The 72,089-nt window shown below is 48.1% G+C and overlaps 1 protein-coding gene across 1 annotated transcript; it reads left to right on the forward strand.

Annotated features, from left to right (window-relative positions):
- The first annotated feature begins 2,763 nt into the window (after positions 1-2,763).
- NAA40 (N-alpha-acetyltransferase 40, NatD catalytic subunit) lies at positions 2,764-46,266 on the forward strand. The gene is made up of 8 exons (XM_085626016.1): positions 2,764-2,901; positions 9,299-9,394; positions 9,736-9,788; positions 12,281-12,376; positions 12,958-13,116; positions 15,372-15,455; positions 44,896-44,973; positions 45,327-46,266. The coding sequence occupies exons 1-8, from the start codon at positions 2,896-2,898 to the stop codon at positions 45,466-45,468; spliced, it is 714 nt and encodes a 237-aa protein (XP_085482142.1). The 5' UTR covers positions 2,764-2,895; the 3' UTR covers positions 45,469-46,266.
- Positions 46,267-72,089: the final 25,823 nt, after the last annotated feature.

The following is a 72,089-nucleotide window of genomic DNA, read 5'->3' on the forward strand; positions in this document are numbered from 1 at the left end:
CACACTGCCCTCTGGATGATCGTGTACGGGGAGCCCGAGTCTGCCACTATGTGCACTTGTACTCCGCCGATCGTCATCTGTAGTGCTGGTTTCTTGGTCCGTGTGCAGTTCACTCCCAGCACTTGATCATCTATACATAAGACCTCGTCTTCTTCGTCTTCTTCCGCTTGGGGCTCTTCTTCCCCTTCTGGGTCTTGTGCTACGTACTTCACGTCTCCTCTGCCGAGTTTTCGCCTGCACACCATCTCGTAGTGCCCTACTATTTTGCAGTACGCGCACCTGGTGTGAAATGCGTGGCAAACCTTGTCGTTGCCTTGGTGTGATTGGCTGCCACATCTGTAGCACCCCTTCTTCCTCTCTTCCGGTGGCTTCTGGTGCTTCACAGCCCTTTGCGGTAATCTCCTTTGCTGCCACCTGCCGCTTGAAGCCTGTTGTTTTGGAGCGTCTGGTTGGTCCCCATCTATTACCTTGCAGACTAGCGTGCGTGCGGTTGTTGCCTTCTCTTTTGGCCGCTTCTGCACATCGTTTAGATAGTTCAGCCTTCTTCGCTAGCGCTACCACTTCCTTTAGCGGGGCATCCCCATTGACCCACAGTTTCTCCTGTATGGCCGTGTTGGTGGTGTGCATGATAATCTGATCTCTAATCCGTTCGTCGTGAAGCGCGCCGAATTTGCACGTTACCGCCATCTTCTGTAGCGCCGCGACGTACTCATCCACTGATTCTCCCTTAACCTGTTTTCTCTGGAAGAAGTTGCATCTGTCGATGGCCGTGCACACCACCGGCCTGTAGTGAGCGTCTAAGTCTTCTAGCGCGTGTTTAAACACTTCTGTATCCGCTGCTGGCCTGGTCTCTTTTACCAGACTGTTGTATCCCCTGATGCCCTCCGGGCCTAGGTTGTGTAGGAGTATCTTCTTTTTCCTAGCGCTTGAGAACTGTTCTTCGCTCTCTTCCTCCAGGGCCTCAATGTAGTTCAGGAAGTACCGTTTCCAGTCTTCCCAGGGCATCGCCGGGTCTCCTCTTTTCGGCAAGAATGGTACTAAGTTGGTGAGCGATGTTGTTTGCGCGCACATCCTGCCCCTCTCGCCGTGGGCTGCACTGTCCCTGTCGTCTTCCCCTGGAGGACTCCCTGGCGTGTGTCTCCCTCTCTGGACGCTCTCTCGCGTGGGCGAAAGGCTGTCTTGCCCCCTCTGCGAAGGCCCTGGGGTCGCCAGGTCTGTCTCTGTCTTCCCCCGTGGGCACTGGGTAGCTGTTGGTGCCCCCTCGTGCTATGGCGTCGCTTCTCCCGCTAAGTCACTCAGGCGCCGCGGTACTGCTGGCTTCTGTGCGTCCTGGTGATGCTCCACCACGGTGTGGCCCCTTCCTCTAGGTGCGCCTTGTGCCTGTCGGTGTGCTGCGGCCCCTTACCCGGTCTGGCCTCCTGTGCCTGTGGCCTCCTCGCGCCTCTGGCCGCCCTGTCCGCCGTGGCTGTCGCACTCTGCGCTTCCGGGCTGCTGGTGACTACTGGCTGTTGTCCCTGGTGCAGGGTGACTGGGTGCCTCTGCCACGCTCGGTTCCTTTACAAGGTGCCTGGGTTCTATGCCGGTTTCATCCCGACCTCGTCGCCATTGTAACGATGCCTTTATCCCTATACACTGTGTGCTAGTGCATAAGACAGTTCACTAATTAACACTAGACACCTTCTTGTCAGAACAAATCTTCTTTATTCACTCGCGGTAACCGAGCGCCGGGAACACACTCCCGTCTCCCTCTGCCTTCGCGCTCTTTCTGTCTGCGCGCCGCGCTCTAAGCCACGCCCCCTTTCCGGCGTGCCCTGGCTCTAAACACTAGAGCGCAACGCTACAGTAACTCTGCCTCTGTGTGCTTAATAACCAGTATTGAATAGTTTTGAAAGCTCTAAACTACTTTGCAGTGATAGTTAATACAGTTAGTTATTTTGCGTGAATTTTTCAAAGAATGAAAAATTCCAGCATTTACTGATGTATCTAATATTTCAATTGGCATCATCTAAAAATACTACTCAGGCTGATAGTAAATTGGGCAGGTGGCAACACTCGTTAAGATGTCTTACACCATATATCTCCATTACATCCAGCTGTGGGCAGTGTAATATCCAGTGACCGTTTGGCTCTCCAAGGGAGAGACTGAGCTGTTTGGAGAGTACGTCCATTGATATCTAAAGGGGTTGAAAACAGTTTTGGAGGGTGGGCAGATTTTCAGACCTGATGATCCCACTAAAGTCAATGATGGGAAGGGGGGGCAGGGGTCATTTTGTAAATTTTGGGGCTGATGAAGAGTCCAAGGAGGGTGACATCCCCCCAACGAGAGTGCTTTTAGGTCTACGGAAAGTAGTATGTTATCCATGTCCCCATTACCGCTAAGTGTGGTTAATAACATCCTGACTGTATTTAAACTTGTACTTATCGGGCTGAAGATTGCCTACAAGTTTACCATGGCAGTCATACTTTCCCGCATTGTGAAGTGGGACTCACGGGTCTCCTCGAAAATTAAGCCAGGTAGCCAGAATTACCTGTATATCACAATGTTTTCTTTGTAATGAACGGGAACTAGGCTAACGCAAGATGTCTGCCGTTAGAAGCGGTTCGTTTACCCTCACCGGCGGCCCCCAACAGTTCCGCGCTCTTGACGTATATCCAAGCCCACAACCATTCATAGTCACCCCGACCGACTATGGCGGCAGCGGTATGGGACCATTGGCATGGTTCTGAGAAAGCCCCGTCTTAAGATGGCCGCCACGCCAGCGCCCCGCAGATTGTAGGCAGCCCATTGTACTCCTTTTTCGGAGGTGGGCGCACGCGCAGTGACCTCCCGGCGCGCGCCCCCTTTCTGTACCCTCGCCGCCCGCGCTAAACCTGAGAGGAACCGGTGCTATCGCCATGGGGGTAAGTGAGAGTGGGATAGTATCGAATTATTGTAGAATGAATGTGGGGTCCCAGTTTGAGTAGGAGAGGTGTGCTATTGGGGCTGCTTGTAATATGAGGTCTCGAACTCGGAGGTCAGAGAGGGGTGGGGGGGTAGTACTGGGGCCAGGATTATGCCTGTGCACTGCAGGTAATGGGGAATATGTGACGAGTACACGGTTAGGATAATGTTAGCTATTTTAGTGCCATAAATGGAGCACCGGGTATTAATGCCGGATGGGCATGCGAAATGTGTGCATTACTGTTGGGTTGCTGGTAATAGGAGCCCTTTGAGATTAAGACAAGTGGACGGGGAAAGACTTGAGGGCTCGTGATAAATGCGAGGGAGCTGTGAACCTTTTGGGTGAAGTCATAAGTGGGTAGAAGTCATAGGTGGCTAATGGGTAAGACGTTGGTGAGCTCAGGTTAACGGCTCAGACATAAAATGCTTGATAGTTCGACATGGGAGGATAGCTTATGGCAATGGGTTCGACTTGGTGAGATACGGGAGGCTTGAGGTGTGTATGGAGGTAGAGGTGGAGGGTAAGAAAGATATCCAGCAGAGGATAGTGCAGTGGGCGGGCTTGATGTGAATGATTCAACAAGCAAGGTATACATGCAGTACGTGGTTTGGGTTACTATTCCGAGTGACGCGACTTGGTACAGGTATTGTCACAAAGACATTAACATGTTTAAGCGTGTGGGTGTCGTGATAATACAATTGGTCGGTGGCACAAAGGATGTTAAGTATTAAAAGTGAGTCTTAATGAAATGGACGGAGGTTCAAATTAAGGACATTGTAAACGTGGGCTTTTGACTCTTTAGGTAGCATAGGTAAGTAGTGAAGGCTTGCTGTAGGTGTGCTAGGAGTTAGAAAATAGATGTAAATTAACATAGTTATTTGTGCTTGATAACGTGCATTGCCAATCGATGCTATCACTTCAAAGAAGAATGAGGCAAATCTTTAGAGGTAAGTAGGTCAATAGAACAGTTAAAATATATATTCAAATTGTGTTGGTGCCACCTGGGGGTGAGTTATGACCCCAAACTTGTTTATAGCTCCTTTGTGCTTTTATTTTTTCAGTATATAACATTGGCCATGTAGCCAGTGTTATCCTTCTGGGGAGACTTGCGGGTCTTCAATACTTATTCTGCTTTACCTAGTACAATTTGTGGTTTTGCTAGGGATCCGATTTTGTGTTAAGAATATAGGATCTGGTGACTTTGACGAATCCTTTTATAGTTGTGTGGCTGCTGCTTAGCTAATAATTACACTGAAGACGTGTCGTGGCCTGATGAGTCACTTTGTAACGTGATACCTGTGCAGTATTGCATAAAAACAAGTAAAAAAAAAAATACAGTAAATTTAGATGCGGCGTTTGTCTTAAAATCCAACAAAAACAGTCTTGAGCAAGTTTCTAGTTGTAAAATCCCACAACTGAAAACTGGAGCATGGTCTCATCAAAATGTTTTGTTGATGGAAGAGGGTGCTGATTGCCATGGTTGGTATAGCCTGGTTTCTGGTAAAGTTAACTGCACACCCTAGCCTGTAGTGAGCAGGGAACAATCCCTCCTAGTTCATCGTCCAGTTGGGGTTCTTAACTGGATACTCAAAGTATTTCCTTATTTTGTGTGTCCATGGCAAGAACAATGTTGTGGTGTAGTACTCATTATTCAGTCCCCTGGGGAGACCTGATTTTCATGACCGTGTGGCTCTGGTCAGTATTTCCCAGTTGTGGCAACCTCCAAAAGAGCTTAACCCTTCACTAATTCCAACTGCAATTTGGCGGTTCAGACGTGGCTGTAAAAGACTGGCTCTTCAGAACTGCACAGGTTAGGAAGATAATTCCAAGGGTTCCATAATCAGTGCGATCATTTCCAGGCTGCCTAAACAACCCAGATGCAATGGTTAAGGTAGTCTCTTTACAAACATAGTGGTGGATCAGGTACGGTGCAGACTCATTCAAGGTTGTGTAAGCATACGTGATGTTCTATGCCCCAGGTGAAGTAGGTTTTCTATCTTCAGTTCTTACAAGCTGTCCCATGGCTTCTGGGCAGTGTCGGAGTTGTCCTCCATCCAGAGTCTATTTATTTGGGACTTGAGCAGATCTCTTTGGGGTCACGTCAGCTTTTCTTCTAGCAGACTGTCCATCATCTTGAGAAGGCAGCTAAGCTTTCCTTCTTTTCAAGGACTCGGCAGCAAAGCTTCACACGGGAATCCAGTCTTGGGGTCAGGTGCACGGAGAGCAACAAGGCAGCAGAGGTTATGCTCCTGATAACACATTTGCTTTGCACTGTTGCACAATCTTATGGAAGTCCAAACAATATATTCAAGTTAAAGATTCAGGTAGGCCATTGATTACCCTATTTAGAGGTCAGGACAGGAAGCCAGAGACAAGCAATTTGCTACCGTTTTCAAAATGTCAATAGCGTTTCCAGCAAAGGAGAAATGCATCCTCTTCTTTAAATCCAGCTTGTACTTTTTCGTTAACGAGTCGCAGGTCAGACCTGTTTAAAATCGCCGAAGAGATTTTGTTTATCCTCAATTAGATGAGGCCAGCACAGGTAACCATTGATCGGTGCAACAAGGAGGGGGAATGAGGTGAATTTCACTTTGAACTGAGGTGAAGGAAACCTACAGAAACAAAAGAATAGTCTTCAGTCCTACCTGAGTCTTTCGCTAGGTGGATCAGGTTTTACTGAGGGAAGTACTGCCGCCTAGCACATACACCATGGACAAAGGCAGGCACCTGAATGAGGTGCACTATATTGTGCAGCATACATTTGATGTCCAAATAAACCTAACCAATTGCTCAGCAAATGTGTAAAAAAAAAACAAAAAAGCACACCCACACAGGCTCCAGCTTTGTAAAACACATGAGAAAGGCAAATATAGTTACAGAAAGTGGGCAGGCCTTTACCTAGTGACAGCTTGTAGGTATTCTCCCACAGGGGTTCTGGTGAAAAGGGACTGGAGTAGAAATCATTCACCCCACTAGTAATCACCAAGTAGCCTTGAATGAAGGGACAATAGCCACACTCTCTCGGTCAATAGCAATACCTTTTTGTTTTGTCTTGGTAGCAGAACTGTGCTGATGAACAGGAAAGTAAAATAAAGCGAGAATGGACTAAGCTATTAGGTTTCACCTTTCAGTGCAATTACTGTACCTTTGAGCTTTGCCAATAGTTTTTTCTGATGCTGTTTTGGATTCTACTACTCGATATTAACACTAACAATATCGTGGCATACAAATATCAAGTGACTAAATATTTTAAGGTTAGTGCATATAGGGAGGTATAGAATTAGTATTCCTAACTCCACACATACATTCCTTGAAGATCTATGTAACACATAGGTACATATTTGTGGAGTTGGGTATAGACAATCTAGACTTGCCTCTCAATATTTTTTTTGTTATTTGGTCCTCCATATTCTTTCCCAATTATATTGTTGATTTGATATTTTGATATTCACGAGGCACGCCACAATTTTGCATCAGCAAAAAGAAAATACTTGGTTGATAATGGAATAGTATCAGCAAAAAAGGATTCCACAGATTGATGTGTACACATGTATGCAACATCATGCCTGTGCACAAATGTGTTGAGAAGTGGTAGCCTTTTAAAAAAAATTTGTATTTTATTATTTAAAGTCATCCACTCAAAAGTAGTAAAGAAGATATGCTCCATAGGAGGTACCACTTAAGAGGAAGTAGTAATATAAGAAGCAATTACATTAATTTGCCAAGAAAGCCAACCCATGTTAAACAGTGGACTGACCCAAAACTTGTACCTATTAGTACACAAGTCTTTGACAACAGATAGCAGGAGGCTGCCTGTAGGCAAAACCTTAAATGGAGTACCCGCTATTGCTTCACATGATCATCCAGATCACTGGAAGTAAAATCTGGGACTAGACAACAACAATAAATAGTAGGGTAAAACGCACCTATTCCATGGTATGCAGGGTGCTTTCGTGGCAACCTGTCTGGTGGTAGAGGGAGGGAATACTTGCGATAGTACATGGGGTTCTCTGTACTGGGGCCAACACATTAGATTACTACGAGTAAACTATTTGCTAAATGTTTAAAAGAGTGGGGTTGAGCGATACATTTATAAGAGAGGGTAGCTACAGTACGTTGGGACTGGTGTTAATACTTTGCAGCACTTTCGGCTGGTAGTGTGGAAGTAGCTGGGGGTAATTGGGTGGACTGGAGGGATGAAGGAGTGGTTATGGGTAGTGTTAGGATGGTCCGGCAGGAAGACTTGGGAGTAGTATGGGGATAATCCTTTTACACGGGATTCTATTTGAGATTTCCAGAAGGGTGTGTTTGTCTGTTTAGGCTCCCTCTTTAATGCCACACCAGGGCTTTATGTTTTGAAAAACGTTTTTGTCTCTTTTGTGTCCACTTTTTGAGCCTTTTGGCGTCCTTAGACATCTTTGTGACTGTTGTAAATTGGTAGCCACGATTCATTTTTTTTCTGATTGTGGAAACCTAGCCCTGAGTCTTCTGTCTGTACGGGCGGCGCACAGGTATTAAAGCATGGAAATATGTGTTTAGAATTATGGTTTTCCGAGATTTACAAGTGGTACTAGGTAAATAAAAAATGATCGTTTGTGTATTTTGTTCCCTGCTTGAACAGGGACCTGCAGTATCGGATTTAGATGTTTGTCAGTACAATCCTTTGTTGATAATTTTCTATAGCCTGGCTCAAAGAGTCCGTTACTTGTTTCCTTGGAAACCATCTTTTCCAAACCTTCCTCCTCTTTCCTAATAATCCCACTATTAGGTTCAAGCCGGCCCTCCCGTACGCCGTGGGGAGTGAGCCACAAGAACCTGAGCAGCCATTTCCCTGGTCAAATGGGTGTATACTAAAGTTAGCAAGAATCCCCGCTTCCGTTATGATCTCGCGTCGCTATACTGCCTTGCAGGCAAGTAGTTCGGCTTCAGGATCAAAGTCAGGTGGCCAAGCCGCAGGGCTCCCCATCCATTTACCAACACTTTCGAGCGCAGGAGAGGCACACGTCACAGAAATTACGTGCTTCATCAATCATTCGACCTGGGGTTACTTTTTTAATACATTTTCATCATTTTGTTATTTTGATGCTCCCAATTTGTCCCAAGAAGTGTGTTGTACCATTTCACGGGGAAATATGAACGAACCAAGCTTCTAGTTATTTTACTCTTTTAACATAAATACTTTGTGTGTATGCGCGGACGAATCTGCAACATTTTTACTGTCCTGGCAGGCTTAGTCTCTGCATGGGTTGGTCGCCTGCAGAGTTAAGCTGCCAGCATCAAGCTATTGATGAACTATTTTTTTCAAGAATTGTCTACAGAAAGCTTTTATCCAGGAACAATAGTCGTCCTTATTACTTTCTTTTGATCCTTGAATGTTTTTGAGGTTCTGGACACCGAATCTACTGAGGCGGAACGGGCTGAGTGTTATTAATGTTTTCTCAAGCGCCACGACTTTTTCAGGCTTTTCTTTGTTTTTATCTCTTCGTTGTCAGTTTCATCTCTGAAGACGGCTTGACGCCATTGATGACATCGCAGTAGCAAAAGTGCGCACAATTTTAACGCACTATCTTTTCTAAAACAGTGTAATTAAACCTTTATTTCCTTGGTATTGTTATACAACTACTATCGTTTTACCATTCGCGCACTGTGGCAAGGACTGCTCTTCTCTGCCCTGTTACTAATAAGCTAGATTGTTGAATAAACTTAGCATGATTTTAAGGGAAGTGTGGTTCTTCATCACTCCTTTAGTGTCCAGTTGCAAGTTCCTGTGGGATACCCTGGGTTACAGGCATGAGTATTGGAATTATGCAGCAGGCGAGGACCACATTATGTGGGAGTGTTCCCTATATTATGCAGTAAGAAAAGCAAACAATACCTCACATTTTGTTAGTATTAATTATTTTATTATTTTTGCACATGTTGACACTTTCTGGGCAAAGCTCTCACTTCATTAGTACCAGTTTAACACCCAAGTACATTAATAAGCCACTGAAAGGTGACCAGTAAAACCTTTGCGTAGGGCCTTCCACTGTGCGGAAAAGCACGTCCCTGCATTTTTAGCAACTTTTTGTACGTTTGCACTAGAAACAAAACATTTTTTCAAAAATCTGCAGATGATGGCTTATGTGGCAACTCTATAATTGTGCAGGAAAACTCCCTGGCCGCATAATGGCTACAGGTAATAAGTTAAAGCATTTTCACTACTATGGTAAAAATTGCAGAAGGGTAGCCCTGCAACCTTAGCGAATGAAGCATTTAATGCCATTGTACATTTGAGGCACGGTTATGATTACTATGAAGATACAATGGATAAATACCTTTCTCAGTACCTTTTTTTTTTGTTTTTCTGGATTTAGAGAAAATCAAGCAAAGCCAAAGAAAAAAAGCAGAAACGACAGGAAGAGCGGGCTGCCATGGATGCAGTCTGTGCCAAGGTGGAAGCAGCAAATAAAGTAAGTATCTCACAAGTGACTTACCATTGCAGCCAATTCTTTTATGATAAACTGACTGGCTCCAGTGGGCGAAGCCAGTATGCACCACACATATTGGAGTAGAACCATGCTACGTTGTGTTCAGATGCCTTCAACTTGATTACCACCACGATCACTCTGTTCTTTAGTGCTTACTGGAGCTTTGTCACGCAGTCTGCATTTTTGCTGAGTTGCAGGGCCTTTAGGGAATTAAACTGGAGCTTACATAGACTGGCTGTATCGACCAGAATGTCTTGTTTTTATGTGTTCATTTAAACTGCTGTTGTCTGGATAGTTGAAAATCTTGTGTTTTCTCCTCTTAGCTCGGAGATCCCTTACAGGCTTTCCCCGTCTTCAAAAAGTACGACCGAAATGGGTAAGGCCAATTCTTTAGTTAAGTCACCTTTGTTTTTTAACTTCAGTGTGAATTTTAATATGTTGCTTTACAAACTGGTCTCATTTGCATCCCTTTCTTTTCTGGCTCTTCAGCACATTTTCTCAGCCTGTGTATGTGTGTGTTCATATTTTTCTCTATCTACATTTTCCTCTTACCCTATGATTTTCCACAGTCCATCTCTTTTCATCACACTAAAGTCTGTTTGACTTATTGCCTTTGGATATTTCTCTGTCTCACAAGTTCTCACTTCTCAGGGCTCCAGGCTTGCTTTTGTCTTTCTAGCCCCTCTCCTTATCCTAGCTTCTCTTAAATTCACTGGCCCTTGCTTATTTTTCTTTTCTGGACTGTGCTAATGTACTTTACTGGTCATTCTTCGCACTCTTCTCTACAATCTCTGTTGCCACTCTTTGGTAAGTGTACTTTTACTGTTGTTGATACGCACATTCCTGTAAACACAAAAAGTGATGGTGGGTTGATTGAAATAAATTCTGCCACTGGTAATTACTCGGCCGCATCCCAGTCCATATTTTTTCCCCTACAGTGCTACCTTAGATAAGACCCAGCCGTTTGCAAGTCGGCTTTGGTTGTCCTGCTGCTGTAGAAACAGTCTAACTCGAACTGCTGAGCCAAGTCCTCACTAAACCGGAACACAAGCAACGCAAGACTGATTTTGCCCTAGTTGGGACTCTTCAGTCTTGTGCAGCTTGGTTCCAGTGGCAAAATGAGTAGGGGACTCACATCTGGGAGTACTCATCACAATTCGGTTGTTGCACTGAGGTAAACAAAGTGGTCAGTGGGATCTTGGGTAATTAATCTTAGCCAGTGGTAAAAGTGCTATGGGACTCTGAGGCTCACCCTCAGCAGCTGGTCGTGGTCAGAAGTGGGGGTAGGTGGTAAATTTCGCTCCTCTAGGGGAGTTTGCAGGGTTTTGCTCGCTCTGAGCACAGAGTTTTGGAAAAACTCTGCAAACCACATGAGGCAGTTTTCCTTGCACGCGGCTCACTGATAGTAAGTTGGCGTGCATTAAATTTGAGTGCTAGACTATCTCCCATCATGATATCTCAACACAGGTAGTTGCTACCGTTCAAGTTGAGAAAGCTACAGCTGGAGTAGAAAATCTTCTCAAATGGCAGAAAGAACCAGTGCCCTCCAGCGGGCCGTGTGGTGCTGTTGGTGTGGATTTTACAGCGTGGGACAAGCTCCAGGCGCAAAATTATCAGCATGGGCAGCGCAGCGTACTGAACTCCGCTGCTTGCAGAACTCCACAGAATCTCGCTGAGTTTATAGGTAACGCTGCAGAATTCTGCAGAGTGAAAGTCAGCAAGTTCTGCCCACCCCTAGTCAGAAACCAGAATGGCTGTACCTTGTTCAGGGAATCACCCTATTGTGCTGAATAGAACATGTGATTACCGAGCACACCATTTGTGCTGTGCTTAACCTCCATATACACCACATATAAGCATAAAAACCTTCTGTGAACAGAATGACACACATTTTTTTATAATATTTTATTGCAATAAAGTTATTGGGACTCCTCCCATCAATCCATTTAGGAGGCCAGTGCCTGTTTGAAATCACAGCTGATACCAATGTTAATCTCTTCATAGCCTGATTGTAGGGCACCATCACAGTTCTTCTACACATGGGTTGGGCATTTTGGACGCACCCCTAGCCCAGCAGAACATTTTTTTGTGCTTGCGAGCAACCTGAAAGAGCAATTGAACTCCGATATGAAGTGGACTGGGGTAAGCTCAGGTTCTGGGGGTGTGAGAGGTTTGCAACTGCCTGCAGAATGTCAAGAATTAAAACTACAGAAAGGCTCCATAAATCCAGTCCTTGTTGTACATATCAGACTTGGAATGAAAGTTTCTTGCTGTAGTGAAATATTTTGTGGGTTTGATCTAGTTTCACTGGTTAAAACGAAGGTGCAGCAGTAATTTATGAAGGTTATTGTTCTGGCACTAGCATCAATTTTTGTGCAGTACATTTTGGGAAGGGTAAAATGACAACACTGTGTGTGGGGCCATTGGAGTGGGTTAATTAGTGTTGAAAGTTTATTTACCATGTGCTCTGTAAAATGGGTCCTGTCGGTGTTCTCAGCCTTCTGGGATGAACACTGCTCACCTGATGTCAATCTTGTCCTTGCAGAGATTTACAGGGCAGGTTTTTGCTTTTGTCTTTTTGGTTCAGTTTTGTCTTCTGCTAGTCTTCACTAAGGTCAAACATATGACACTGGCTGAAAACACACTTGTGTGCCTGTGTTCTCACTGTGAACACGAGCTTGAACTTGGAATGCTGACTAGGTCTACTTGTGTAATTTTGCAGCATAAGGTTAATCTTTGTACGATGAGGCCTAGCTCGTGAACCTTGCAACTAGCTCCTCTTGACATTGAGGACACAGTCTGCTTTTTGTGTGACTGTTACTTGTGCCAATGCTTCTAACATGTCCTGTCCCTCTCCATCTCTTGCAGGTTAAACATCTCCATTGAGTGCAAAAAAGTCTCCGGGTTGGACCCAGCAACATTGGACTGGGCTTATGAACTCACCAAAACCAACATGCAGTCTTTGTAAGTTTCTTTTTTGAATAGACGTGGTAGCAAGAGCATCAGGGGGAGACGTCCTAGGACAGGTCACTTAGCTTGCCTGATTCTGAGCATGCATCTGCCCCTCTGCATGTGAAAGCCTTGGTTACAGGATTGTGCTATCAGTGCTGCAGGCCACATGTTGCCAGTGCCACACATTTTAAACTGCCACCCTCTCCCCTACCTTTTACTTTCTGGCCCAACAACTGACTTTGGGCGTTCAGCCTATGCTTCAGAGAGCTCAACTGTATTCTCTTTGCATTTTTAAGGTAACTGCTTCTCATCCGAGGGAGGTTGCACTCTTGACTTAGCATATTTTCTTTTACTGTCTCATGCCTAAACACCTATTCAAGCACATTATAATGCTACATGCATCACATTTTTTGTGTCCTCCTACAGCCAAGGGCTTTTAAGTATTTTGTCTTATAGAGCAGGCTTGTGTGCTTGCTACTTTCAGTTGAATAAGCTGTAATTATGATAAACGTCCTTTATTTGTCCAATTGCCGTGAAAGGCAGTGATGGTATCGCCCTCCACAATAGTAATTCATTTGTCTCGCTCTTTACAGGTATGAACAAAGCGAGTGGGGCTGGAAGGACCGTGAGAAGCGAGATGAGATGACTGATGACCGTGCCTGGTACCTAGTGGCAAGGGAGGAAAGCTCGGTGCCAGTGGCATTCATCCACTTCCGCTTCGATGTAGAATGCGGGGATGAAGTCCTGTATTGGTATGTGTTGCCCCCAATGCTGTCTAGGACCAATACCCTTATTATCTAAACTTGTGGCTGGCCACAGCTGGTTTGGCTTAACTGCCAACTTCATGCCTATAGTTGGTGGTGTCCTCATTGATTCTTCTTCTGAGTAAATGTTTTAACCAAGCTTAGCTTACAATTAAGAGTTCACGAAATAAAGGGTGTTTTGAGAGCATTTTTAGTTTTTTAAAGCACAAGGTAAGGCATCCTCGTATTCTACCTGCCACTCTGCCTCATATTGGTCATAAGCTAGTCATTAAAATAATTCTGCAGTACAAAAGTTCTATGATCTTCTTAGTGATCTGTTAATTAGATTCTTTGTAGGGTAGAGGGTAATTAATTCCTTATAATATATGATGTCTAACCCAGTGCTTCCCAAACTTTTTAGAACCACAACCCAATTTTTAGAACAATAAACGTTCGTGACCCACCTAGCTACAATGGGCATGAGGCAGCTGATTTTCTTTTCTTTTTTTTATATGTATGTGTGTGTATGTATATATATATATATATTATTGTAACTAAAGCATTGTGTAGTCGCGCACTGCCATGTACAGCCAGCATATGTTGCTTTTGAATGGCCACTTAATTAGCACATACATACAGTTTTACTGATAAAACTACATTGCCCACAAATGATGTGTGGAAATCAGGTTTCTGTGAATATTTATCAAATTGTGCATCATCAAGTAAAGTGTCTTGATTTTGTTTTGATCCTATTAAAATCTTTGGTTCCATCACACTTCAGTTTGACAAAAAAGACATAGCATGACATTTGACCTCTGTCTCTGCAGCAAATGTAGATAGATAAATATAGAATTTAAAGGCATCTTTATTTATTGTTTGGACTTTCGTGACTCACCAAAAATCAGCTCAGTACCCACTGTTTGGGAAAAACTGGTCTAACTCCTTTCCAAAATATGTGCATTCTCTCCCTGAAAATCAGCATATTACTGTGGCATAGCCTGGTGGGTATGTTTGTGAGGTCTGGATGTGTATTTGGCAGAGGCTTTCACTTTGACAGTCTCGTACTGAATTTAGAGAGTATCTGCTGTTAGTCACCAGAGAAAGCAAAATGTATACTGTTATGTCACAGTTGGACTGTCAAAATGAAACTGTTAACACATTTTTCACGACTGTTGCCAATTATAGCATATTTGGGTAGCTTGCAGCACTCCTTCCATTTGGAATTATTAAGCTCTAGTGACACGGGTTGCAAGTCATTCTTTTCCATGTTGAGATCATTTCGGGCATTAGTTCAGCTTTACTGTTCAAGGAACTTGTTCTTCATCTGAGAACGATTATAGATTTTCTCATATAGTCGTTAGCTTTCACAATTCACTAACCATGTGGGACTGCACCCAAAGCCTTTCTCGCCCCATATGTAGTTGAAGTTTCCCTGAAAGCGTATTAAAATAGATACTAATCATGCAGAGCACTTTTACTGCTGAGCTAAGTACTGTTGCACTCTCAGACTTTATCTAAACTCCCTGGCAAATCGTAAGTGTCCATTGTTTCTTGAATTGGGATATTTCCTTCGCTTAGACCAACACAAAAAGAAGGTTCTGTCGAATGACAACTAAATGTGAGTTACGGCTGAAAGTCATTGGCGGTAAATGGCTGTGTCACAAATATCTGGATTTTTCAGTCCCCTGTGTTCCTGGGAGGTTTTTACTTCCCTCTTGGGTCCTCAGCTTGTGATTTAGTGGGACAGCTAGTTACGTGCCCACATTTGGGACACCCTTCTCCAGGCTGCAGTCCCCACTTCTAAGACTGCTATGGTTTCTCAGCCCATCCTATTAATATTTTATCCTTTTCTTCACCTGAGGTAGAATTGTATGGCACTATGTTTAACACAAATTTTAGTTTGTGTTGTTTTCTGGTCCTGCTAAAGGAGTGTTTGGGTGTAAAAAATGTTCAATGATTGTTTCTTCAAGCGCATCTATTCCTGAGGCAGGTGTCCCCTGTTTTGGAGTGTTTATCCTGCCTACACTCCTGTTTTCTGTCCTATAGGTTGAGCAATATTGCCTGTTTAAAGTGTTAATTATGCTTATTTGTTGGTAAGAGTACCACATCCCGCAGAAACTTTTCTTCTGTCATGTGGGACTCATTTCTGTTCAGTATTGGTGTTGCACTTACATGTTGGTTGGAATGTCCGACGGTCGAGTGAGCCAGCCTGCGTAGAATATACCAGTAAGAAAGAGCATGACTGACCGTCTCCTTCTCCACAGCTATGAGGCACAGTTGGAAAGCAAAGTGCGGAGGAAAGGCCTGGGCAAATTTCTTATTCAAATTTTGCAGCTGATGGCCAACAGGTGAGTGAATCTTATCTTATTCTTTATTGATTTTGTAGAGCACTGTAAGGGGGCCATGTGTAGTCTGCTGCCTGTCATATATATTGCATAGAACTAGTTCCGTGTCCCAGGTCCAGACCCAATGTCAAAGTGTATGTTGCACACTGCAGTTGACTTGATATTGTGTTACAGTGCTGCTGAATTTCCAGATGGAATATGTGAACATTATAGGAATGCAGGGGTGTGAACTTCTATTATCCAATTCCCAGTACATATTGTTATCGGGTCCATGACGACAAGTTTTAATGTTTGTTCATTGGACAAGTAGGCCCAAGCCTCTGCTACACCAATTCTTTGGTTGCAAGCTTATAGAACCACAGTATCGATGTGTGAAAGAGGAGTGTGTGCCAGTATGGCAAAGTTTGCTTTCATATTTAGAAGTTATTCAAACATGGATATGTTTCAGTGATGCAAGGTTCTTAACATTATGGCGAGCACTCCAAGGAAATTGTTAGGTCAGCTTGCATTACTGACAGTGGTTCTGGTATTAAAAGGTCTACAAATGTTAGCAAAATGTAATACTTTGAGGCCATTTAGAATGCTTCCTAATTATGTATAAACACATCCATAAGCATGAAAGCAATATTGATTGTTTGCTTTCAAATGCAATGTACATAAAAAAAGTAGTGCTTAAAAAAAAAAGGTTTTTTAAACGATTGTGTAACTTTAAATACCAATTCTATGAGGCATCTTTTAGTAAAACCTGTGTAATGCATTGTAATATGAAAAAAATGTTTAGAACCATTATGGGCAACATGAAGAGAAATAAAGGGTATGATTCTTACATTTCTAAAAGTAATCCCACAGTTCGGCTTTACATTGATCCAGATTTATAACTTTCAGGAAATAACAAGAATAAAGGAGGAGGCCTGGAAATCATTCTCCTAGCAAACTTTTGCAAAAAAAATTCCCAAGAATAAATATACGCACATATGTTTGCTCATGTGAAGTTCTGCTGTGCAATTGTAAATTTACATTCACTAAACCCCCCTTTCCCACCCAGATCAGGAGTTAAATTTCCATCTTTTTCCAGTTTGGGAAGAGACTGGAGGGATTTGGTGACAATCCTTAAACATGTTAGTTTGTGGCTGTGCAAACACTTCAAGCCCTTTCCAACCATGGAACTATACAAATTCCAATCTCCCTACAGTCTGAAGAATCCAAATCATGATAGAATAGAAATAGAAGCCCTAACAAAATCCCAACGGCTACTATCAGAAGTTTGATGAAAATGAACACTGACCTAATTTTTCCCCTAACTGCAAGGCACCAAAGGCAACCAGCAGATTTTTTTTTCACTAAACAATTAGAGTTCTGAAGCATTCTGTCCTTTGGGAAAATAGTATATTATAAAATTCCACACCCATTTCAGGACCCTTGTCGTCTTCCTCAACGCTTAAAAATGTACAGAGATCTTCAAGATAACTTTCTGAAACATTAATAACTCCAGAAGAGCTTTTGATGAATTTAATGAATTGCAAAAGTATTGTTTAAAACAAAATGTATGTGACTTCCTAGCCTAACAAAAGAAACGCCAAGCTTAAAATAACCTTCAGGTATAACTAGAGAGTGAGGTCAAATGGATGTGGACTGTGAATTTTCTTTATTTTTTATGTATAAAAATGCTAAGAACTGGACTTCTGTACCCTTAAAATGTATACATTTGTTTTTGAGGGAGAACATATTGTTGGTGACTTGATTTTAAAACAGCAGTGTAGAGGAAGAACTGGGTAAGTGAGGGTGTGGCTGAGAAAGTATTTTTGTTTAAGTAAGTAAAATAACTTTATTTTGGTTTGTTGAACCATAAAAGTGCACAGTACAATCATTAAAGTACATAATAAAACACATAGTAAAGTGTTTAAAATAGAAGTTTGTTTACACCATGAAACATCTTTTGGCAGTGAGACACCTTCCTGTTGAGACAAAAAAAAATAGTCCAAAAAGTGGGCTAAAAAAGGGGACCATTATGCCATCTAGAAAATCTAAGATAGTGACGCCTTTTTGAGGTGCCTTGGGCCAACATATGTTAACTTTAAAGTGCACAATGCAGTTAATATTAATTGATAAATATATGAAAATAACCACTTTTATTGAAGCAGCAATAAGTTTCCTGCAAATCTGCATAGCAGTTTACTTTACTTTAGATACTTTATACTGCTCCGAAAAATCATATAAATCAGCATCTGACAAAATGCAATACATTTAATAATAAGTGTTTTTTTATGATTCCTGAAACAACTTTTAAAAACTTGAACACGCCCTTTGTGCACTTATAGAATTGATTATTGCTGAACAATGGTTTATGCTTTTGAGGCTAGCTTGGTAGCATACAGAGCCTCCGCATGATTCATCCGACTGTAAGATAGGCCTCTGGTTGAATAGACCCTGCTATAGGTCTCCGGGTTGAATCAGGGCAGGACCAGCAAAAACATTCTTTCATCCTTTTGAGATTGATGGATTGTCACTTGATGATCAGTAGTTTCTGTTTAGAATGATGCACAACTGTAAGATTGTTAAATAGTAATCTAATGACTACAAAGGTGCACAGCAGTTATGGTCCTGCAGCTCAGATACTTACCTCCAGCAACTATGTGGATACCAGCAGAAGGTGCGCACTGTGTAGAGCTAGCCCTTACTCTTGAATCAGAAGTCTTCAACAACAGGGAAACCTGTGAGATGTGGCTAGACCATGCCTTAGTGTTCCAGTTAAACAGTCAAACTAGCACTGCACAGGCTTTAAAAGGTCACTTTAACAAACTGCGTGAACACTATCTTCTCGAATTGTAGAGCTGGCAGTTCATTTATAAGCTTACACTTTGGATATTTGCTAAATTATAAACAAAACCAGCAAAAAGCCTAACCACTGATTTACTAGTTAGCCCCCTTACTTTGAGGAGTAAAAACATGTGTGACCTAAGCTCTGGCATTAGAACTGGAAATGCCGTCTGCCTCCTGAGTTTCATGTTTTTGCTTTGGACTAGACACTGAAAAAATTACTTTGTGGAGTTATTTTACCTTTGGAGATGTTGCATGCTTGTATGGAAGTTAATCCGAGGCAATGTATACTGGAATTGCTCCTTAACTCTGGTGTAGCTGGCATCCTGTTTTTGCTTGGTAAATGTAATGCAGCAGACTGAAATTAGTTATTTCAAAGGTGTTGCGGAGCATTGTGGTTTACCCAGGAAAGGCTTTGAAAATGAGGTGTGATGCAGCGTTTGTATCACACTGGAAACATAGCCAGTACGGGGTACAGTACCTTTTTTGGTCTCCGTTATGCACATTTCTATTGTGTTACAACTGTGAAGAACTTGCCATTTTAATTCGATTTAGCTGCATTATTGGTTCACACGAGTTTCTCGGAGTTCTGGGTTTTTTTTTCTAAAGCTCTACTTTTTCTCTTGTCTGTAAATAGTTTGGCTGCAGTGCTAGCTGCGGTTCTGTCCCTTGGATACAGGAACGTTCACTGGAGCATGCTTACATACCTTATAACACACTTGCTGATACTCAAAACAACTGCTTGCTGTTGACCACTTGCATCCCAAACATCCTCTTGCCCCACCTATTGTTTTTCATTGACTTTGCCTATTATTCCAGCCAGAGTAAGAAGACTTGCAGAGCTGGACTACCCAGCATGCTCCCTCTTGGCCCATTCTCAGTATTGTATCACTTGAAGGTGAGAGAGGGAGAAAAGCTAGTCCACCCTGAGAGTGTCTACTGGCTTATTTAATTAAATAGTGTTAAGACATTTTTATTTCACCTCCTGCATAAAGATTCTCTTCAAACTCCTATTTGGGTTCGAACGTTAGGAGCAGCAGTCACAGTCACTGCTTAAGGCAACTTTTTTTTCGTAGATGTTTGACCTGCTTTTCTGAATTCCTTGAATTCTTGTGTTTTGTAGACTAAAAAGGAAAGTTTTAACACAACATTGTGGGGCTGTTTTAGGAGGGTATTTGTCGATCCGAATTGTGAAAAATAGCTAATTGACTTGTTTTCGTGGCCTTCGACCCACACGTTTGAAGTGTACAATAATTGCTACTTTGTGCTTTCGTTTTGAAAATTAGACCGGAGAAGAAAAAGGGTGTCGTCCTGATTAGAAATATAGCTGGAAAATCACAGTTTTTTTTTAAGCAAGGTTGCTTTCAGGCTCTTCTTGAAATGTATTAAATGGCCATTTTATGTAGGTAAATGTGAAGAAAGGTCATAGCTCTTACTCTTTGATATCTAAAGGACATAATGCCCTGCTGGATTCGTCTGATGGTGAAAATTGACGCATGTATTAGGTTGCTGAAAGGTTGCTCTTGTTCTGATGAGCATTGATTGGTTCTGCTCTAGTAGTCCAGTTTTTAAAAAGCTTGGTTCACTGATAGAGTACTTTGAGATCACCGCTGCGTGAGTTATATGTAAACAATATTATCAATTAATCAGAGTAATGGGATTTACTACAGTTCTTAAAATATTACCTCATGCTTGAGCCTGTACCTCAGAGTACGGCAGCACATGCTATCTTCAATCAATCAGGGAATTGTAAGCACGCTACTCACCCGTGAGGGTCTCAAGGCGCGGAGGTTAGGGGGTCCGGAGATCTGTTTAGCCGAAGGGCCAGGTCTTGAGGGTCTTCCTCATGGTTTTCAGGGATGGGGCGTGTCTGATGTCTGCAGGTAGCTCGTTCCAGGTCTTGAGCCTAAATCCAAAGATCTCAGTGCTGCAGTTTTTCTTGACATTACATTTGTTACCAGGAGCTCAAGATCCGTATCCGAACAGTGGTCCTCCGAGCAAACTGGCATAGGCTGCTGCAACCCTACCCAGTCTTAGTTATCCTGATTTACGTTTTTTTTTTATATCTTTTTTTTATTGGCATTTATATATATTTAAATATTACCATCAAGTCATTTACACATCCATGAGAAGAGTAACATATGGCACAATAATTGTACATGAGAAGCAACTCGTTACAATATTTATGACTGGAAGCCTATTCATTTTCAACTCCCGGTTTTAGCCAGTTTCTCTAAAATAACATCATCTTCTAGGTTCCGGGCCTCATTAATAGAAACAAACAAAAAAAAAAAGGAAGCAAAAGAGATGGAAGTTCCCTCTCCATGGGATACCTGTCAATGGGGAGTAGTCAGGTTGGTCATCTACAATACCCACCCCAGCTGTACATAGTTCTAAAAACCCAATTTTACCACTTATCAATAAGCACAGTTACGGTACGGAAGAAATTAACAGCCGTATAATACCAAAAAAACGGGGGGAAAAGGGTGGCAACACAAGAGCAAAAGCATTCACTCTGCATCACCATAAAATACACAGCAAACTACAACTTGTAACAAACTACCAGTGGTCTTTAGTCCAAGCAACTGCTTATATTTTAAGGGGCAATTCCTTCCCCTAATTCCTTTGTAATCTCTCGTCGCAGTCCCACCATCTGCCGAAACATTGTCCCCTGGTTACTACCTTAAATGCATCCTATTCCACTAATGGGGAGTTGGCGGTACCCTGATTCTCCGCAAAATAAGTGCTCAGGGCCGCAGTAAGAATCTTCCGAAAACCATCATCTTCTATCAGGGCGGGGTCCAATCTCCACAACGGAATTGGGGGCCCTCTCGGGGTAGGGGCAAATCTCATAAGCAGTGGACTGTGATCAGATATGGCCCTGCCCAAATATACGGAAGAAATTAACAGCCCTATAATACCAAAAAAACAGGGGGAAAAAAGGGTGGCAATACAAGAGCAAAAGCATTCACTCTGCATCACCATAAAATACACAGCAAATTACAACTTGTAACAAACTACCAGTGGTCTTTAGTCCAAGCAACTGCTTATATTTTAATTGGCAATGCTGCCTGTGGAATCGGGGGGGGGGGGCGCGAGTAAGGGGGGTGGGGAGGAGAGCCCACATCTAAACCCATTTCGATGTTCCACCCGGGTGCCCATCCACTCCACCCCATATGAGTCCCAATCTACGTGGTCAATCTTCACCCATCACTCTGTGGATAAGGTGCAGGTGTGTGCGGTCTCTCCAAGTCATCAGAGTCCGTCGAGTGTGTATCCGAGGACCGTGCAGGCAAATGTGTTTCCCATACCTTCACTATATCAGCCCACGATTCCGCTAGTGGTCTACAGCGTTTCGTGATTCTATCTTCTTTAATCAAAGCCCTCTCCTCAGCTTGCGCTCAGCAAGCTACATCGTCTTCCCATTTGATCACTAAGGGAGCCTGCTTTGCCTTCCACTTAAGAGCTAGTCTTCTCCTAGCCAGGAGCAATACCAAATCGACGAATCTGAGCCCCAGCCGTTTGGATTTGGGTCTCGGGAATAAACCTAGGAGACAGTTCTCCGGAGTGCATGCCAGGTTCTGGGACATTACCCCATTGATAATGTCTACCACCTTGGTCCAATAAGCTGTAAGTCCCGGGCAGGACCAGACCATATGGTCAAAGTCCGCATCCCTCTGTGAACATCTGGCACAGGCCTGTTCAACCCCCGCATATACCGCGTTCAGACGATGTAGGGGGAGATAAGTTCTGTGGAGTTCATCAAACTGTAGGAATTTAAAAGCAATGTTTCTAGACACCTTTTTTGGGCCCCTCAGAACCTTCTCCCATTCCTTATCCATCAAGCGTGCCTTCTCATCTCTCCAGTTGGTGAGGCAATGGATGAGCTGTCATTTCCATTATCGTCTGATAGAGCCACTTTACTAAGTGTCCGGCCGAACCCAGTGTCACCATTACCTGTAGGGGTGCATGAGTATCCGGTTCTACCACTCCCTTCCCCCCCCAAGTGTCTGAGTGCCCCCGTATCTAATGGTAATTCAAAAACTGTCCCGGTGGCAGCTCGTGATACTCCAGGAATTCGAGTGGCAGCAGTTCCCCCTCTCTTAACAGTTTCCAACCGTCTGCACTCTTGCGTCTTCCCAGCATGTTAGCTGTCGCCACGTGAGGGGAGGGCCCCTTCCTGCCTGTGGGAGTCCAAACAAGGGAATTCTAGGCGAGTAGAGCAATGCCTCTTTGGATCGTGCCGCACATCTGTCTCAACATGACACTGCTACAGAAAGTAACACCCCCATTTGTTTGATCTTCTGGCGACGATCAAGCATCCTGGGAAGCAATACGGCTGGCGATGAACCAGAAGGTAAAGATAAGGTATCCAGTCCCCTCCCGTCGAGCCACCGAGCGAGCCATTGCAGTTGGGGTGCCAAGTAATAAGACTCAAAATCTGGGGCCCCTAATCCACCACTCGCCAGCGGGAGCCTCAAGGTCTGTAAAGACACTCTGTTTCGGCCACCATCCCACACCAAGTCCCTCAATATCGCGTCCAATGTCTTAAACCAGCTCTTCGGTATTATCACTGGTAAGTTGACGAAATAATAGAGAAGACGGGGTAATACCACCATCTTGTATAGCGCTACTATAGCCATTACTGGTAATTTGAGTGTGCGCCAAAATGCCACATTCGACCGAAGCCCCCTTAATGAGCCTCCAAGGTTCCCTTCCAACAAATCCTCCTGAGTGTGATAAATCCGAATTCCCAGGTACTTAAAAGAGACTGGTGCCCATCCCAGGTCCTGCGGGAAGATCCGAGGTCTCGGTAGGGTATAGCGGGAACACATGGGCCTTCCTCCTATTAAGTCACAACCCCGAGAGTTCAGCAAATTCTTCCAGTAAGTGTAGCACCACCGGGATCCCCCTAGGCCCATCCCGTCGATATATTAGTACATCGTCTGCGTATAATATCATATGATGGGCCCCATTGAGTGCCACCCCTAATCTCTCACTTTCTTGACTGATGCGTGCCGCCAGCAGCTCCATCGCAAGAGCAACAAGCATTGGCATAGCCAATAGGTCTTGCTTTTGGGACCTTATAAGTATTTAGTTATGCAGCACAATATCCTTGGTGCAACAACATCAACTGTTGCATGGCTAAGCACTTATAAGGTCCCAAAGGCGAGACCTATTGGCTGTGCCCATGCTTTTTTTTTTTTGTGTGCCGTAGCAGGGCGGTGGCTGCTGCTTGGCAGGTCCGAAGATCCCTGGCGCCCTCTTTCAATGGGAGTGAGAGCGAAAAATGGGGGAGGGGTGGTCCACCTGTGTGCGTGTGTGGGGTGTACACAGTCCAGAAAGCTGGCACCAACTAAGGTCCAGAGATGGGGCTGGGAGAGGGCGAAACGTTGCTGATGCGGCTGGGGCCACATAAAACAGCTGGGGGGGGGGGGGTCGTTGGCTTCAAGGGTATGCTGCATGTCCAGGCCTGCGCCAGTGCGCAATGACTCAGTCCGACACCAAGGATCGTAGCTGGTGCAGAATAATCGATTGTGCTGCTCCGCTCTTTTTATTAAACTCCTGCGGTCTTATGACTTTGGGTCAAACCAAAACTTAATAACAGCCTGGGGGTGCTGAGGTGAACCCACCCTAGGTCAACATTACAACCCGAACTAGACTGTGATGTGATTGAGTGAGCCGGTGTTAAGCCGATAGGGAGAAGCCCTGCAAGCATAATGGGCAAAAGTTAGCTATGTCAATAAAAATAAGAAAATACTCATTAACAGATGAAATATGATACATAAAGATAATGGGGCTTATCAGCTGCTGTGAGAAGCAGAGAAGCAGAGAAAGAGGAAGAGACTACGACAGAAGCGTTTTATATGGTACTAGTGTTGTGTGTAGACATTTTGCATCGTGTGTTTTGTTGTTTGTTACACATTCCTACTAGGTATTGCTGTTTGTGTTTTTATTGGCTGGTGAGCAAACAGAAAAGAAAATCCAGCCAGAACTTTTAGACCTCCTGAGGCGGAAGCCGGGAGAGTAGCTTTGTGCTTTTAACATCTGAGTGTATTTACTGTGTTTTATTACGTTTTTACCTCATTCTCCCCTGGCATTAGCGCGCTGCAGCTGCCAACGCTGCCGCGGCTTACCTGATTGTTTGTGTTGCCGCCAGCTCCGGGACACCGAGGCCACGCCCACCAACATCAGGCCACGCCCCCTCCGACGCTGGGCATTTAAAACGCGCTGATTGGCTAGCGCGTCCCAGAACTTTTAGACCCCCTGAGGCGGAAGCCGGGAGAGTAGCTTTGTGCTTTTAACATTTGAGTGTATTTACTGTGTTTTATTACGTTTTTACCTCATTCTCCCCTGGCATTAGCGCGCTGCAGCTGCCAACGCTGCCGCGGCTTACCTGATTGTTTGTGTTGCCGCCAGCTCCGGGACACAGAGGCCACGCCCACCAACATCAGGCCACGCCCCTTCCTATCATCCATTTCCTATTTAACATGTGCCTTTTCCGGTCGCGCAGCGGACGAGCGCAGCGGGCGCGCCGTTTGCGCGCCGAAGGCGCGCCTAAGGCAAGCCCGTCTGCGCCCGTCCGCGACCAGACTGCGGCCGGGGCCAGACATGCTGCCGAAATTGGAACATATGGTGGACAGATATCTTGGTCAGGTGAGGATCTAAAGGCACTTAACCCACCATCCAACTGCTGCCCTCACTCTATAGACCCAGCAACCTTTGACCCCGCCCAAACTTGTAGCAGTTGCAGGATAACGTTTGATAACGCTGCCCCTGCAACACCCCCCAACCCTAAATCCCCTCCTCAAACTAACCTCAGGGCGGGCCTATTAAACTGTAGATCCCTCGTCAAACATACAGATGAGATCTGGCTTCTACTACAAGAGAAGGATTGGGATATCCTGTTCCTTACTGAAACATGGATTAAAGAGGACAACCTGACCTCTATCGCTCTTGCCATCCCTTCGGGATTTAAAATATGCCTCGCCAACCGGCCTGGGACAAAAAGAGGCGGTGGCGTAGCTATCATTTTCAAAGAGCATCTAGTACTGACATCTTCGGCTGCCATGACTATTCAAGGAATTGAAGGTCTTCACTTCTGCTTCCAAGTGAGCCCTCAGCTCTCACTAGCAGGACTAGTGATATATCGCCCCCCGGCTAGTGTAGACCCTATTCTTACTACCCTATTGGACACTATAGTGCAGAGCTCGCTCCTCCACCCCCTTTTCTTAGTGGTAGGTGATTTTAATATCCACATGGATAAAGTAGACTGCGCTATTGCAGAGATGCTTCGTACAACGCTAGACGCTGCCGGCCTTAGACTGATCAATAAAGGCCCCACACACACTGGGGGCCATACTATTGATCTCATCTTTGCTAATATCAAAGATGTGCGGTCCGAAAAACCTCTCCCTTTGATATGGTCAGATCATTCACTTGTCCCATTCACTCTGAACATTCGTAGTGAAACCAAGGCACCTAGCAAATGTTACTTTATGAAAAGACAATGGAAAAAACTGACCCCTGAGTCTATGTCCCCGGTCTTGGCACAATCCACTCCCCCCTTGACAAATAATCCCAATTTGGATGCCGTACTACTCAACGAGTGGATAGGAGGGATGGTCTCTCTTATTGCCCCAGCCTCTCGGGCCCTATCAAAAAGAGAATCCCCCTCAGCCCCCTGGTTTACGCAGGAACTTAGAGAGGAGAAAGCGGCCTGTAAACAACTGGAAAGACTCTGGAGAGTAAACTATGGCTTAGAAGAAAAAACAAGATATAAGGAAGCATTAAAAAAATTCCGCAAAGCCATTAGGAAAAATAAAAAGCGCTTCTATGCGGACTCAATCATACAGGCTGAACAGTCCAGCAAACAAGTGTTCAAAGTAGTGCAGTCCTTCTTCAAACCTCAATGCATTGAAAGAGAGGTTGTTCCCACACCATTACTCTGTGAGCAAATTTCAGAATACTTCGATCTTAAAATTAAAAAAGTATATGACTCCTTTGGCCCAGTAATAAGTACGGTGAAACAGGACACAGCGAATAATGGCGAGTCAGGAGGAACCCTCACCCAGTTCGCGCATACCTCTCTGAACGAGGTGAGGCAAGAACTCAGCCGCTGTAAATCCGGCTCCCCTGATGATCCCTGCCCTGCTAAACTGTGGAGCACCATAGCGGACTCTGTAGCGCCCACACTTCAGAGTATCTGGAATTCTTCCATTACGTCAGGAATCTTCCCCGACGTTTGGAAGCATGCCACTCTTCTTCCCCTAAAGAAAAAACCTAACGGGGACCCAGATGACCTCACGAATCTCCGCCCAATATCCCTGTTAGCCGCCCCGGGTAAAATGCTGGAAAAAGTGATACAACGCCAATTGAGTAAATTCGTGGAGACTAACAACATATTCCATGAAACTCAATCTGGCTTTCGACCCGGCTTCAGCACAGAAACAGCGCTCCTAGAGGTAGCCGAGTCAGTGAGGTGGTCGATGGATGCTGGACGTTCAGCTATGCTGGTACTCCTGGATCTGTCGGCCGCCTTCGATACGGTGGACCACGCTAGACTACTTAGTCGACTGGCAGAGATAGGCATTCAAGACAACGCGCTGAAGTGGATAAACTCTTACCTATCTCAGAGAACGCAGAAGGTGGCACTTGGGACGTTTTCTTCCACACCTAAAACCCTCAACTGTGGAGTCCCGCAGGGCTCGGCCCTGAGCCCTCTCTTGTTTAATGTCTATCTGGCCCCCCTTTTTACGCTAATTGCCAACTGGGGTGTTAAGGCAATTTCCTACGCCGACGACACCCAGTTGGTATTTCCTTACTCTGAGATGACACAGGGATCCTTCGCAAACTTTAAAGGCTGTCTCCAGGACATTGCTCACTGGATGAATATCAACAAGTTAAAACTAAATGCCAATAAAACCGAAGTTATCTTTTTCGGTATAGGTCCCACCCCCGCCCCAGAGCTATGGTGGCCGACGGAGATGGGCTCCCCCCCTTCGCCCAGTCTCTCGGCAAAAAACCTTGGAGTGAGATGGGATAATAGAATGTCTTTTACTTCCCATATTCAACAAGTGGTTGGCTGCTGTTTGAGTAAACTAAGAAACCTCCGAAAATTTCTTAAACTTCTACCAGAGAGCTGTAGGAAATTGGTAGTCCATGCAACAGTCACCTCACGGCTTGACTATGCTAATGGCCTCTACCTGGGCCTCCCAAAATTCCTAACCCATAAACTGCAGGTAGTTCAAAATGCGGCTGCGAGGCTGCTACTGCGAATTCCTTTCAAGCAGTCAGTCTCTCCGCATCTTCGAACCCTGCATTGGCTCCCTGTGGTCAACCGGATAAAATTCAAAGCTCTGACACTTGCGTTCAGATCTCTGCATGGCTCCTGCCCACTTTACCTAAAAAAACGCCTCCCAAGATATTCCCAAAGTCAGGCACTACGGTCAAATGACCGTGTCTTACTGGCTGTCCCACGAGCAAAAAAGGCCCGCCTTGGCGGACGCACCTTTTCAGCAAACGCCACTGTTCTGTGGAACTCTCTACCTCAAGCAATCCAGCAAGCTCCATCTGAACACTGCTTTAAGAAGATGCTAAAGACCTGGCTCTTCTCACAGCCACGCTAGGTCTTCCATCTCCGCCCCAGGTCTTCTATGGTTCTTCTAGCGCCGGGACACCTCCTCGCGAGGTAGCTGTTCGCGCTTTATAAAATCCAGTATTATTATTATTATTATAATCAGAGCCTCCGGTTCTGAAAAGATATTGGGCAATAATAGCTGCAAAACTAGTGATTCTAAGCATGGAGCCAGAAATGAGCACGTTCACGGTCCTAAATTGTTACTCTAGACGTTTCTTACAGCGAGGATTTTGTCACTCACAAATGCCTAAAATAATGCTGGCTGTGGACAGAGCTACCGACTTTGGAGGTGGGGGAAATTAGGTACGAGCCTCGGCGTCAACTCAACAACAGAATCCTGTGATTCTGGGCAAATCACGTAATCTCCTCGTGCCTAGTACAAAATGAATGTGTCCCTGCGTAACTTAATTGGTGCTCATGTAAAACGATCCAATACAGGTCGAGAACGCGCTATATGAAACTACAAATAAAATAAATTGAGAGCTTAGCTGGTAGAACTATCAAAGAAGCTTTATTGAGAACTTAGGGTGAGGGCGTGCCTTAAACGAGGAAAGAGGTGGGCGTTAAACAATGAAATTAGTGTCCATATTATATCTTTCAAAGGTACCCCCGGGGCAAAACAGCAGTGCCCCAAAGAAGTTACTTTGTATAGCTATGAAGTTCATTTGTATAGTGCCCCAGGGGGTGCCAATTGGAACGCGATTAGTCCGTTTTTTTAGCCGCGAACTCAGTGGCGGGTTTGAGAAGTGAAGGGGGCGGGTTGTGAGCATGGAAGTGGTTGCCGGCAAGTTACTCTGTCTGTACCTGTGGACTTCTTAGAAAAGGTGAGAGTGGATATAATTGAGAAACTAGATCCCGCTGTATGCTTGTGCTTGAATGCCTGCTATCTTGCTCTCCTGAGGCACAAAAAAGAGGTAGGATGCACAAAGAGATTGAAGAAATTGCCTTAGTATGGTAAAACCAAACCTATTGCCTTTGCCAGTTCAAGTATCCAAGTGGACACAGCAGAGTATATCACATGTTAGAACTAGATCAGACAAGCCATGCTCTCACGAGTTCTGCACTCTGGTGCATGGTTGTGGCTGGAGAGGGATTCCTTCAGCTCGTTTGTAGGTACCGTTCGCCATGGTTGTGGTGAATGGCATACAATATTAAAAAGGTATCTGCGCCACCGCGAGACGCACTCTGTGGTGGGGGAGGGGCGTTGAAGCGATAAAGGCGTGTGGGCGATTTCGCAAGACGCGCTCTGTGGTGGGGAGGGGCGAGCAAGACAGAGAGGCAGAGCGAGGCGCGCATGCGGAAGAGCGAGAGGAAAGCCAGATGGCGCCTCTGCTCGTGCCTGTGCACGTAACTGCACGCAGAATGCCTCACAAAAAGCTGTGGTAGGACTTTTAAAAGCCCACTAACTAAATGTCTTGCCATTGCAGCGCATGCGCTGGCTCAGGCGAGACCTAAACAGCAGTGGCGATAGGGGACAACTCTGTCGAGTCCCCCTATAAATGGTATAAGGTGTAGACACTGTATTTCCTGTTCGCACCCTTGCTCTAGGATCCTCATATAGGAGGCGGACCCAGCGTAACCACCCCTCTCCCATCTGCATCCTCTCCATCGTCGCCAGTAAAAAGTCCCAGCGCAAGGAGTCGAAAGCCTTTTGCAGGTCTATCGACATCACTAGTGTGTCAGGGTACCTACCCAAATCCCTGTGGAACAGGACATTATATAGTCTCCTTAGATTATTAGACGTGGAGCGCAAGGGGGTAAAATCGTTTTGGTCAGTGTGGACCAATCTCTGCATGTGTGGTAAAAGCCTAGTTGCTAATGTTTTACTTAAGACTTTTAAATCCATGTTCAGCATGGACAGGGGTCTAAAATCCGTCCCTGTTGGATGTTCATTCGTGGTTTTTGTTAAGGGGATCACCAACGCTTCCCTAATGGAGGGCGGTAGCTGTTTTTCTCCAAGCGCAGATGAGATGTATACAGTTGTACCAATCGTAGGGTTAATGTATTCACAAATGCAATGTAAAACTTGCCCGTGCCTTATCTTTGATTGCCTTCCTGATTTCACCCAGTTTGACCGGCGTCGCTAGTGAGTTACTAATGTATCGCTCTAATCCCGGCAACCCCAATTCATCGAGATACGCTAATATTCCGTCTCTTTGAATAAGTATTCTCGAACGCCCCGTTAATAGAACAGAGTATTTGCCCTGTTACCTTGGTGACACTAGGAATCGGCGCACCCCTACTTTCTGGTCTAATCAGCCTGCCGGCCCTACCCCCTTCCTTGTGCTGCCTTGCCTGATAGTGTTTGAGGTCCAGTACCCATAGCCTGTCCCAGGTGGAATTATAAAGACTTCGTACCTCCCCCAATTTATCCTGCACTGTAATTCCTCTAGCCATTTCCCTGTCAAAGTCCTGAATTTGAGTTTCTAATGCCCCTAATTCCTTCGTAATCTCTCGTCGCAGTCCCACCATCTGCGCAAACATTGTCCCCTGGTTACTACCTTAAATGCATCCTATTCCACTAATGGGGAGTTGGCGGTACCCTGATGCTCCGCAAAATAAGTGCTCAGGGCCGCAGTAAGAATCTTCCGAAAACCATCATCTTCTATCCGGGCGGGGTCCAATCTCCACAATGGAATTGGGGGACCCTCTCGGGGTAGGGGCAAATCTCATAAGCAGTGGACTGTGATCAGATATGGCCCTGCCCAAATATTCAGTCTCCGACAACATTGGAGCTAACCGAGCTGAGCAGAAAAACATGTCCAGCCGTGTATGCAAGTCATTTATTTAGTAATCTGTTTATTAGAGTTTAGATGATGACATATGTCATACCACGAAGCAGGATAATGTACAGTTACAATTGGTGTACATGAAAATGCACATGCTAATACAACATTGGCTGCAATAATGGGGAGCAACTCTTATTCCATGTCCATACTGAAGGCCCCAACGGCCATGGTCACATTTGGTAAATCGCTATGTATCTCGGGATCACCCCCCATGTGGAGAACTATCATGTGGAGGCAATACATCTGCATCTACAGTCCCACAGCTGTCCATCATAAACAGAAAACCAACTTTTTTTATGAAGAACAAAACTACGCAGTCGGGAGACTAACACCCCTGCAGAAAAACAACTCGGTGTTCATCCAGGCACCCGGCCCCCCATCCTCTCTTCAAGATAGTACACAACCAGCAGTGCTTGCGTTCCTATGGCTCACCAACACAGCCCGAGGTATGACATCAAAGATTGCTGCACCTTGTCAGGCGGGGCAACCCCTCGCCAGCTAGCGTGACTTCTCCAAGTTACCCCCCATTTTCCCCTGCGACAGTCTCTCCCAGTCGCAACATGGACTGTACCAGTGACTCCCACTGTGCCGCTATGGGGGTCGCCCTGAGCCCTAATGTTTCCTCTCTCTGGAGGGCTACTCCCTTCGCCCAGACCAGGAAGGAGCCGCGCCACGCCTTCACATGTGGGGGGGGCGTCTGCCTTCCAGCGCCGAGTGAGAAGTCGCTTCGCCACCACCAACCCCAGATTAAGAAATCTAGAGGTGACCTTTGTAGAGGGCGTTCTGTGAAAAAGATGTAGCAAGTGGGATGACCACTCGAAGGGGATATCGCACCCTGTACATTCGCGGAGCGCGTCTCGTATCGCCTGCCAGAGGACGCCAAAGACTGGGCAGCTCCACAACATGTGGATCAGGTCAACGTCCAGTTCTGTGCAACGGGGGCAACAAGCATCCGCGCGACAAAAGTATCTGTTGATAGAGGCAGGTGTAAGGTATGCCCGGTGTAAAATGAAGAATTGGATTTGTCGAAAGCGCATGTTTCGGGGAACCCTTCTCGGACGCTGTAGCACCCTAGCCCACTCCTTGTCGGTCATGGGACGGTCTAAATCCGCCTCACACTTTCCCCGCAGTGATGCCAAGCTCACTGCCGCGTGCGCTCGTAAAGCCGAAGCAAACCACCTGACCAGGCGCCTCCCACGCCCCATCACGTGAAGGTACTGTATCACTAAATGCTGTTCTGGCTCCTCCTTTAAGTCTCCCCACCGCCCTGCCAGTGTCTCCACCAAGGCCCGGTGTCGAAGGAACTGACCAGGGGCCAATCCCGTTTCCTCCACCAGAGCGGTGAACGAGAGAAGAGCCCCGTCTCGATAAAGGTCCCCTAAAGTGCACACATCTACTGTGGTCCAGTCCTCCAGCTCCGAAACCCCGAGCACCCCGCGTCCAACGGGGGAGCCCTCCAATGGTAAGGCCGGTGCATAAGGGACCCCGGACCGGGTGAGACGAAGACATCGGCGAAAACATTTGTAGGCCACCGCCAGTAGGAGTGGTGCAGGCCTCTCCACCTCCGCCGCCTGGTGAAAGAGCCCGAGAAGGTTAGTCAGCGAACGAGGGGGGGTCGTCGCAGTTGCGGTGTCCTCACGACCTCTGTCTGCCAACCAGCGTGCTATCCATTGAAGCTGCGCCGCTAGATAGTAATGTTCAAAACATGGCATAGCAAGTCCCCCCTGTCCGACGGGGAGGTACAATTTGGGCAGCGCGACCCTGTGCCGCGCAGCACCCCATATGAAGTCTCGAAGGGAGCGCGTTAAGCCCATGAAAAAGGATACCGGGACATAGATGGGGAGGTTAGCGAAATAATACAGTAGTCTGGGCAGGATCACCATCTTAACTAACGCTATTCGGCCAGTAACCGAGAGCGGGAGGGTACTCCAGAATTTCATCTGGGCCCTGACTCCAGCTACAGCCCTTCCCAGGTTGCCATCCAGGAGATCCGCCGGTTGGCGGTATACCTGGATACCCAGATAGCGAAAGGTGTCCGGTCGCCACTGCACCCGTACTCCTCCAAGGTGATAACTGCGATCTGTGACGTCCGCACCAAACACGTAAAGACAGGACTTGGCGGCGTTCACCCGGAGCCCTGAAAGTCTCTCAAATTCGCACAAAATGCGCTCCAGCTCAACAGGGATTCGGGCCACATCCCTGACAAAGATCAACAGGTCATCCGCATAGAGGGACACTTGGTGCACCGCATCCCCCAGCGGGATGCCATCGGTCAGCCCTTTGCGAAGCGTAGCCGCCAATGGCTCCATTGCGAGCGCAAACAAGAGGGGTGACAGTGGACACCCCTGCCTGGTGCCGCGACCAACCGGAATGGCGTCAGAAATGTTCGGTCCAGTCCGCACCCTCACTGTGGGTCTCTTGTACAAAAGGGCTGCCAGCTGAAGAAAGCCGAGGCCCAGTCCAAAGTGCGATAGTGTTGCCACCAGGTACCCCCACTCTAGACAGTCAAATGCCTTTTCAAGGTCCAGGACCAGGCAGCCCGCCCTGGGCCAGGGCCGAACACTGTCCTCTGCCACTCGGAAAAACCGTCGCAGGTTAAGAGAGGTGCTACGCTTGGGCACAAAACCATTTTGGTCGGTATGTATCATTGCCGGTACCGCCAGCGCCAATCGCTCCGCCATCACCTTCGCCAGGATTTTGTAATCCGTATTGAGTAGGGCAAGGGGGCGGTAGGACCCCAACTGAGTGGGATCCTTCCCAGGTTTGAGTAGGGATACCAGGTAGGCTTCTCGCATTGACCTGGGTAGAGCGCCTTCCTCAAGGGCGGCCAGGTAAAGAGTGTGGAGTTTGGGCACTAACGTTTCTTTGTAGGATTTATAGTATTCTGCCGGGAGCCCATCTGCACCCGGCGCCTTCCCAGTGGCCAGAGCGGTGACCGCATCTCTGATCTCCTCTGCTGTGAGGGGCCCCTCAAGTGACTCCTGATGTTCATCTGGAACCACCAACAAACCAGCAGCCTCCAGGAACCGATCTAGCTCCCATGCCGGCCGCTCTCCCGTCGACCTATACAGGGACGCGTAATGAGACGTCCGTGCCTGGTGGATCTCCCACTGCGAGTACACCAGCGATCCATCTGGACCACGTATAGCGCTTATCGGAGCGTGAGCCGTCTCCTGCCGGTGCAACCAGGCCAATAACCTCCCCGCTCTGTCCGACGTAGCATGGACACGAGCCGAGTGGGCCGCGTAATTGTGGCAACGCAGACGTTCCAGCAGTTCAGCATGGCGCGCCCGGAGTCTCAGCAGCTGGTCCAACTCTCGACCGCTGCCCTCTCCGCGCAGTTTATGTGAGAGTAGGCGAGACTCCAGGACAGTAAGGGCCCCTGCAAGTTGTCTGCGAATGTTACACGTCTCGCCCAAGCAGTGCCCCCTGATGCAGACCTTATGAGCGTCTCACTCTAGTAGTTCACTGCTCGTGGTACCCTCATTGAGATCAAAAAACTGTTCTAACGCAGTGCCTAACTAGGACCGAAATTCTACATCCTCCAGGGCCGCTGACTGGAGGCGCGACATGGAGACCAGAGGTCGATCAGGCCTCCGCTGGGGAGACACCCTGAGGGGGTTGTGGTCTGAGTGCGTCCGACCTAGATACTCTGCCTGGACTAACCGGGAAAGCAGCGAATGGGAGCCCACCACCCTATCGAGGCGAACATGAAGGTCATGTACCGCCGAGTAGTATGAATAAACTCGGTCGTTCGGGTGCAGACTGCGCCACACATCCACCAAAGCCCAGCGGGACATCCAGTTGGTCAATTCCTGTACGTTGGAGCCTACCCGCGTACCTCGAAGGGGTGGGAAGGAACGATCTACTTGCACGTCAAGGACCGAGTTAAAGTCCCCTCCCATTAGCCAAGGGAGACCCACATATGGTGCTAGCACCGCAGACAAGTTAGCAAGGAATGAGGACTGCTCAATATTTGGGGCGTACAGGCCATCAAGCCGCCCGTGCACCAGGGTATACCTCCCATCCGGGTCGATCAGCGACTCCAGGCATGTGAATGGTGTGCCCGCCCTTATCCAGACCAGTGTGCCCCTGGCGCGCGCTGAGTAAGTGGTGCCGAATACCTGACCCCTCCAGCGAGCGCATAGCTGGCCCAGCTCCCGAAGTGTCATGTGTCTCCTGAAGGAGGGCTATGGACGCTTTGTGTCTCTGCAAGTACGCAAATGTTGAGTATCTACGCGCTGGCGTGTGCAGACCTCGAACATTCCATGTGATTACGTTTGTGGTGGGCATTGGGTCCTATCACAGTCGACAATTGGGGCGAGGCCGGGGAACACCCAGTCGGCGCGGGGCATAGAATCTCCATAGATCCATCCGGAGCGCTGCATTGAAAACCTCCAAAACCAAGAAACACTAACGTGGAACCATGCACGCGAACTAGCTAACCAGGCCAATAGAACTGCCAGGGCAAACTCCCAAGTGGGCATTCGTCCAAACTATAAGCCAATGCTTATGAAGTACAACTAAGCCCAATGATGGCGAATAGGGGTGATTGTGTAACGTTGGCTACCGTGGATTGCTCCTGTCTCAAGGTGCCTACGCGGCACAGATGTTCCTTGTGGCATGGGCTCAGGACAGCACGGGCAGGGGGACTCAGCCTTTACTGTCTGCATCTCTAAGCTCAAGTAACACCTAGCATGCCATCTACCCAACTCGGGGGAGCCACTTGCAGACCATCCCATCTTCTGTCTGCACCATATCCTCCCATGCGACACACCCCCCCTTATCACACCGCACCACTCTCATCATACTTTAGAGTCATTAGGTTGCAACCACCAGTCCCCATCAGCAGCCCCCGGAGGGCGTGTCCAGCACTCAGACACTTTCTCTACCTCACCTCCGGTTCATACGATTAGTTCTGAAGTTTGAGGGGTCACCAGCGGCATCGGCAGGTCGTCAGAGAGTGCGGTGGACGGGGAGGACAAGCCACCGGTCCCTGGGCCGGCACATTCATGAGTGATCACGTCTCCCCGGCCATCAGGAGATCCAAGTGTCGCTACCGCCGCCAGCGCTCCCTGGCGCTCCAGGCGCATCCTCGCCGGACTGGGAGCCACCCCCAGGCTCAATTTCCCCATCTCTGCGGGGCCCTCCTCCACCGGGATCTCCTCCCTCGACGCGCATCGGGCTCCGAGTCCTGCGGCCGCTGCCCGCCACCTCGCCCGGTCTCTTCCAGCCAGTCCCAGACCTCCGACAGTGCATCAAAGAAGCGGGTCCCCTCCTTAGTGACTATTCGGAGGCGCGACGGGAACCGCAGGGAATAGGAGATCTCCAGCGCCCGCAGACGGCGCTTCACCGCCAGGTAGTTGCTCCGGCGTTTCTGCACCACTGCCGTGTAGTCCGGGAAGAACAGCACCTGACCATTTCCCACCTGGATGGCGCCCAACTTCCTGGTTTCGCGCAGCACCACCTCCCTGTCCCGATAGTTGAGGAGCTTAAACAAGAACTTTCATTTAAAACTTTGGCACAGGCGTATTCGCCGACGCTACTTCATGGACCACAATACCTTGGGGTAACACGCTAGTAGGACGAGCAGAGTGCAGCCAATCGGACTTTTGTTTGTGTTCAGGCTCCCTTGAGCCGGTGGGGCTGACGAGCCCATGGATCAGCACCTGCGCGCCATGAGTGGTACACTACCTGAGAATACTTTTTTGGCAGCCTACGCAGCAACCCTACACATATACCTACTCCCTGCTGACGAGAGGCAACTACCTCGAAACACGTGTCCAGGGATGGCTAACGCAACACTTACTTTCATTTAAAACTTTGGCACAGGCGTATTCGCCGACGCTACTTCATGGACCACAATACCTTGGGGTAACACGCTGGTAGGACGAGCAGAGTGCGGCCAATCGGACTTTAGCTTAAACAAGAAGGGGCGAGGACTGGCCCCCGGCTTGGGCCGCTGTGCTGGGACCCTGTAGGCGCGTTCCACCACAAATTGCGGAGACAGGATTTCAGAGCCAAGTAAGTCGCGCAGCCAACCCTTGACCTACTGTTCCGGCTGCCGTCCCTCCTCGCCCTCCGGCAGACCCACCACACGGACATTGCAGCGCCGGGAACGTCCTTCGGCATCCTCAGCCCGGTCCTCCAAAACATGGACGCGATCTATGAGGCCTTGTAATGCGGCTGTGTGGGTGTTCACCACTGGTTGGATCTCCTGAAGGGACTGTCGCTGTTGAGTCACCGTGTCTACCAGTTTGCGGTGATCTGCATGGAGGAGTGTGAAGTCTACAGTAACCTTATCAATGCGGGACTCCAGGGAGGCTTTAGTTTGCTCCAGCGTGGAGCCAATCCGCTCCACCGCGGCAAGCACCGTGTCCAGCTTTGCCGCCAGTACCTCCTGTTTATGAAGCGGTGGCCCCCCCACTGTTCTCCGCAGCGGGGCCCGAGTTCCCAGCCAGCGTCTGGCCGTCCCGTGATGCGTTCCGCAGTCGGCCCATGACCAGTTGTTGTGCTGTAGGCATCCGCCGGAGGGTCGTGTCGCCAGGCAGCCGGACCAGCCCCAACTATCGCTGCCCGCCACCCCTGTAGGTGGCCAACGCTGCCGGTTGCCCACTTACTCCGGGATCCAGTAGCTGAAAAAGAGCATCAAACCTCACTGACCACACCACCAACACACACCACCGACACACACCAGGAGATCACCGTTGTCCGCCGATCGTGGGGTCCACTGAGCCACAGCAATGGCCGTATTACTGCTCTCTGTAGCTGTGCCCGAGACCTTTCGAGACCTCTCTTCCCCCCCCCGGTCCAGGCATTAGCTTTTCTCGAGGACTGGGGAAGACTCGTGGCGGTCACCAGATCTCTCAAAGTTGCTGCACTCGTGGCGGTCACCAGATCTCTCAATGTTGCTGCTGCGTTCTCACCCGCTACTGGGTAGTGCAGCGGGGCCGCCAGTATTTTATCTATGCCAGCACATCCCCATCAGACTCCAAGCGCCCACGATGTCAGGCCTGCACTCTGGGCGACTGCCGTCCCCTGTGCTCTATGCATCCAGTCGCGTGCTGGGGGGCTACGTTGTCTCCCGTGAGCGTCATTGCCAGGTATGGGCGTTCGGGGCCAGGATTATCCCCTTATCAGTGTCCATCTGGGCGTCCTTGTCCCCACTGCCACGGGTAGTTCAGTGCAGCGCTACTACGCCCATCAGTTGCTCCTCAGGGCTCAGAGAACCCACTCCCCAGCATCATGGCAACGTACCGCCACACTACGGGTCTCCCAGTCTGTATCTGCGTATAGAGGACTGCAACCAGGTCATCGCCGCAGCCTCACCTTCTCCCTCCGCTGCGCCCCTCCGAGGGATCCGCCGACCTGCACACCGACCAAACACTCCCCGGGGCACCTCCGGCTCCTGGATGGGGGCTCCGTCGGATCACGCGACTCTGTGGTGGAGTCCGCCTCGCGTGGCCGCCTGTCCGACAGCGTCAATGGAGAGCTACAGCCGAGTCCGCCGTGGGTCGGAACGCGCTGGGGGCAGCTCACCCCGTTTAATCCACCCTGCTCACTCGCCTCATCGCCAGCCAGCCAGCCGATGCCGTCACCTCCTGACCAGGACACCTCAGGTAGGCACTCCAGCAGCGCCCCGACAGCGCTGCAGGCCCCGCGGCCTGGTGCCCTCGTGGCCAGCCGCGGGCTAAAGTAGCAGACTCGGCCGGCCGTCACTCCTTCCCGCTGTGTCGCGTCTGCCGGCTGCAGCTGTCACTCAGCGGCGCAGCGTCTTCCAATCACCTCTTCCGCCAATCTGCACACCGCTGCGCCGGGGGCTCACGGGCTTCACCCCCGCCAACGGCCGATGCCTGAAGTGCCAGGATAATGGTACCTTTCTTCCGGAGCTTCACTCGATAGCGGCTATCATGTCCGCGCGCCAAGCCACGCCCCGCCGTGTATGCAAGTCATAGAGGTGAGAGTAGTATGAGTATGCTCTCTAGCATGCATTATGTAATCTCCACATGTCCAACAAGTCCCATCCCGCGACCCATCTCTTAAGTCCCTTAGCCGTGGTGGCAGCGAGTGTACCCCGTATCACACACACAATGAAAATCCCCTCCCAGTATCAGGCTTTCGTGTGGCACTCCTGCCAGTGTTCCTGAGAAACGTTCTAGGAAGGGAATCTGTTCCCGGTTCGGTGCATACACACTACCTGCCTTTCAGCTTGCCCGTAATCACAACAAACCTTCCATCTGCATCTATTAATTTCCGGGAGAGCTGAAAGGGAACTTTCGGCCGATTCCACACTAACGCTCCTCTCGCAAAAGCAGAGTAAGTAGTTGCAAACAGCTGCCCTCTCCATCTACGTTTCAATCGAACACCTCTGATTCTGTGAGGTGCGTCTCTTGTAGCATTGCCACGTGCACGCCTCTTCGTCTGATGTAGTTAAATATACTGTGGAATTTTGAACCCCTCAGCCTGGTCTTTCTGGCGTGCCATCTATCCCCACATTACCCCTCTCTGATACCCCACCCCCACCCCATTAGCCCAAAAAGTTGTCGTAGACCTCCTGGTATGTGACAACAAACCAAACCCCACAATTCCCTCACCCAAGAGCGGACTGACAACGGTCAGCTGCCCAAACTTGCAAAAATACTGCATATCACTGTACTACAACTAGTTGTTAAGGTCCCAACCTACATGCACAAGGACCTACAGGGGAGCGCAACCACTGTCACCAATGTCGAAACAATGTTTGTAAATCATACATGACGTCACAGCCTTAATTGGCTGTTCCAGCCCACATCCAGAAGCACCCCCCGGCCACCCTCCCCCGTTCCCCTCCCACCCCAAGAAGAAATGTCACAGGATCAGTCGAGCCCATAGTACAGATAGAGAAAATACAAGTGGGAATTGAGGAAAGAAAGAAATTCCCATCACTTATCCAAAGACCCCGTCTGCCGAGTCACTTCCGGCATGTCCACACTTATTACTGGATGAGTCCGTGTCCAATTCACCAGTCCCTTGTTTTGACTCTGAACCTTTCTCCAATGATGACCCCCTGCTTCGCATCAAGGCCGCATCTGCCTGTAGAGCATCCGCTCGTTCCGCCGCTGTCCGCGACGGGCTCGGCCTTTTAGGAACCTTCCGTCGGCGGCTCCTTCAGAGGTCGTGTCTCTGATTCTCTGGTCCCGCTCGTTTGCTTCCCGCTTCGGGGCAAGCGATGACCTTCCGTTTTGTAGGCTTCAATCCACTCCCAAGCAGCTTTCGGGTCGTCGCAAAAAATGAGTTTTCCCATCCAGCAATATTCGCAGCCTGGCTGGGAACATCAGAGAGTATTGGAATTCCTCTTCACGTAGGGCTCGTTTGACTGCGGTGTCTCTGGACCTCCAGTGTGTAATCCGGGAACAGGGACACTTTATTGTTCTCCACCGTATAAGGCCCGTCTGACCGTGCCTTCTGTAGCAATAGGTCTCTATCACGAAAGTGGAGCAATCTGGCCACCACCGGTCGTGGCGATCTCCCTGGTGCCGGCGGTCTGACAGGTACTCGGTGGGCTCTCTCCAAAGTGTAGAATTGCGTGAGATCCTCCGGTGCCACCACCTCTCGGAGCCATATTTCCAGGTATGTGACCATGTCCTGCCCCTCCACAACTTCCGGCAGGCGCAGTACCCTCACATTGTTTCTGCAGTTTCGCCCTTCTGCGTCTTCCGCTTTCTGCTTCAAGATCCCGATCCTACCAGAAAGTTCATCGACCTTCGCAGCCAGTACTTATTGTGCAGTGGCAAGCACTTCAAGGGTCGATTCCGAATGTTTCACCCTGTCCGTCAGTTTGGCATGTTCCACCCTAAGCAGCCCCAGACCCACTGCCACTGTACTAATGTCCTGGTGCAACGTTGCCTTGGTGTCCGCAATGGCTTCTAAAATCTTGGCCAGTTGTTGGTGCACAGGTTACATCCGGTAGTTCCCCCTCCATTTTCTCTAGGTACCTATTCTGCTGCACGATCATCTTTTTCCGGCGGACGTCCCGCCAGCTTCCCTCTAGGCTTCTCCATGGCTAGCGTGGGAGGCTCTGGGCCCACAGAGCGAATACGCACTGTTCCGGTTGTGCGATAGGTTGCCACCAGCCCTTCTGTCTCGAGCCCCTTCTACAGGGATGCTCCGCTCACTGCTCCTCAAAACTGGTGAATTGCCAAAGTTGTAAGCACTGCTATTATCCAGTGCCAGCCGGCTCGGGAGGGAACAGGGGATGCCCGGGCAACCACCCCAGCCCAATCCTGCAGCCCCCAACACGCCGGTGCACCACTCGGATAAACAGGCAACCAGCGATCGACCTCAACGGTGGTGTGCCGCCTCAACACAAGCCAAAGCAACAGTGTTCTGCCACGTACATCAGCGGACCCCTTTTGGTTCGTCCATGCAGTTCACGAGATGAAGGCACCAGGTCTGCCTCTCAGTAAGCAGCAGCGTGCGGTGGTAAGTCCACAGAAGGGATCCAGCTGCTACGGTATGCCACTGAAAAGGATCAGAGCACCTCCCAAGAGTGTGGCGCAGGTCTCCAGGAACGGGTTGTTGCCTCCGAACTCCCAGGCCCAGCCAACAGCCCCACTGCCACGGGACCGATCGCCGCTGTATTCCACTCTGACTTCAGTCAGCCTCCTGCAGTCCGTCGAGGTCCAGTGGGGAGGCGCGGGACACCACAGTCTCGTGCCCGGCTGCTGCTCTCTACCTGCCGCTAGCGTTTCGCAGCACCCCGTCTCCTGTCTGTGTGGCAGCCTTTCACCTGAGGGGGAAATGGGGAACTCCGGGCCCACTCGCCTTTCCCTGGGCTCCACCGTCTTTACCAGGGGAGCCTCCCGCAGTGTGTGCAATTCAGGGCACGGGGGCGACCCAGACAGCCCCGCCACACCCACCTCTCAGGCTTCCGGCATGGCCCGCGCTGGGCCCAGCGTGCAGCTTGGTCTTGTGCGGTCCGCTCAGCTCTTCGGATGCGGGCACGTCCCCGTTGTTCCCCAGGCTCAGCTGATGTTCGCTACAGCTGCGTAGCTATTGTGGGGCAGGGGTGGGATCTCGGCCCCCCAACAGTGCGCCTGGGCCCTCTGCACACCTTCCTGCTCCTGCAGTTCTGTCTGGGCTGCACCACTTCGTGAAACCCAGCTCGCCGTTCTAATTGCGGGCCGCCATCTTGTTGCGACCGCGTCTCAATTGGATCGGAGTCCCCGGAGCGCTCCCCAGCTCAGTACGGGCACCCCTGGTGTCTCTAGGATCCCTGGCAGGTCGGGTCCCCGAAAGAGTGCTCCCGGGCACAGGCGGAGTCCGCGATATACAGGAGAATTTAACGGGTTGGCGCGGAGCTCACCGCTCGTGCGTCCGCCATCATCGGCTTCGTAGCCACGCCCCCTGATTTACATTGTTGTGCTTAGTTGCTCATGTCCACATCTAGCATGCTCAGTCATTATTAAAAAACCTCTTTTCTAGTATTGCTAAACATGCTGGGGTAGCTGTGCGCTTTACAAGTCTACAACATTTACATTTACATTTTATAAAGAATCCCTCTAACATCTGATGTTGCACTTTTCTTGTTTAAGAGGGTGATTGTGATTGCATTTCCAAAATAGTATGCTAATTCCACAGATATGATTAACTTTTAGCACATCCCAGACTTATGCTACCTCGTGACATTTACGCAGTGTCCTTTCAACGGGCAGTTGCCACCCTTGTTTAAGGACATTAACATTATGGTCCTCTTTACACCTTGCACTCTTTGAGTTCATCTAGCTGCAGTGACTGCCCATAAAAAAGAAAGAGAAAACATAGTATGTCACTCTTTAATCTACTGTAATGCACTATCTTCTAAAAGGTGTAAAAATAGTAATTCTACCATGCAAATCACCATCTATGTGAGAAATATACTTCTACTACTCACTAGACTGATGTGACTTCAGTTGGAACGAGTGCACAAGTATACAGAAGTAGTTTGTCGACAAATTCAGTTCTGAAACTAGGCTCATACTCGAAACAGTGTGATAGTATTATTTTTCTAGTGGACAACCTGTTTTACAGGTAGATGGGAGCAGATTGCAGTTGAGAACTGATGCCAAATATCTTACAAACGTCACCATTTCCCTTAAGTCATATATTGAATTACCCTCAATCTTTCCAAAACTCGGACAGCACTGGAGATGTCTATAGATAATAAATGCAAGAAAGAACTTGAATGCATTACCTTAACAGACAACTGCTGGTCAGCTTTTCTTATTATTTGGAATACACTAGAAAGGGAATGGGATTAGTCTGACACAGATTGTGAATCCTATTCAGCTGTGTAAAGTATTGGCTCCTAGGATTATAGGAATTTCTCTGCATGTGAGACCAAACGTACAATACTGCACATAAAAAAGTTGCATCTGCAACACAAGTTTCTGATATGCCTTTGGTTGTGTATCCATACATTGCCTAAACATTATTTTCTGGATACCCATGCAAGATGAGCAGATTAGGGCAGTAAGAAAAACGTTTGCTATGTTAACTGTGGGTTAGCACTTGGAAGAGGGTAATCTGCTTCACAAATGATGCACAGAGCCATATTGTAGACTAGTTTGCCAGGAAAAGAAAGAAGTTGGTTAACTACAGTAATAGTTTTGCAACTTAAACAAGTTCTTGGTTCACGAGCCTCCAACCTTGCAAGTTCTCGAACCTCCTCTCTGTAGCAAACCAGGTCCCTTTAGCATGTCTTTACTGTTCATGAATATTCTTACCCTTTATACCATGTCAGGACAAAGGTGAGGGACATTGTGGTGGTTGTTTTAGCCATTTACTGGTGCTTGTTGTCAAGGCCCATCATTTTGAATTTCTAAATAAAAATGTTATTTTAAGAACATTTACACTATGTGAATATACACAGTATGTGAATCTGGAATTCAGTTAATCTCCCAAACTATAGAGGTAAGTGATTTTGTTACCCTATATCTCTTGGATAACTGAGATGCACGGGCCTTGTTCACATCACAGGCTGAAATCCTATTTTTTTAAAGGAATAATGCGTCCAATATTTTATCATTTTGTTACAGAAATGTTATTTTGTAATAATGTTGGACTCTTTCTTGTCTCCTGTAGTATCTATTTTTAGTAATGTTCAATAATGTTCATTAAGACTGCTTTTTAGACACAATGTCATGTTTTGTGAGGTTTTAACATTTCGATGGTGTGATGATTAAGGTAAATATGTACATATGCATATATTCTTAAGACCTCTGTAGATAAAATGTGATAAGAGCTTGAAAAAACACGTTGATCCTTTGAAAAGTACTCTACCAGTTTAGAGCTCTGGATTCACATAGGGACCCATTGTGGGATGCTCTCCCTTTTTCTCTCACAACACAAAGCTGGCCTGGCCAAGAAAAAAGCAGTTGAAGACAGATCTTTTCTGATGAGGATTTCTCATTATTTGTTACTGCCCGCTCCAAATTTCTATACACTGGTTGGTGCAGTGGAATCTCTGGAGTATATGGGTACCAGTAACACCCTACAAAAGTCAGTATAACAAACGTGCCTGCTCAAAATAAGGTTCACAGTTTAATTTACCAAGGAATTGCGCTCTTATGAAATCATTTAAAATTTCAATTACATGATTAAACTAACGTCTTTCTGTGAGCATTAACTACATATTAGCCTATTCTCGAATTTTCTAGCTGTCTTCTGTTTTGGACAGCAATTGTTCTTCTTGGGTGAGTCAGGCCAATCTCCATAAGATTTTCTTTTTTTCCCCAGTGGAAAGCTTCGCATTAACATTGAGGCACGTCCTTGTTCTGAACCCTAGGGCCTTTGAATTAAACTGATTCCACCCTTTTTAAACTTTTAATTCCATTATACACTGGTGGGAGAGCATTGAAGACTTGCCAGGAGTTATGTTAAAGGGGCTGGTCAGTGTGTTCGGAATGTGTTCTTGCAGTGCTTAATAGTATCCTAGCATTCCCTGTTTCAGCATTGTCCTTTATAGCTGTCCTTAGAAGCATACAAAATGTCTGCAATTTAGAGATCCTAAACCCAGACTATCCAGAAAATGGCAGGGCTTGGTAGTCCTAAGGAATCTTAATAGCGCTAACCCTCCAGTCTGTGGATCGTGTAGTTTTGTGAATTTCTACAAGCGCATGGTGGTGCCTATATAGCAGCATAATGTATAAGGTGATCTTGAATGCCTCTTCTCTTTTAGTACCCAGATGAAAAAGGTTATGCTGACAGTGTTCAAGCACAATCACGGTGCCTACCAGTTCTTCAGAGAAGCTTTGCAGTAAGTTCCATTTTGCTCCCCTCATTATGTAATTTTGTTAACCTATCATGTTGCAAGAGAAAAAAATTCTAGCACCGTTGGGGGCCACATACACATTTAAAAGCATGATGTCACCCACTCCAGGGTGGTTTTGTTCTGCATTTTCTGTACCATTTGGTTCATTGACAGTTGGTAAAACATTTATCTTGATGTATTCACATGCTTTTCCCAAAGTTCCTGGGCCTTGCATGCAGAGTGGCTGTGATCTCCTCTTCTTTTTTTTAATTTTTTTTAACCTTTTGCACTCACTTGCAATTTTGTTTCCTGCCCTGGCTTTAAGGTTAACTTTTGCTTCTCCACCCACTTTCCTGTAGGTTTGAGATAGATGAGAGTTCGCCTAGCATGACTGGCTGCTGTGGAGACGAGTGCACGTATGAAATCCTTAGCCGGAGGACGAAGTACGGAGAGGGCCAGCATTCACATGGGGGCAGTCACTGTGGGGGCTGCTGCCACTGATGCCGAGTGCCCTATGCCTTTGTAATATGTATATTTACGCCTCTGTACCCTCAACCAATAGAGACTGGACAGTATAGCCGTGGTAAAGACTTGGCCCACAACAGGATTGGCAAGACCCACAAGGTTGTAATGGCTTAAAGACATTGTTCTCTTGAAGGGCAAGTTCTCCCTCGGTACTCCCTTTTTGCATATCTTTTATTGAACTTCTGGTCCTCTTCCCCCAACAAATTTCACAGAAAGGACCCTCATCCAACACCCATTCTCCTGACTTACAGAAACCTGCCTTCAAACCACACTTTTTTTTTCAAGAAAAGATTGCAGAGATACTGCAATGCGGAGTGAGGTGCTTGATCATTCCAGCGGACGTTCCTTTTCTCTACACTGTCAAACTACCCCTGTGTACTGACTTTTACCAAACTGTATGTTTTCTTTAGTGTACTTCTCCTCCAATTTCATTCCATTGTGCCACTGATTTCACCCACCTGGCAACACATTCTCTGAAAACTTTTGCAGCTAATTGCAGAAAAAATTGCATTCCGCCTTAGCATTCCTTCTCCCAGTATGGAGAGTTACGGATTCTAAGGCTATAAGCTGAAATATTAACATACACCACAGTACCTCTCTAGCGAAAATCTCCCTTTTGTGCTCAGTGCCCTGCTCTCTTACTCCTTTCAGCCCATCAGGGTTCACTGCCAAAAATTTTCCATTTCCACCACCCTAAGTGTCTGTGTGGTTATTTTGAAATGTCAGATTTTACAGTAATGATTGTGTTTTTCTATAAAAAATCTTTTTACTCAATGCATTTGTCAGATGATTTAATGATGCAGGTGCTAGCCCAAAAATGCATTTTTTTCCCTTCCATGTTTGTCCAAAGTGTGCTTATCTCGTACTTGCTTGCTTTTGTTTTTTTACAGTGGATTGGGGATGTATTTATTCATTGTCAATTATGAATGTTACTTGAGGGTGCTACTGTTGACTCCTGTAGCTCTTGGTGTAATGCTGACCTCCGCCAAATAGAGTAATAGTCCAGGCTGGGCTCAGGTGCTATGTTCCTATTTTCCATAGACTTCAGGTTGCTGAATGAGGGGACTTGAAGCTCTCTTCTGATTAATTCAAAAGCGTGAGTTGATGATCTACCTGAGAGGTAAGATGTTCTGTCTAGGCAGACCAGTAACCTAAACAGAAGAAATGGTGGACTGTATCAAATATGCTAGACCAAGTCCAGAATAAGGCCGCAATTCAAATGTTGTCACTTGTCATCTTGAGTATGTCCTAGATGGAAATCCTGGCAGATTTGACTTCTCTCCCATGGCAAAAGCCATTTTGATTGTTTGGAGAGTAGGTTGTTTTTATTTCCGAAGTTGAAGAGCTGAGTGAAGGTAATGCTTTCATTCATTTTTCCTAGGAATGACTGATTCGATATTGGGTGCTAGCTAGCTGGCTGGATCAAAGTGGTTCTTGCTGATTGGCTTAATGCAGGATTTTTGAGGTCATTGGAAAAAGGTGACCGAAATTAAAGAAATGTTTATGGTTCTTGCCATGATGGTAGCATTCACAGTGAGTATGATGTCATTGTAAGTTTGAGATGGATGAGTGTCTGATTGAGTTGAAGCTAGGCCACTGATCTTTGAGCAGGTTCATGAACGGATTGGTGGAGAACTGCTTGAAAGTGGCTAGAATCTGTTGTCTGCGAGCACACAGTGTTCTTTGAAGTCTGAGAATGTCTTGCTGAGTGACTGACTTCTGAGGTAGCGTTCCAAGGTCTTGGCTTTTCATGAAAAAAAAATGTAGTTTAACCATCACCAATTGTTTATCCGCTCCTATACAACTCCATTTACATGGCAATTACATGATCCGCCTGTGCAGTCTTCCTCTTGTGCATCTTCTGAGCAGGTAAGCAACAGCTGTGCTCAAATGTCCTTGGACGGGAACCCGGTTCACCTCTTTCTCATACTATTCTTCATGTTCATTAGATTTAGCTTGGGCAAGCAGTCCTTAGCCTGACTTTTTCCCCTCTAACGCTGCTATCTTAATGTAATTAAGATTTTTTTTTTTTTTTTTTTTTTTTTTTTGAAAAAGTTTTATTAAGCAATAATTCGGTTACAAGTACGGGCCTACAACCACTCGGGCCGGCCGCTAGGTACAGAAGGAAATCTACACATATCAAAGCTACAATCAGTTCCCAGGGCACTGCCCTGCAGTGGCTCCAGATAGTTCTCGAGGAACAGGAAGCGTAAGTCCAACAATCACAAAAACAAAAAAACAAACAATACACAACATAAGGCGAGTTATGAGGGAAACCAGTGCGGGTCAGGCTCCCCCCGGGAAACTCCAGTCAGGACAATTGAGCAAACCGCTAAAGAAAGGAGTACCGGGAGGCCGGGGACGGAGGGGGGGGGGGGGGGAGGGGGTCAAGGAAGATGAACGTCCATATGTAGTTGTTCCAAAAGGCGCCAGGAGCCATCAAGGGTCAGGGGGACATGGCGATATCAGTATCTACCAGGGGGGGCGTACAGATGCCTCCGCGATACGCGTTCCATTGCCCCCAAATTCTACCCCATGCCCCCGGCTTGCCACGGGCCACATACACAGTCTTCTCCCTAAACATACACCAGTCCATATTCTCCTTCCATACTGACACGGTGGGCGGCCGTTGAGCGCCCCAAAGTTGCGCTATGTCCCTCTTGGCAATCATGTTCCCTAGGGCCGCCCACCGAGTCTGAGCCGCGCTGTAGTCATTGGGCTCCCACACATTCAGGACACAGCGACGCACCTCCGGCAGCAGCACAACCCCGGTGACCTGTCCCATAACCGTGTGGACCCGGCGCCAGTAGTCCGCCACCTCGCGGCACTCCCAAAGGATATGAAGAAAGGTGGCGCTGAGCCCACAGCCTCGCTTACAGAGCCCGTCGCCGGAAAATCCCATCGAGACCAAGCGCGGACCCGTCACATACACCCGGTGGAGAATCTTGAGCTGTACCAACCGAAGACGAGCCGGAATGGCAACCTCCTTGGGGGACGACAGTGCAGACTGCCAATCTTCGTCGTCCAATTCCACCCCGTCCCCAGTCCAAGCCTCCCGAAGGCGAACAAGAAGGTCCGCCCGGTGATTGATTAATTTTTTATAAATTAAAGAAATAGTACTATCAGGGACATGTCCATCAAGTATGCGGTCCTCGAGGGGCGATGAAACAGGGATCTTGGTCCCCTCCCCGAAGACCGAGAGCAGGGCGTGCCGAACCTGGGCGTAGCGGAAGAACTCCCTGTCGGTCAGCTCGTATTCGGCCTGGAGCACCGCGAAAGTCTTTACCGCGCCCTTGTGCCACAGGTCTCCCACTTTGCTGATACCAATCGTGTCCCACTGGTCAAACCCCTTCGTGGTCCACAAGCTTCCCAGGCGGTCGGAAGCAAACAAGGGAGTAGCACATGTTAATCGCTCACTCCAGCCCATGGCCGCAGTGGCAGCCCTCCAGGTCCGCACCGCAATCTTAGTAGGACCCGTAAGGGTCCGGCCAGCCAGGCGGGAATAAAGTGCCCTGTTGTAGTTCCCGCCGGGAAGCAGGAACTTGTCCATCTCATACGCCGGATTCAAGCCGGGCGCATACGTGGCGTGGTTAATGGCAGATAGCTGCGAGGCCCAATAGTACCTGCGAATGTCAGGAAGCGCGATGCCCCCGTCATACCAGGGGAGAGTGAGCTTGGCAAGAGCAATACGCGCCCGCCCGTCCCACACCAGTCTCCTCTGCAGGCTCTCCACCTCCCGAAAGTAGGCCACTGGGATAACATCGAAGGAGTTCTGGAGTGCATAGAGGAACCTGGGAAGGGACATCATTTTAAACAGCGCGGCCCGACCCAGCGGGGACAGGGGGAGCCTGCACCACCGGGCCGTGTCCTCCCGCAGCCGCCGAAGTGGACGCAGGAGATTCTGCTCATAGCGAGCCACCGGGTCCAGCGAAACGTATATCCCCAGGTACTTAAAGCCGCTCAGAGATATCTGAATCGGGAGCCGAGGCGGCAGGAGAGGAGGACCACCAGAGATGGGATAAACGCAGGATTTAGACCAATTGATCGTGAGACCCGAATTGTTCCCAAAGGAGGTCAGAACGTCAAAAAGGACGTTGAGTGACTGCCGCGGTGAGGTGAGATACAGGAGAATGTCGTCCGCATACAGCGAGACCCGATCTTCGAAGCCCGGGCCCCACCGGATCCCTCTAAGCGAGGGCTCCCAACGGAGCCAGGCAGCGAGTGGCTCCAGGGCGAGAGCAAAAAGCAACGGGGACAACGGGCACTCGTGCCCCTGCCGAGGGCAAAGGGCCGAGAGACCCGCCCATTCACCACCACTTGAGCCATGGGTCCCGTGTAAAGGAGCCTCACCCAGCCAATAAATCCCTCTCCAAAGCCGAATTTATCCAAGACGGCCCAGAGGAAGGGCCACTCAATAGTATCAAAGGCCATCGTGGCATCCAAAGAAACCAGCACGGCCGGTTCGGAGAGGAACTCCGCCCTGGCAAGGGCACCGTGAAGACGCCGCAAGTTAAGAGCGGTGTTGCGGTGCGGGATAAAGCCGCATTGGTCCGGATGAATAAGGTCGCACACGACACTCAACAATCGATTGGCCAGGACTTTCGCCAGGATTTTGGGCTCCGCATTGAGCAGTGAAATGGGCCGGTAAGAAGTACAGCGGTCTCGCGGCTTGCCCTCCTTGGGGATAACGACTATAGTGGCCAAGCGCTGGTCGGCCGGAAGGGAACCCGCCGCGAGAGAGTCGCGGAACATGCGGCTGAGGAAGGGCGCAAGATTATCAGGACGCAATTTGTATAGTTCAATGGGCAGACCGTTAGGACCCATAGCCTTGCCCGAGCGAAGGGAACGGATCGCGGTCGCTATTTCATCCGACGACAAGGGAGCGTCCAGCCGCTCCCGGTCCTCAACGGACAGGCCGGGCAGAGCAATATCTCTCAGTAGGAGGCGAGAGTCCTCCTCATCCCTGTCAGTCACCGGGGAGTACACCGCCCGGAGGTGGTCAGCGAAACATTCCACAATCTCATCCGGCTCAGTCACACACACACCGTCAGCAGCACGCAACTCGGGGACCACACGATTCACTCTCTCCTTTTTGTCCAGCCACGCGATCAACTTTCCCGCCTTGTCCCCCGCGTCATACAATCGGCCCTGCTGCTCCCTATACATAGTTTTGGCCGCGTCAGTGACCATGGACCTATATTCGAACTGTTTCAGGCTAAGGGCATGTAGCCCGTCCGGAGTAACATTCGCCTCCAGGGCCGACTCCAACCCCGAGATGTCAGTCTCCAGCTTCACCACCGCCTCGCTCCTAACCTTCTTGGCCACCACTATCTGGGCGAGGGCGTGTCCGCGTATCACAGTTTTAAAGGCTTCCCAAAGGGACAACGCAGACGACACTGACCCCTCGTTTTCACTGAAGTATTGGTCCATGGCCCTAACCAGGCTGTCACGAGTCGCAGGGTCCCGCAGGTACCAAGGGTTAATAGGAGCTACCCGCCCTGCAGACCGCGACCCGGTGTCAAAGAGAAGCCACAGCGGAGAATGGTCGGAGATACCACGCGCCAAGTGTCTGACCTCTCGAATCCGACCAGTCTGCGCCGCGGGCATAAGGAAGTAGTCCAGCCTAGAGAGACTCCCATGCGCCCCCGAATGAAAGGTAAACTGACACTGGGTCAGATGCATTAGTCTCCAACTATCCACCAAGCCGAAGGTCTCCAACATCCCACCCAGCCATGACTGGGCAGCGGGGAGGGTCCTCGGTGGGTGACGATCCAGTTCACCCGAAACCACAGAGTTAAAGTCCCCGCCCATGAGCAGGAGGCCGTCCGGAAGGTCAAGCAGCATTCGACCCAAGTCAGTAAAGGTGGAGTTCTGGAGACCCGGGGGAACGTAGACTGAAACCAGGGTAAGGGGCTGCCCCTCCCACCTCCCAATCAAACACACATAGCGCCCTCTGTCATCCGAGACTATCCTCGTGATCTCCACCGGAAGGGAGGTTCGCAGGAGAATGCCCACCCCCCTGGAGCCCGTTGTGAAACCAGAATGAGCTACGAGGCGGTATCCCCCCCTGTTCATCGCATGGCAGACATTGCCGACCAAGTGCGTCTCCTGGAGAAACACCACATCAGGAGTCACACGACGCAAATATTGCAGTACAACACCCCGCTTAATACGATCCCCCAACCCATTGACGTTCCACGACATAAGCCTCAACCCGTCTCCCCCCATCCCCTCCAATAGATCAAGAGGCCCCCAGCCCGCAGCACGGTTCCCAAATATGGACAAAAATCAATACCTCGCCCTGTAAACAAAAAACACACAACAAAACAACCCCCCTTCCCCCCCAACCCCCCCCCCCCAAGTCCAACTCCCCCCACCCTGCACCCCTGCGGGCCAATGACCCCCCCCAACTTGCAGTGTGCCTGTCGCCCCCCTAACCCCATTCTACAAAAAGACCCCGGAGGAGGAAAGGGACCCGAACCCGCCCGCGCCCCTCACGGGTCCTGGTAAGACACAGTATGCAAAAGAAGTAAGACCCAACTGCACAGTGCAAAACCGCAAAAGCAAGGACCAAATGTCAGTCTAAGGGGACCCGTCACCTGCGGTGCCCCCAGAGGGCCCGGGCCGGCCACCCCCGTCCGGCAGCGAGTCCAGCCAGTCACTTGCGGCCACAGGAGAGTCAAAAAAGGCTGTCCGCTCTCCATGCTCCACTCGGAGTTTCGCCGGGTAGATCATCGAATACTTCAGGCCCCGCTCGCGGAGACGGCGCTTCACCCCTTGGAATCCCATCCGCTGTTTCTGGACCAGTTGCGTGAAGTCCGGATAAAAATTGATGGTCGAGTTCTCGTAGCGGACCGGGCCACGGGTCCGTGAAGCCTGCAGAATAGCGTCGCGGTCCCTGTAGTGGAACAGTTTAGCCACGATAGGCCTCGGGGGGGCCCCCGGCCGCGGCCGGCCGCCCGGGACTCGATGGGCCCGCTCCACGGCGAAGAATTTACTTAGGCCAGCCGGGGACAGCTGTTGCAGGATAAGTTCCTCGACCACGAGGTCCACCGGGCGGCCGTCTGAGGACTCCGGTACACCAATGATGCGGATGTTGTTGCGTCGGGCCCGTCCCTCGAAGTCCTCAAGCCGCCGGGCCATATGGTCGTTGACCACTCTAATGTCCCCAAGCGCGGCCCGCAGATCCGACACCTCCGCACCCAGGGTGGAGGTCCGTGTATCAAGGGCCTGGACCTTCTCGTTGGTTTTGGAGAGGTCGGCCCGAATCAGGGTGACATCGATTGCGACAGTGTCGATCTTACGGGCCAGGGCCTCATATTGCGTCGCGATGGTTTCCCTGATGCCCTCGATGGCGCCCATAATGTCCTGCAGGGAAAGTTCCGCAGAGACGGTCGTGCCTCCCCCCGCAGCATCCGGGGAGAGGCCAGTAGCGCCAGGGGGCCCCCTGCCCTGGGTGTAGCGGTCCATGTTGTTGCTCTGGACCGCTCCCCCGCGCAGAGAAGCCTTGGTCTTGCGCCCCTCCGGACCCCCTTTGCCCGCCATGCGAGCGCAGTCTCTCAATGGGACCTCCGATCAAAAGGTGTGCGGGCGCCAGCCAAAGGACCACAAACTGCCGATGTGGGGGTCGGAGGCGTCAGGCCCACCAGTAGCAGATGGAAGCAAGCCTCGGGCAGAGGCCCAGGAGGCACCTCGCCACCTTGAGCACGCACGCCAGCCGATCTCCTGAAGGCCAAAATCGAAACCGAAAGCGCTGACTCGGCAACTGGCACCGCGCTGAGGCCGCTGTTGTTCAATTGCAGCCCGGCCCCACGGGTCACCTTCACCCCGGCCACCTCCGCCGGGTGGGTCCCAAAAGTTCCGACGACGACAACTCAGGATTCCCAGGTCCAATTAGAGTTTTAAAAAGAGATATATGATCAGCTGGTCTTCATCTCCCAGATTCCATAAACCAAAGCAGGATAATCTCAGGATATAGTCCGAGGAGCAGAAAGGGTCCGGGGAGCCCTGTGCTCACGCGACCATCTTAGATGCGCGCTAGGCTCCTCCCTCTGTAATTAAGATTTTGTTGTCCTACCTACTATTAGTATTATCTAGTCTCTCCATAATACAGAGCCAACAATTTCAGATGTGAAGGCTACATGGTTCTAAAAAAAAAAAAAAAAAGCCTTATGGTGGTTCAGATTAAATCTGCTTTCTCTGCACTCAAAGTAACCCATCTTCAGATGCGTGCTTGGGCACATACATAGTTTGTAATCCCTTGTGATATATTTAGTACACCTAAATCCATGGATTCTCTGTTAGGAGACACATTTGCAGCCGCATCCCATCTAGTCCTACTTGTATAGTAATCTATCAAGTGGGAACCCATCACTGTTTTATCAAAGGTGGAATTGAGTCTCTCCTCGCGTTTTGCAATGGCCATATTGAGCTATAGTTTCAAGTGAAACAAGATTAATCCGGAATTAGAATAGCACCTCTAACATAGGTAAGTACATTTGAGGGTCTGAAACTGAGACGCTCTGCTTTTTTCTGTTTCACCATTGTTGAATTCCAACTAACCCCAATGTGACTGCCAGACCCCACCAACTTGTATGTTTATCTGTTGGTGGAAGATTGCACTTGAGAGTGATATGGGAAAACTGTTAAACATATGCAGGAAGCTAGGTAATACAGCCATTTTCAGTAGGGACAATCTGCAGATGGCCGAGAACAGGAGTTAAATCCACTTCGAAGTAACTTCTTACAAGTCCTCATTGCTGGCTCATAATTATATATTTTAACGAGAACTTTGATTAGCTGACATTAATTTCTCTATCTGGTTGCATTATACTGGAATCTATGTGTCTATCTTGTACCCCCAAACAGATACAAGAGTTCAGACTTACTCCATTTGATCTGGGCTGTATTCAAGACAATTCACTGAAATACCATCTATGACTGAAGGTACACCCTTGGGTCCCTTATGAATAATGGTGTTGTCTGCATACATATGTGATAGTGCTTGGTGACCTTTAAATATGTTTTACCACACAAAATACAGCATAAAGGCCAAGAGTTTGATGGATAGGGCAAACAGTAATCGGAACAAAGAACATCCTGGTCTTGCCCTCCTGCTCATTACACATGGGTCTTCTAAACAAAAACACGAGTATCCTTGCTACAGAATTAGCAAGAAAAAAATAATCTTCTCCCAACTTAATCACGTCATTTGACAGAATTAAAGGCCTTCTCTGCATCAAGCTGACCAGTGCTGCTTCCAGTTCAGTGTTCACCTGATACAGAATAGTATAAACTCTTGTATGGTTGGTTGCTGCTAGGAAGGAACCCCCCACTTGATCCAGAAATATTTAAAGGAGCAGTTGTTTCACAATAACCATAGTCAGAATTTTATACTCCCAGTTTGAGAGATGGGAGCCTGCAAGTGTCACAACTAATGTGCACCTCGGTTTGAATCGGGCAACCTACAGTTATCCAGTAATGGGGTATCTTTCTTAAATTCACATGCAAGAAGCATACCCTGTCGTCGAAGTAGGAGTCCCATGGTATCATAATCAAGCAGTAATTTTAAACAAGCATTGGCATAGCCAATAGGTTTCGCCTTTGGGACCTTATAAGTGTTTAGCCATGCAACTCTTGTTGATGTTGCACCAAGGATATCGTACTGGATAACTAAACACTTATGAGGTCCCAAAGGGGAGACCTATTGGCTATGCCAATGCTTGTTTTTCTTTTTAAAAGGACAAGCAGTGCTATCAGGCTCCGGCTGCCACTTAGTCCACTGCATTCCACGTAGACGCTGCAGCCGTCTTTGAGAGAGGTAGAGAGAGCGAGGTAGAGGCATGCGCGCTGCATCGGCGAGACCTAAAAACCTATCATACGCTATAATGGCAGTTGGCCATAAGGTTACTAGACTATGGCCTTTTAAAAAAAAAAATTATTTAAAGGACCAAACTTCAATTATAATCAATCATCTGCTAGCACACTCTAGAACCTTCCCAGTAGATGTTCACCGCACATCGTGTGTGAAGGGATTCTTCCTGAGCTCTGCTCAGTAGTCTCATTTAAAAAGCATTATTCAACTTTGATATTTCCAATATGTCTGATAGTAATGGCCTTTTCTGTCCCTGCAAAACATGTGGGAAGAAGAGAGTTCATTTGGATGATCTGCATAAGAACTGCCTCAATCCCAAGCATGAGCTAAGGGAGTGCACTTTCTCATCAAAAACTTTGAGGGACAGGGAAGGGAGGGCTACTCTTATGGCTTCAGAAGGCCAAGACTCAGGAAACATCTTCTGAGGAGGACAGTGATCCCTCTGCCAGTTCTCACAAGAGGGCTAGATCTCTTGAAGGAGCTTCAGAGAAGTCCAGAAAATCTATCAAGACTTTCTATCTACCTCAAAGCTCCAAGAAAAATGAGAAAGAAAAAACATTTCCTCTCGGAGACCTTTTTATCTGGTCTGTCGACACCTACCAGACAGCCCTCATCCCTCCTCTACCAACCCAATAAATCCGCTTCAAAATCCCCGTCAATAATGACCTCCGTCGACACCAAGATCATAGACAACCACCACTACCATCTCGTTGACTGCAAAAGACGACAACAGCAGCCATCGACACACCCATCTCGTCGATTAAGATCCAAACAGCCACAAAGTTCCTGTCGACTATGATCCCATCGATTCACTGCCGTCGATGATGGCCCCATCTGTGACGATCCAGTTGACAATATCTCCATAGACGGTGGTCCCGTTGACTGTCGACCATAGTAATTCCTTCAACGACTGCACCATTGACTCCTCCGTCAATGATGATAGAAATCTCCCAGGATATCCAGGACCTCTCGCTTTACCCTGAGATTACTTCATCCAGCAAGGTCTTCACCTGCCTCCTACCCGCCTTCTGGACATTGCGAAGTCAGATGATGACTGTTGCCTCTTTGGCGCAGCTCACAGTCATTCTGAGCTGAATGTGAAATGTCAGGAGGAAGATGGAGTATGAGGACGAAGGACCATATTTTCAACTGTATTCTCCTCCACCTGCAAGGTATTATGAGCCACAAGGATACTATTCTGACCCTCAACCTAAGCGGAACACTTCACATCTTCCTGTTTCCTTGGTTCAGTATCTACAGGCCATGCTCTGACTGTCTGAGGCGCTTTCCACAGCCCCCTGAAGAGCAACCTGCTGGATCACCGCAGCCACCACCTACTACCCCTCTGGTTCCTCCGCGTCTTCCTCTGCCAGCTGCACCTAGGATTACACCTGCATCCCATGTTGCAGTACTGCCCAGAGAGTATCCTTTGTCCTCGGAGGAGGAGGAGAGAGAAGAGGGTTGAAATTTCAGAAGGTAAGCCATCTCTAGATGAATAGGACGACTATGATTCCAACTCCGTCCCCACCTCTTTTTTCATAACCTCATGGATAGAGCCACAAGCAGATTTCACCTTCCAATCTCGGTGAAGCAGTCTGACTGCTTCCTCTACGATTTCAAAGAGCAGGCCAGAATATCGGTATGCTCTATACCGATAGTGGACATTTGGCAGTAAAGATCATGAAAAACCCAGACACTGTACCAGCTGTCCTTCCACACATAGACAAGAAGCACAGAGCTCCTGAGAACTCCCTTTCATGCTGGACAGGACACCCCAAGCCTGATTCTGTGATCTCACAGGTGGCGTAACAGCGGTTGAAAAAACAGTCCACTCCAATTTTTGCACCTGACATGGAGGTACGCCGTCTAGATAACAACGGAAAAAGATTATCGACCATGTCTGCAATCATGGTTTGGGCGGCCAACTCCCTCACCATTCTAGGCCACTGACTGCCAGATGTGGTCTGATATCAGGGATATCATTGATCTCATTCCTGAGGGCAAACTGCCGGAAGCCAGGAAAATCTTGGAGGGTGAGATGACATTGTCTGAAATCATAGACTGCGCCATGGACATCGCCTCTACCAGGCTTCCGTCAGCTAGCTGGTGCAGCTGTCTTAGGACACCAGGGGTGACTAAAGGTGACCTCATTTTGACATGAGGTCCAGTCCAAAATACTGGACATGGCTTACGACGGTGAGACACTATTTGGCAAGCACATGGGCAGTGCTCTCCTTGCATTATGACAGACACCAATACTGCAAAATCTCTAGGCACTCCAATACCACAAGGCACCTTTTCAGACGGGTACAGGCTGTCGTTTCTCCTTATAGGGGTGGATACCAGCATGCACATCAATACCAGCTACAGTGCAGAGCAGGATACCAACAACAACCCTATCGGCAATCCTCTATAGCTGGCTTCTTCATTCAAGGGCCACCTCCTGAGAGCCATGACACCAGTTGCAAACGGTGACCGTCTCCTGCTACCAGCTACAACATCTTCTCATCCCATTGGTGTAAAAAATATCCCATTACCTCCCTTATTGGCAAGCCATCACCTCGGACAGATGGGTATTGGACCTGGTCACCTATGGCCATACCCTGGAGTTTACAGAAAGACCACCAACTACTCCGCCAAAGGGAGCCCCTCCCCCTTGTTTCACTTACTGCGGAAAGAAGCTCTCCTAATGCTCTCAAAAGGGGTGATAGAGAAGGTCCCAAATTTGCAGAGGGGGAAAAGTGTTCTATTCCTGTTTATTTCCTCATCTGCTAGAAATCTGGAGTAGAGAGGAGACCGATCCAAGATCTCAGGCAACTCGACAAATTCCTCTGCAAGCAATCCTTCTGCATGGTAATTCTCTGCAACATTCTTCATCACCTCAACAGAGGAGACTTCCTGACTTCTATAGATCTGGAAGATGCTTACTTCCATATCCCCATCCATCCCAAACACTGCAAATATCTTCATTTCACAGTAGCTGGTACCCATTACCAAGTCAACGTCCTCCCCTTCGGTCTAAAGTCCGCACCTTGGATATTGACCAAATGAATGGCCCCAGTAGCAGCAGCACTCAGGAAGCAAGGTCATCAGATATTCCTATACCTAGGCGACTGGCTGTTAAAAGCCCCAACACCAGGGCAAGCTGTCAAAACTACAGAAAATTGGGTCTCGAGGTTTCGAAACCTGGGCCTCGCGATCAATTGGCAAAAAGTCCTCCACCACTCCTAGTCAAACATGACATTCCTGGCTGGCATGTTTGGCTCAAAGCATTGCAAAAAACAGTGCATTTCTGTGAGACTTTTCAAGTCACTCCCAGGCATAATCTCCTCTGCAATTAGCTTGATCCCCTTGGCACGCCTCAAGTTGAGACTGTTTGTTACAAGAGGAGTTCCAGTTCCAGTGGATACACTCGGAAGGGTCCCTCGAGGACTTGAACTCTCTCTCCTCTGATTTTACCCACGCTGGTCTCACATACCACATCTCTCATGGCCTCGCGTATCTTTCACCAGTGCTGGATTTTATCATCACTATGGACCTCCCTGGAGGGCTGTGGGGGTGGTGGGGGGGGAGGGGAGGGGGGGGGTCACATGCAAGACCTTTAAATCCAAGTCTCTCCCAACAGCTTGGAGCTCAAAGCCATTTTTCTCACCCTGCAAGCAAGCCTTCCTCCCAAGAATCGCAAACTTCTCCGACCAGCATGTATTATATCAACAAACTGGGAAGAACCCGATCTCTCGTGCTATCTCTGGAAGACCCAGAGCTTTGGGATTGGCTCACTGCTCACAGGATATCCTTAAAGGCGGAGCATCTGTTCGGAATTCACAACACACTTGCTGACGCCCTAAGCAGGACCATAGACAGCTGCCACAAGTGGGAACTCGACCAGCAGCAGCAGCTGAAAATGATATTTTTATTGTAGGGGAAATCAACACTACATCTCATTGCGACGGTAACCAATACGAAATGCTTGTTCTCTGGCAGTCGATTTCTTCTCCCAAGGTCGTGGGGCAATGCCCTTTTGATGCACTGGTCTGATTTTTGTATACGCTTTTCCTCCCCATCCTACGATTTCCGGCAGTCCTCATCAAGATGAAGGCGGAACACGCTCGCCTCCTGTTGATTGCTCCCAAGTGGCCCAGACAACACTTTTCAGCGCTTCTACCTCCTTTCAGAGACCAAGCTCATTCGCCTCCTACCAGCGCCATCCATCCTGACTCGAAACAAAGGTCATATATGTCATCCGGAGTCAGTATCTCTCCACTTGCACGCATGGTTCCTGAGTACAAGAACTTCGGAATCTGCGAATCACCAAGAATGTAGAGATGTTCTCTCCAAATCTAGAGTGGGAGGCACCAACAAGACTTCTAGGTGGAAGTGGAGGAGATTGTCAGTGGTGTCAGCAAAAAAACTTGCACCTGTTCCACGCATCTCCTGAGCAGATCTTACCTTCTCTCCCTGGCCAAGTCAGGCCTGATATATGCATCAGTAAAAGTTCACCTATCTGCAATCTCAAGGTACAGACGATCTTCACAGACCGTATCTCTCTGTTCCACAAGGCTCGAAGAACAATTCATTAAAGGACTTTTCAGAACTTTCCCTCTGGTGTGACCCCCCCCCCCTCCCCCGGAATGGCATCTAAATTTCATCCTTTCACAGCTGATGAAGCAGCCTATTGAGCCTAATCATTGGACTGAATTACAGTTTCTCACTTGGAAAGGGGCTCTTCTTGTGCTCACATCTACCAGAACGTCAGCGAGATACAGGCCTTTACTTTCAAGAACCCTTTCTTCGCTTCACGGATGAGTTTGTGCTGCCTAGAATGAACCTGAAGTTCATCCCTAAGGTTCCTTCTCAATTTCGCCAACAACGAGCCTGGCATTCTTTGGACATTTTTCCCTTGCCCAGCCACACTAGCTGAACAGGCTCTTCACACTGTGGTCATTAAACAATGCCTCAAATTATATTTGCAGAGAACTAAGAATGTTCGTGAAACTGACCAGTTATTAGTAGCCTATGGTCAAGGTTGTCGAGGCTCTGCTGTGACAAAACCAACCATCGCAAGATGGATCTCAGTGACCATTCACTTTTGCCATACCAAGGTGGGCAAACCTTTGGCGAAGAAAGCTAAAGCTCATTTGACTAGACCAGTCTCCACTTTGGCTGCTCTGTTCGCAGACATTTCACTGGAAAGGATTTGCTGTGCTGCCACGTGGAAGAGCACCCACACGTTCATGTAGCATTGCTGCCTGGAATCAACGCAGCATGGTGACGCAGCCGTGGGACAGGGGGTATTACGCCATCTATTCCAATACGTGGAGCCTCTTTAGGTAGAAGTGTTTTTACTTTATGTTCAAAGGTTAAATATTCTTTTTTTTTTTTTTTTTTTTTTTTTTTTTTTTTTTTAAACCGTTTATTTCAGAATCCAAAAGATATACAAAGATGGGCCTACAACCTTCAGGCCGGCCGCTAGCAAACAGTAAGAGCAGATAATACAATCAGTAAACACACGCTGCGGCGTGAGAGAGGTCACAGGAGTTGAAAAAAGCGTTGGCAGCCACACCGTCCGGATCCCAACATGACGGTTTCATTTTTATATAAGAAACAAAAAAAAAATCCACAAGGCAGCCAATAGTCAAAGCAGCAGCATGAGCTCCCCTGGGGAGGACCCTACCGATCCACAGGAATAGGGGGGGGGGGGATAGGTCGGGACGGAGACAAAGTGAACTCAATGCCCAGAACCAGGGAGACAAGCCGACGGGGCCAGTGACAGATCAGGCGTCAGCGGCGGGGTACAAATTCCGCCACGGTAGGTGTTCCAGGGGCCCCACACTTTCACCCATTTCCCAGGCTTACCTCTCGCAACATACACTACCTTTTCCCGAAACATACACCAATCCATGTTGTCCTTCCACGCCGAGACCGTTTGCAACCTCTGGGAACCCCACAATTGCGCAATATCGCGCTTGGCCACCATATATCCCAGAGTCACCCACCACGTCTGCGGCACTGAGTAGTCGGTCGGCTCCCACACATTTAGCAGACATCTCCTCGCCTCGGGAAGCAGCGTCACATGCGTGACCGCCTGCAACACCGCATGCACACCACGCCAGAATTGCGCCACCTCCGGGCATTCCCACAAAATATGGAGGAAGGTCCCTGAAGAACCATCCAGCTCCAATCCATCAGCCCCCCACGCCTCACGAAGGCTAGTCAGCAGTCCCGAGCGATCATTGATGATCTTTTTGTAGATTAATGAAATCGTGCCGTCCGGTACATGCCCATCTAGCACTCTATCTTCCAGGGGGGAGTACTCCGGGATGGAGGCAACATCCGGGAATACGGAGCACAGCGCGTGACGGACCTGTATATAGCGAAAGTACTCCCTGTCCTGCAACTGGAATTCCGTCTGCAGCACCCCGAACGTTTTGAATCCCCCCCTCGTCCAGAGATCGCCCACCTTGCTGATGCCTATCATGTCCCACTTCTCAAAACCCTTCGAGGTCCACAGGGAGCCCAGCCGCTCAGATGCATACAGTGGCGTCGCCCGAGTCAACCGATCCTTCCACCCCATCGCCAAGTTTGCCGCGTGCCACACCCGTACCGCGACCCGCGTAGGGCCCGTCAGACGTGCGTCAAGCGATCTAGAATAAAGCGCCCGATTATAGTCGCCACCCGGCAGTAGCAGTTTATCCATTTCAAAGGCCGGGTTAAGAGCGGGCCCATAAAGGCCGTGGTTTATCGCAGCCAGCTGGGAGGCCCAGTAATACCGTTTGATGTCTGGGAGGAAAGGTTAAATATTCTTAATGTTGATATGTGACTACTTCACCTTTCTCTCAATTTCGCTTAGTAAAAAAAATTAGTTAAATGGTAATCTCACTGTACATAATGAAGATGTTTGTATGTTTACATATGTAGATTAATGTTTTCTGTCTTTACCCTCTTTTAAGACATTACTTGCAAATGTATATTAATGTTACCCACCATCCACTAAGGGTACTTACATTTATCTTGCAACTACATGCTATTTGGATTCAAGCATGCAAATCTATGAATGATACACCAATACTGGATAAGAAAATAAGTTACTTACCTGGAATTGCAGTTTCCAGTGTTGGTATCTTTCATAGATTCAAATGCGACCCACCCTCTTCCCCGGAGAGGCTCCCCTAATGCCTTGGGTATTGCTCCAGCTTGTGCTGGAAAATCTGAGGGACTCAGCCACTCTTGGGAAGGTTCTAGAGGGTGCTAGCAGCTGATTGATTATAGTGAAATTTATTTGAAAGTTTGTCCTTTTTTTAAGGAACATAGATCGGTTAGTAAACCCATGGCCTACAGCCATAATAGCCTATGATACATTTTATTACTGCTTTATTATAATACCGGGAATGACTCGAGCATGTGAATTTATAAAAGATAGCAATACTGAATAACTGCAGTTACAGGTAAGTAACTTATTTTCTTTTCCACTGTTTCTTCTTTCATTAGTAGTAGTTGCAGGGCTAATATTTTTGTAAAGCTTGGGAGAATGTACTTAAGTTTTCTCAGCTTTACCTACTATATCACATATATTCCAAGTCCTTTCTTCCACTTACCTTCTGTCTAGTAGAGGGCCACCTGACTGAGTCAACTCCAGAGGAGAGTTCTTCTGTGCCAATTACAACATTCTTTAATACATAGCGGATACCATGTTGTTGATGTCCCTCCCTTGTAGCAATTATACATTTCTTGTTAATTATGCCTGGGTGGGATATGTGACCTCTTGTAGATTCAAGCAACCATGCTGTGTCCTGCCCAACATTTCTCCTTTCCCAGTACGTTTTAGCTGCCATCTTCCAATCTATCATAGTGACCACCTGGTCTCCAAGGCCTTGCACCACCTCCCTTTAGTCCCCTTTTGATCTCCCCAGGGATACTCGCTCTCCAGTGGTCTTGAATTGCACCACCAAGCACTTCAGTCTAGATTCAAGACGAACGGATGATGCCAGAGGGTCCCAACCACCGCGTTTTCATTGGCAGTGCATATGCCCCTTTCATGTGCCTTAAAACACTCCATATTGTGACCTTCTCTAGAACGGTGCCATTGTTGGCTTGGAGTAAAACTGGATCGGATTTCCCCACCACCTAGCAGTGCCATAGCAGTGCTTAAAAAATTCCAGCATCTCAGACTACCCATACCTTGAGTCAGTTGGACCGGCAAGTGATCACACTGTTTGGTAAGATGACCGCTTTCTCAGCTGCTTGTAGCAAATCGGCAGTTAACAAAACCCGGTCGATCCTGGATGATGCCTGGTGCACTATTGATGTCCGAATACTATTGTTACCATACATTTTAGCAGCTGACAAAGGACCAGAAACGGCACAATGTCCAGGCCGACTGGGGCAAGAATTTTGGAACCAAACAGGTCTAAAAATTGATCTGTGCTTGCGTAAAGTCTGCTGTACAGGTCATTTGTCACTCTGATAATTTGCTAGTATATCAAAAAAAGTTGCCTCATCAATATAAGGACCGTACACTTAAATCATTCCCCCCTTGTGTTCTGCTGCTGTCAGGCAGAGCTATAAGATGTCAACTATACATAATTCCCATAAGGCAGGACTTTTTCATTTCTTTAAAGAAGAGCAGCTAATAACTGAGCTCCACCAGAACTACAGTACTCTAAACAAATCGCCAACATTGTGATTTAAGTAACTAATAAACAACTGGTTTAGTCAGTAGCTACTCTTCACAGCACAGATGTGCTCATATTCTGGACTTTTGCACCTCCAGATAAGTGCCCTGTATTCCTTTCCTGTGCTCATATACATGCTCTGCAGACTCCTGTTATCTAAAGCTGGCCCTGGACGATTGCAGCTTGTTATCTTCGAAGACGTTCGTCACAAGACCTATTGTGACTCCACCCTTGGTCCACAAAGCACCCGGACTCTGACTTCACTGCAGATTGTTCTCTTCCGCCATCTGGCTCAGGTGTTCCTGTACGCAGCCCTGGAACCGGTGGGTTCTTTGGTGCCAGTTGCTCTTATTCGACCCCTGTGACTGAAGGGCATTATATGCGCTGAGTTTTTCTTGCAATGCCAGAGACTTCTTCCCTATAGCACCAACCATTATCCCTCAGCACACCATGCCTGCAGGCTCACACCTGGCTTAGGAAGACTGAGTCGATGACCAGCAAGGCTGTGCCAAAACACATCAAGTCACACCACACTTCTATGCTTCAAAAAGGTCCACTCTGAGTTGAAATTGATGCTGAAAGTGCCACCACAGCCAGTGCCGAAGCCTCCCTTGAGGCATAGATTGGAAAAGACTAAGGGCTCCCTGGCGTCAAGATTCTTTTGAGGGCAAGGATTCACTGCAGAAAAAAGTGTGTATCCCCCTAGACAGTCAAGATTCTCACCAAGTCCCTGGCTCTGGAGCTACCTTAAATCCCAAAGAAAGGCAGGCTACCCTTTGTATAGGAAACTTGTTTCAAGACTTTCAGGCCACCTGCCCCAAAGAGGGTTGGAGACTGAGCTATGGAGGCTTCATCGCTCCTGCCTTTGCCTCCACCACCTCCAATCTCAACCATCATGTTATGAGCTGCAGAACACCGACTCAAATCTCAGCAGTGCTTACCCCTTCCACAGGACCCATATGATAAGCCTTTTATGCCAGGGGATGGAGAAGATCCCATAGGTGGACTATCGGGTTGATCTCCCGGACAGCTGACCTAGTCTGTTACACCACCAAGGTCCTGTCTCCTGATGCTACTGCTACCTACTGTATGGTTATTCAGAGGGCTACCCAGCATTCCAATGTTAAAACGCATGTCGTGCAGAGAGTATGATTTCCTACTTGAAACGATCTCCAACAGTTATGCCAACTTTGCTAGTTCCATGGTTAAGAAAAAAATGGACGCCTAAAATCTTGCTGGGAACAGGTTCCCCCTGATCATGTATACAGCATGCAAAAAAGCCTTGGTGCAGGCAACGGGGCCCCTGAGGAGTCTAAGCACATAGATGCATCAGACAAGTGCATAGCGCTTGGGCCACCACCCAATGGGGCGTATCGCCAATTCTGTGGGCGATGTACCAGTCATCTACGGAAATATTTTAAATAATTGGGAGGAGCACATCAAGCACCTCCCAGGCTCACAGGAAGCTAGTTTGAGATCTGATTGTGGAAGGCAAGGTGATTTGCAGCCCCAGCAGTGGGTGTGCTCTGAATGTGGCTGACACCTCCAACAAGGGAATCAATCTTCGCAGGCATGCTTGGCTTAAAACCTCAATGTGCCATTTAAAGCTGAGCATATGTTCAAGCCTCATATGGAGCATAAGCTCGAGAAAATCTAGGACACCAACATCGTGAAATCCATGGGTGCCCTGCATTCCCAAAGTTCCAGGACTGCCTTTTCCTGATGAAAGCTGCAACCTTAGATCAGAGACCAACCTACCATCGGCAGGCCAAACAGCTTTGCTACAGCTTCACCACAAATGCTTCCATCTTCCCCCACTTCTTGTCATCCTCTAATTTAAAAAAAATGTAGAATTTATTTATTCTGGCATGTCATCGTAAAACTCCCACTCATTTGCAACTTCAACTGCTGTGCTTCCAATTTACAAATGGATGCCAATTTCGAAGTATCCATGTTTTCAAGATCGGGGGGGGAAAAAAAAACCTGAGTGATAAGTTGAGATATGCTTGTTTTTCTTCCCTTTGTAAACATAACAATCAAATGAAAACGAGCTTGCTACCATATATATATATATATATATATATATATATATATATATATATATATATTTTTTTTTCTTCCCTTTGTAAACCTAACAATCAAATGAAAACGAGCTTGCTACCATATATATATATATAGCATCAAGAATGCCTTTCACTCCTGTCTTGAGCGAAAAAAAGATGAAAAAACTAGGTTTTTAAAAAACCCTCTCCCACTAATCTAGTTAGTGGCATGCTTCATCATTGGGTTTCCACCCAAGACGTGTAGTGCATCTTTGTGAGTTAAAACTGCCTCAAGAAGATTCCCCCCTTAAGAATGTTTCAATTCTGGATACCTTGGCTAGGCTTAAAATTGGTGATGGTGGATGTGATCTAAGATTATTATGGTCTCCCACATCCTAGGTTGACATGTTTCAGCAACAAATACATGCTTGCTCGGTCACAATGGCATTCTTTAGAACCAGGTTGCTAGGAAAAACCTAGCTCGAGGTTGCATGTGCGCTAAGGCATGTGATATTGGTGCTCATGGTTCGTAACTTATGATTTCACCAACCTTCTCAATACTCTAGGGAAAATATAATTTAAAAAAGGCATTATTCCGACATCATGGTAACACACAGCATGGTAGAAATTATGCATTCAACTCACAAAGAGCCCACGGGTCCAGGGTATGAAACTACTGAGTATGTGGAACAGATATACCTAACACCAAGATAGAGACAGAGTGGAGCGGGGAAGGTATCCCTTTTTAAGGACAGTTCCTCTCACCCACCAGAGGTGTCATGCCTCATCATAGGGGTGCCTCCTCTCGTCAAGAACCTAGTCTTGACGCGGGCTACAACCCCCTCTCTACAAGGGAGGAGCTCAGGGATGTTTTTTTTTCAATTTAACCACATGGGTTGTACTAAGAACCCTGTGTGAGCGTAATGTGTGAAAAATGTGTTGTGCAGTGCTAGCGTGAATTGAAAAGCGAGTTAAAACTGCCTACAGAGCTAGCTATCGGAAACTTTATTAAACTACCCTGTGACAGGATTAAAAACAATAAGCTGGGTTATGAGACTGTCAGAATTCGAGACAGCTGCATTAACAAGATCCACATGTTTCGGCCTTTAGTGACCTGTCAAAGTGACTTGGCCTTCATCAGGATCAGGGAAACAGCTACTGCAACAAGTGAACGTGGTGTAAAAGAAATCAGAAAAAACGGTGATGTATACTGAACCAGAGATTCGTGTGTTCATTGAGTCCACCACTAGGACCTATAGTGAAACAAAGAACACCAATGGTGTTGGTGCTAGGTTATGCCACATACAGATCAAAAGGGCTTTTGAACTACCCACTGTTGGGTAGAGACACAATTAAAAGTATTGAAACATTGGTACAGGGCGGCACTTACCTAATTCGGTTGATATAGTTACCGCTTCTGTCCGGGGCTATTTTAGCCAAAGGTAGGCATGCTAACCCAACCTGGAAAGGGGAATAGGTGGTATCAGCAAGGGAGGAAGAGGAGCGCAGATATCCGACAGAGTTCGGATATTCATTAGTCAGGAATGGGGTAAACCGGGCGTCTGTTTTGTTCAAACTGGAGTACCGACACGGCCAGGAGTATATCATAATGAGGGGCTACTCTTAAAGGAGCTGTGTGCAGAGTGAGACCCATGCTGCGTCATCGTCACGTGTCACAGCAATATAATGTAGCGTCAAAACAACCCCCTATGTATAACCCGGGGTAAGACCGCAGCTATCCAAGGTGGACTCATGGATAAACCCAGGGAGGATGCGCATGAATGGACTCAGACAAGCTATGGGCGCCATTTGAGGGGGAGAAACCAGAAGGAACTGTAGACAGTACAAGTGCTCCCTGGCAAGGAGTGCATCCGTATAGATAGAAGCCCCGTTGTAAGACAGTGGAATGGCGGGCTCGCGGTTCTATGTGCGGGTCTCTGGAGCGTGTAAAACGCTCTGGATAGGATTCTTATCCTTAATAGGGGCCCTGCACATGGGCAAGTGTATGCGGGGCCCTGTCGGGGAGTGCGTAGCATGACAAAGTGCTTCACTGGTGCGGTCAAGGCTGGACGCGGCAAGGAAAGTGAACTGGGGGTGGTGGTCCCTGTCTAAAAGTCTTAAGGCACCGCAAAGCCTAGAGCAAGGAGGTCGCGGCTAATGCAAGCCAGGGATGGGAACGCAACCCGGGCAAAATAGGCGAAGTAACTTGCGGCTCTGATGTAGCGTGCTCTCTAGCGTGTGTCCAACCGGCAGGATACGCTATGAACAAGCATTTGCAATGCAATAGGTCTCGCATATGAGAGAGTTTGAGCTATTGGCATTGTAAATGACAGTGCCTTTTATTTATGTTTTGAAAACCTGCAAGCGGTGCCTAAACACTTTGTACTTATAGTTGTTGCTTACGAGAAGCAAGGCGGGCAGTAACTGCGCCTCTTCTACTGCCAGCCTTACTTCTCGTAAGCAATGATTATAAGTACAAAGTGTGTGTTTAGACACCACTTGCAGGTTTTCAAAACCTAAATAAAAGGCACTGTCATTTACAATGCCAATAGCTCAAACTCTTGCAAATGCGTGACCTATTGCATTGCAAATGCTTGTTCTCTTTTCTGTTTTTTACTCCTCTGGATTTTATGCTACTAGAGGTGGGGGCTGGGATAAAGTCGTGATCACTAGGGGGACCCACTTTATTAAAACGCCGAAGTAAAGACACCTACGCAGATCTTTGTGTATCCTGCAGGTTTGAGGCCATAATAGTGGTAAGTTAACCCTGGTGGTTAATGTGATCATCATGCAGCGACCCTACAGGTTGCAAGTTACAATGAGTAAGAAGTAATGTGATCACTTCAAAGATCCCAATATAACATGCAGGGCATACGTTTGAATCCTGGGGCTTCAAGTCATATTTTATTACACGGTTGATGTAAATGGTAATTAAGAGTGTACCTAGACATGGCGGGATATACCCGGCATTCTCACAGACCATGTTTAGAGCTACATATACATCTTGCGAAGGCCACAAAAATAAGTGAGTTGCTGGCCTGTTAAGGGAAGTGTTTGCATCCATCCTGCGGGCACAGCTAAGCACACAGTGAATGTACACAGTGCCTTGTGGCGTTTGAACACTACCGGGACACAAACAGGGTGATCCCAGGTGACTGGGCCGTATCTAGGCAAAGAACTGCTAGATTTTGAATATTCCTGGGTCCCCCACTAACCCAGCACTGCTCTACGAAACCAGTTGGATTAGCGCTTCTGGAATCGGTGATTTTTGGAAAATGTAAGTCCTGGACTGGAATATGGCGTATTGCATGGCATGGAGTTATATGGATACCGTAATCACAGAGCTGTCGTTTCCTAAATCCATGTCAGAAAAGTATACCCAGTCAATGATTTTTCTTTGCATTATGGGATTTTCAGTGCTAGTTTTATAATGAGATAAACGCGACTACAAAGTCCAGCAAGCAAAGAAAAAGCCTGCACTGATTCAGACTCGCTCATAGAGCCGTGGAACACAAGTTCTGTTATCTCTATGCTATTTATAAATCAGAGAAATCCTACTATTTATTGGCCTAAGTATGTTGGCAGGTATGTTTATTTGGTAGGGATGGCTCGTACGCAACAGCGTCTTTTCAGCAACTGACCGACTCCATGTTTACTGTGCAGGATCGCCCTTAACTCTGCCCCCCTTGTTCCTTTCACAATATCTGTTCTCGAGGCGGGCTGTTGGGTATTTATATAACGTATGCGGCAAATTGAAAAGCATATGGTTGTTTATGTGCTCATCTGAGCAATGAGTTAACCGAAGCTCTGCAGTTTCCCAGGCCCGTGAATGAGTAGTTCATCCAGTCAGTTTTTTACAGTGCATTCTGGGACTTGTAGTCCTGATTTTCTAATGGAGTCTTGGGCTACACGTCCCATAATGCAAAGCTAAAACCTTGCCTGGATGATCTCTATCGCACGCATGAACGACCTGAGAGTTTCGGGTAAAATGCGGAGAGTTGGAAAGGAAGCGATTTGACGATTCGCAGGAAGCTGATGCTGCGGGCCATGGGCAAAGTGAAAGTGCGGTTTAAAGTTGACGACCACGGTTGGTACAGAAAAGACTGATCCGTTCTGACTACATAGCATAAGCTTCTTACACCGTGACTTTCCGACCCCACCCGCAAGTGCTTTGTTGGCTGCCCTTTTCACTCCTTAGTGACTGCGGAGCAGTGGCATGGAGGCACTGGAATGAGATACAGTAAACGCACAGCACATGCGCAGATCCCTGAAGGGAAGGCGTGGGCGCTTTCAGCACGGACTTCGCCTTCAACTTACCTAGGGCAGCACAGGCAGTCTCAGGTGGGAGTAGAACTGTGAGCCGCGCCTTCTCGATACTACACAGTAACCTTTACAACCCGGAAGCGCGGAACAGCAAAGTGCAGCTGGGCTCTGTGCTGTTAGGAAGAAGACCCAGGAAGCATAGGGTGAACAGCCATCCATCCACCGGTCACAGGACCAGCAGGCCTCATTCACAGGACTTCAGTCGGTTGTCACAGGTGAGGCTGAGACCGTCAAAGGGACCACAATTAACAATGTTAAAAGCTGGTCGTTGAATAGGCTGAAAGTATGGTCACGCATGCCTGTCAACTCACTCTGACAGACGGTGCCACACACTTTTGAAAAATAATCGTCATCCAAAACAAGCAACAAAAAGACGCGCGGCTGCGAGACGCGCTCTGTGGTGGGGGAGGAGCATTGAGGCGCAAAAGTGAAAGCAGGCTGGCTGGCGAGTGGTGTGCGATGTGCACGCACCATGACGAGAGAGGAAAGCCATATGGCGCCTCTGCTCGTCATTGTGCGCGTAACCGCACGCCCGTCGGCAGTGCACGCGCCAGTGGGCTGAAGCGCTTCCCCAAAAGTGGATTGCATGGCGGCACGATGCACGTGATTGTGCGCGTGCTCGCCATGCAATCCACTTTAGGGAGCACTTTGAAATGCCCCGGGGCACTTTGAAATGCCCCTTTACTAAAGTCTCGCATAGCGATTGCTATCGCAATAGCTAGGCGAGACCTAAAAACGTGCTAGAAATGATGCCTTGCCAGCACAGCGCTACTGCCATGCTACTGTGCCCATCATGCGTGAGCACATTTCTCTGCACCAATACTGCACGTGTGGTAACTGTACACTGACCCAACCATGAAGAATATCGTGCCATAAGGTGTTTATGCCTCCATTGGAGGGGGGTGTAAGTGTCTCCCCAAGAAGCATGTCCATGTGTGGGATATGGCGGAGATAGTGCGACGCATACGCTCATGCATCGCAGCATGCGGCGTAACGGAAGATAAAAGCATTTGTGCACATCCCTTTCTCGGTGTTGTCATTCTTGACCTACTTATATTGCTCTTATTTCTGGCGACATGGAGCACGCGACGGGGTGGAGCCTGTAGTCACGCACTGTGGGGATAATGCTAATTTTCATAGAGTGCCCCAATAATTGTGCGCAAATATTGCTGGTATCTAAATCATGTTCTGGTCCGGCAATATAGGACAAGTCTCTAGTGTGGCCCTCTCCCCCCCTATTTACTTCGTCAAGGCATCTTGTCCATCTTCTGGAGATCTAGATGGTACTCGCCCTGTAAGCGGTGTGGACTAACTATTACCACTGGCATATAGGGGATGAGCTTTTCCGCATCTGCAGGTGGACGTTGCTATACGTCATGCGCTGGACAATGTGTGTCGAGTGAATGCTCGTGGGTGTGAGCTTGTGTATCAGCCCCAAAGGGGTGAGGTTTTGGGGCACCCTTTGTTTTCCGATCAATGTGGCAACAGAACATAGGAACAAGGGGTAAAAATGCTGATAGGCGGGCCGTTTCTACCATTAGGCAAGACTAGGCGGCCGCCTAGGGTGGAAAAAGGGGGAGGGCGGCAAAAAACATGAGTTTGGGAATATGTAATGCATTAATTCTTCTAGCCTGGATGACAGGGGGAGAGAGTTATGGTAGTAAAAGGGAGGGGGCGGCATTTTTC

The sequence above is a fragment of the Triturus cristatus genome, chromosome 9, assembly GCF_964204655.1.
Source record: "Triturus cristatus chromosome 9, aTriCri1.1, whole genome shotgun sequence".
In the NCBI taxonomy this organism is placed as follows: domain Eukaryota; kingdom Metazoa; phylum Chordata; class Amphibia; order Caudata; family Salamandridae; genus Triturus; species Triturus cristatus.

What these genes read in the sequence shown, in the direction of transcription:
- NAA40 (XM_085626016.1), top strand. An exon ending in AGGTGGAAGCAGCAAATAAA is followed by an intron (nt 9,395 to 9,735) that starts GTAAGTATCTCA and finishes TTCTCCTCTTAG; the next exon opens with CTCGGAGATCCCTTACAGGC. An exon ending in AAAACCAACATGCAGTCTTT is followed by an intron (nt 12,377 to 12,957) that starts GTAAGTTTCTTT and finishes CGCTCTTTACAG; the next exon opens with GTATGAACAAAGCGAGTGGG.